This window comes from Homalodisca vitripennis, chromosome 4, assembly GCF_021130785.1.
Source record: "Homalodisca vitripennis isolate AUS2020 chromosome 4, UT_GWSS_2.1, whole genome shotgun sequence".
Classification (NCBI taxonomy): domain Eukaryota; kingdom Metazoa; phylum Arthropoda; class Insecta; order Hemiptera; family Cicadellidae; genus Homalodisca; species Homalodisca vitripennis.
Genome location: NC_060210.1, coordinates 32,520,930 through 32,593,018, shown reverse-complemented (window position 1 = coordinate 32,593,018; position 72,089 = coordinate 32,520,930). Strand labels below are relative to the sequence as shown.

The window sequence follows — 72,089 nt, the reverse complement described above, 5'->3', positions numbered from 1 at the left end:
GTGAATTTTGTGAAGTGATGGAACCAAAACCTAAAGAAAAATATATAACGTCATTTTTTAGTGCCCCTAATATGACTGACTCAAATCCTGTGCCTGGAACATCAAATCCAAAAGCTAAAATTAAAATAAGTAACCTCGCTGAGCCTTAGCCTAATGAAAAGGAAGTTCGAGCAGATGAAACCCCCACCCCAGAACACAGTGGCCTGAAATATGGACAGAAGATATGTGGGAGAGAAAGAAGGCGGCTTTTCCTTGGATAGACTCAAAGGAAGGTAAATTAGTCTGTAAAATTTGTTTTGAAGTCGGTAATTTGGGAGCTTACAAAAAAGAACATGTTTCGCTTTCTTATGAGTGGCGTTCGTACAAAGTTTGTTTTTATGGCTCAAATAGAACAAATCAACTCAAATCTCTGAGGAAAAAGATTATTGAACATAAACAGTCGGAAGCTCACCAAATCGCCCAAACAATTATTGACAAATCAAACAAACATTCGATGCCACAAGTAATTGATAAAATGAATCAAGCTCAGCTCGATTCAACTAAGGCTGTGTTTAGATCGGCATATTTTATTGCTCAAAACGACCGTCCGTACAGCGACCATTTCGGATTACTTGAGCTACAAAAACTAAATGGGGTAGATGTCGGCGTAGGCCTTCATTCAAGGTATAGCACGGTCGAAATAATAGATCATATTTCAAAGGAAATGAAAATGCGCATTTTGAATCAAGTAAAGGAAATTTCCGGAAAAGTGTCAATAATCATTGATGAATACACAAGCATTAGTTCTAAATCCGTCCTCATTGTATATTTAAGATGTGAATTTAGCAAGGATAAACCACCAAGTACTTTATTTTTGGACTTAGTCGAGCTTTCTGATCAAAAAACTGAGACAGTTTTTAACAGTGTTCACCAGTGCCTTTGAAGGATATGGTTTTAATGGCGAGTAATTAAAACAAAACTTGATTTCCTTTACAAGCGACGCGACGGGGCGAACGCCATGTTGGGAAAGCACTCAGGTATAGCAAGGAGATTTTTATCTGTTTACCCTAATATTATCATATGGCACTGTATGAATCACAGACCGGAACTGGCTATTGGGGATGCCATAAGTGAAATAGCCGGGGGTAACCAGTCATTCATGGATAAACTTTATTCATTGTACAGCACATCTCCAAAGAATAAGCGAGAGTTAAAAGAATGTGCACAGGAGCTCGATATTCAAATGAATAAAATCGGCAGAATTTTAAGCACGAGGTGTGTAGCAAGCAATTTTTGTACTGTTTCAGCCGTGTGGTTTGGTTATCAAGCCTTAGTTAGCCACTTCTCTAAAGCAATGGGTGATCCTGAAAGAACATCCACTTATAGATGCAAATATAATGGTTTATTGAAGAAGCTGACTTCCCATAAGATTTTGTTAAACTTAGCATTTATGTATGACATTCTTGCTGAATTGGCTTTGTTGTCTGAAAGTCTGGAAACCCGAAGCACGTCCCTTGTATTTGCAGACAAACTGATTCTTAGATCAATCAGATATCTGGAATCTTTGAAAGAAAAACCTGGGACAAGAGTTCTGGAGACACAAGTCGCCATGAGGGAAGGCTGTTTTGCATCTGTAAAGTTAAATGAAAACCCTAAAATTGTATCATTTAATTGTGAGCAGTTGATTTCTAGTGTAATCAGCAACTTAAAGAAGAGAATACGAAGAAATCGTCAAGAACGAGGAGTTTGTAGAGCAACTAAAAGTTTTGGAACCCGAATACTGGCCTACTGATATTCAACCTGGGTTTGGCCAAACTCAAGTGGAGCAGCTATGCAAACGCTTCAAGTTGAACATCAACAGAGCTGTGACTGCTTACAGGGATTACTTGGACAACAGCAGGCGGGTACCTGATGGACTGCAAGAGCTTATAAACTGCACTAAAATAATACCCTGTAGTTCCGCTGACTGTCAAAGAGGGTTCAGCAGTATGAGTAACATCCTCACACCATTAAGGAACTCATTGACAGTAAGTCATGTCTGAGCCCTAATGTTTTTAAAACTCCAAGGTCCCCCGATCCGCAGATGGAACCCTGACCCCTATGTCATGAAATGGCTAGAAAGACATCGTTCAGCAGCCGACACCCAAACAAGAATAGCAGAACCTCCAAGGAAAAGAAATGGGAATGAAAAAGGAGAGGTATTTTGGGACATGCTTTAGAGGTTATCGCACAATATTCATGTTCGCGTTACCGTTGAAAATAAAGGTTAGGTTACGTTTTTACAGTGCATTTTTACGGTATTCTTTTTCAGGGTACAATAATGTATTAGCACGACAGCACAGTAATTTTTCATAGCTTATCTGTTTGTCATTACAAATTGTGTTAGCCTAGTTTACGAAATAAAATGTCCTTTATTAATAATCAAAAAGATTTTTATTGCTATACCCAGCAACTCGCAGCTCCCATGTTATAAAGTATATTTAATAATTAACCAGAATATATAAAATTTATTACAATCCCTCTAGTTTAAGTGGAAGTCTGCAAATGTAACGCCGCCGTCGGAACGCCAAGCTGACGACACATGCCCGACCTGGGCGAGGGGGGCAGGGGAATCTGCGCGGTAGCACACCTATTATACTTACACCATGGTCGCTCCGGCACAGGTAAATTCGGCACTACACCACTGATTATAGTTATATGTGATTTTCTTAAACTTTGGCTTCATTCACCTTTTGAGTGCTAAAATGCTACAACCTAAACAATTATGGCTTGCCACCCCTTAGTTTTGATACTGGGTACTCCCTTTCTAACTGAGTATAACAGATAAATATTATAATCCAGGTTATTATTTTCCAACTATTTCAAAAAGCTTTGAAAGTATGGTAAAGGACTGATGGGTTCATATCATCCAACAATATTAGGAGGTTTTTATAGTTTAGACATGCAATAGATATAACACACAGAGTTTACCTAAAATAAGGTTTGGTTTATAATTACACAACTGAGCCAGGCCCTAATATAAATAAAAAAATAATTAAGTTACAATTTCATATAACTATTAAAATAAACAAAACTGTCCATTTAAAGAATAAAACATATAATAACAAATTTACATATGACCTATTACTCTCCCCAGCTATTTTTAGTTATAATCTGAGAGATAAGCTGGAAGATGTCTGACTCTAGTGCTCTTAGGCATAATCAACATTTCCATCTATCAACAGTATGTCTTCCACTAAACGGTCATATTTGGTGTTACGAATATGGTGCTTTATCAAAACTGGGCTGGATTTTATAAGCCAAGTTTTTGTTGACTGTCTGCTACCATATCGCCTAGGATGTCCAAACATTCTCTCATGCAGTTTGTGGAAGTATATAAGAGAGATTTCACTGCATTTAGGGCTTCATCCAAAACTAATTCCCATTATAAATATCTGTACTCTTATTTTTAAGGGCCAGCAGTACAGTTTTCCACACAATTTGATAATAACACTCTACCTGCTCATTGCCTTGAGAGTTGTAAGGATAGTGGTGCAACTTGTAGCAATCCCATTGCCGAATAAGTATTCCTTTATTTCTTGTGACATAAATGAGGTTCCTCGATGAGAATGAATGAATGCAGATGTGCGGAATAATGTAAATATTTGTTTGAATTTTAATATTACAGTGTCTGGTAAAAGATCTGGACAAAGAAATGCAAATGGAATCTTGAATACTCATCTACAATAGTAAGAATGTAGCAGATTCTTGAAGATGTTGGCAAGGGCCCTTTGAAGCCAATTTTAAGTCGTTCAAATCGAGTTGCTGATTTCATGTGTTTTCCTTCAATTCTGCAAAATCTAGGTTTTACTTCTGCACAAACTCCTGAGCCAGTAATTGAGTTTCGCCTGGATGGCATAGTAAATTATGGAATCTTCTAAGCCAATTAATAGAACTTTTCAGCTTTTCATTAATAGAACTACAAATTCCGGCACGTGTTAAGATGTCAGCAGCAAAGTTTTCTCGGCCTGGCCTATAAATGAATAGCTGTAACACGAAAATTCAAGTCACCAACTCATGATCTTATTATTCTTTATTTTATCAGACAACTTTGACTGGAACATAAATGAAACAGACATAATCTGTAACCAACCTAAAATGCTTCCAGAGTAAATAGTGTCGCCACTTCTGGACAGCCTCTATGATATCATTGGCTTCTTTTTGTGCAGAACTATGCTTCAATTCACTTGAATTGAGACCTCTTGAAAAGAATGCCACTGGACATCCATTTTGAGTGAGGGTTGCAGCTATTGTATTATCAGAAGCATCTGTCTCTACAGTAAATGGCTGATCAGGGCAATTTAAATCTCTATCTTAAGATTGTTGAAAACAGAAAGCCTTTGGCATCAGAGGATCCCATTCATTGTAGGTGGCTGGATATTCTCTGAACATTTGGGTATTAATCTAGAGAAACGAAAAACATGCCAACTTTTTTCCTGAGAGAAGCAGTATCAGTAGCAAGAGGAAAATTCTTTAGGGGCAGAAGACGACCCAGGTCTGGTTTGATTGTTCCACCACTGATTGTGTAACCCAAAAAATTAATTATTGAAAATGAACTTTTAGTTTTGTTAACAGTTGAATCATATTTGGTTACAGCTTGCATGATTCTGTCCAAATTTGTATTGTGGTCTTCTTGAGTCTTGCCACATATTGTAACATTATCTAGATAAGCAAATGTATCGTTGCGATTTTCAAACTGAATTATTTCATCTATGACACGTTGGAATGGAGGTAACACCATTAGTAACACCAAATGGGATTCCTTTGAATTGATACAGTTGTCCACATTCTTCAAAAGCCGTATATTGTTTATCTTCTTATCCGATTAGTATCTGATGCTATATATTTTTCAAGTCTATTGTACTAAATATACAACAATTAGCTACTTTTTTTGACTATATCTTCAATCTTTGGGAGTGGATAAGCATCAAGGAGAGTGAACTTGTTTATAATAAGAGAGTAATCAATGACAATACATTCTACCAGCTTCATCCTATTGGTATATAGGCTACTACTTAATTTATAAACAAACACTCCAATAATTATTACATTTTATTATTGTGAGGCCTTTCATGTTCAAGGAACACATAATCAGACCCACATAACTGAAATAAAAGTGGTTAAAGTAATAATACAAACAATTTAGTACTTAAATAAAAACACGTGTCTTTATTAATACAAGGAGATCAAATTTTAAAGACCAGGAAGTATGTCTACTGAATATGTAAAAACTAATATCTAATTAGATTAAAGGCGGTAACAGTGAATTTTGGAAAGGCCCTGGCTCATTATTTATTAAATCATTTTGGTTCTTCTGTATGAAGATCGTTTTGTAAGCATCGAGGACTTTTTATTTTGGATTTCTTTTATTAATTTTACTTGTGAAAAGCAGTGTCTCTTATGAAGTGCATGTTTTTTCATAGCTGATCTTTCCTCTTGTTGATATTTCATACATGCTTTATGTTCCTTGACTCTCTTTTTTATTTTATTTTTTGTTTAGCCAATGTATTTTAAATTACAGTTGTCACAATTAATTTGATAAATGCCATATATTTCATTATCTATTCTATTCTTTTGGTTTCCTAATATATTTTTTAGTTTAATTTTGGAATTTGAGAATTAATTAATATTGACATGATTTTTAAAATGTTTAGTAATATTTGTAGTTAAATTATTGTAAGAAACAGAGATCCTTTGTCAGGTGCTTTGCATTTAGTCTGACAGACAGTTGTTCTAGAATTTCATTCAATAATTTTATTTTTTATTATGTAAATCATTTCAGTTTTGTAGCCATTAAATAATGCAATTTCTTTAATTATTACTTCTTTTTTAATAATTTTTCATTGATAAAGGGGTATGCAAGAGCCTGTGAATTAAACTGTGAAAAGCTGCTCTTTTTTGTGAAGGGGGATGAAATTAATCAAATGGGATAAACCTGTCGTTTTGTGTTAATTTTCTATATACCTCAAGTTCAAAATGGCCAGTTGTATATTTTATCATTAATAAATTTAGAAAAGAGAGTTGATTGCTATATTCTATTTTGCAAATGAATTTTATAGAAGGGCAAAATGAGTAGAGAGGATTAATAAAATCTTGAAGATTTTGTTTCTTGTCAAAAACAGCAAAAGTATAATCTATTTATTGCTTCCAGATCCTTGGAAAATGATCTATTGCTTCTTTTGCGTGAGTTTCAAATTTAGTGAGAAATATGTTTGTGATAAAACATGAAAGGGGATTTCCCATGACAGTACCATAACACTGTGTGTAATGTTTGTCTTGGCACATGCCAAGATTAACTAAATTAATGCAATCGTTAATAACAGTTTTTTTTCTAAATTTGTGGAAATCAGCCAGTCCTTGATGATTTTTATGCTATTTATAAATAGGTACATTAGGATAAAGAGATTTAAAATCAAATCATATAAGATATTCATCTTGTTCAATCTTAATATCTTTTGTGGATTTCAAGAAATCATATCTGTCTTTAATGGAGAAAGTAAGGGGATTTTAAATTGAAACTCTTGCACTAACCATTTTGATATCAAATAAGAAGGAGAATTTATACAAAAAAATTATGGGCCTCATTTTATTACCTGACATATGTATTTAGGAAGACAGTACAATCTTGGGATAACTGCATTTTATACAATGATTCTGAAATTTCTTTCGATATTATTGCCTTGCAGTGTTTTAGTAAAGCTGTTACTGACGCAATTTGTTGATTTAAAGCATTCTTGTTGATTTCTACACAAGGACCATCTTGAAGTATGTTTTCCACTCTTGAATAATATTTACATTTATCTAATACAACAATTGTGTAACTTTTGTCTGCTTTAAGGTAGAAAACATCTTTGTCAATGGATACATTCTACCAGCTTCTACTTATTTGAATATAATAAAATTTAATCGTAGTTGGAATGTTTGTTTATAAATTAAGAATCAATGACCATTCGACGTTTATGATCAACGGACGATGTGATGAGACCTTGTGCTCGCTATGGTAATTTATTACATTCAATTACTCCTTCCTTTAATAGATTATATATTTCTGTGGAGATACATTTAAAGTACAATTCAGAGTAAGAACGAGATTTCATGGATCTCAGCCTAAAACCTGAGGTAAAATGTGCAAACAGTGAAGGAGGTTAAACTTTAGCTTTGTTTTAAGCTTTAGTTAGTTTTGGGTGCCAAGCAAGTAAGTCATGCACAATTATTACATCTGTACATCAACTTGGAAGAATAAAGAGATATGCATCATTACAAACATTACCTAGTAGTTTAATTTGTACTGAACAGGCACATGGTGTTTGAGAACTGAGAGAATTAGACGCAATAGCTACTTTTCCAATAGTACGAGTAGAAGGGTAAGTTTTTTATTTCAATTTTTTTAACTGATGAATCGCTTATAAAGCTAGACGAACTTCCAGTGTCAATCAAGCGGAAGCATGTAAGGGATTTACTACTACTGGAACAGTCACTTTTAACAATGCAGGATGAATAGTAGAAAAATATTCTTTCTGTGTTCAAATACTGAGAGCACAAGACACAGCATTAGACAGAAGAATGTGACTTTTGGAGTCATTCGGCATACTTTTAATGAAATGGCCTTTCTTACCACAACCCTTCCATATGGCATTCCTGGCTGGACAAATTTTCCTTAACCTCAAAACATACACTTGAGAGTAGCAGTAGCAGCAATATGTGAGCCACTTCTGAGAGGTTCATAAGTTTCTTTGCTCTCCTTGTTTCCATTAGATATCTTTTTTAAACTGGCTGGTGTCATATTTATATTTAAAATATTAATATATATATATATATATATATATATATATATATATATATATATATATATATATATATTAGCATTATGCTGTGTTATTTCTAAGCTACGTTCTTGTTCATAAGTGTCCTTTAGAGGTAGATTAAAGTTTTTCAGAAGTCTTTGTCTTAACTGAGGCAGTATGAGTCCATTTAAAAACATGTATTGGATACAGTCGTTTCTATTTGTTTTAGCCGACATAGAGTTGAAATTACACTTTATACTCAGAATTCTAACTTCTTCTAAAAACTGATCAACGTTTTCCCCAACCTGCTGTTACCTTGTTACCAGTTTATGACGAGCAAACCATTCATAAACTGATATAATATATTAGAGTTCATATAGACAAATCACAGCATCAATGAAAGTTAAACATTCACTTATGTACACATAGACTGAGGTGTAACAACATTTGTTAATAATTTTAGGTCCACTACCTACATCAACTTTTAACACTTATTTTTTACCCAAGTTTTATTATACCGATGGTCCCAATCTTGGGAAGCAGTGGGCTATTTTAATCTTCATTTAGATTTTTAGACTTGAAGAGTTGTTCCATTTAATAATGTTTAATTAATTTGCAATATATATAACACAGAGTTTACCTGACATTAGGTTTAATCAAACACAATTGAGCTAGACCCTAGTATGAAACAAACACAATCTGAGTTACAATTTCATAAAAGTATTCAAATAAAAAAACTGTTCATTTTTAGAATAAAACATACAATAACAAATTAGTATATGATGTATTACAAGGCAAAACTGTGGTATGGGCAACCTTCCACTGAGATGGAAAATTCAAATCTGAGAACTGCATTAAATAGTATAGTAAGGAAAATGGCTGTTTTTTCAGTTGTCTCTTCAATACTTTCCTTTTGAAAAAATCATGATCTGGAGCTTTTTTAGGGTTCAATTGATCAATAATCTCCTTCACGTTTGTGGGTTAAAGGTCTAATCAAAAGTACAAGTTGATTAGGTGAGTCAATAAATTCTTGTATCATTGTACTAATGTAATAAAACAGAATTAGACTTGACTTCAGATAAAATGTTCAACAAATAAATCAGCTTCTTCTGTGTTACTTTTTGCCCAAGAACCATCTGGTTTAGATACAGGTGAAATTGGGGTTTGTGGTTGCTTTATACTTTTAGCAAGTTTTCATAGAGAATAATTATTTGCCTCGGACAGTGAAAGACTAGAAGAAAACTCTTGAAACTATTCATTTTTAACATCTTGAAATATGGATTTCAATTGACTAAGGGTCTAATGAAGGTTTGATCTATTGGATTAGATTTATAGAATTTTGACAAACACGTCTGAGACACCATTTCTCAGTTATCTTTTTCTTAACAGGAGCAGACCACTTTGAAATTGAATTTTTATGGGTTTTCGGTTTTTGGTTACTTTAAAATTCCCTCTTTAAAATTATATATAACCAAATATGGTTAAAAATTACCTTGATTTTGAAAAAAATTATTTCTAAGAGTCTGCAATCAGTGTCTACCGTCTGGAACGCCGCAGTCGCCAGATTGGACATTTGTTATAAGCATTATTTAGGAGACGGAGATTGTAAAAGCTTTAAAACAGTATGTGAACAGCCATTCATATGGTCTAGACTTAAAATTTGTTAATGGTGTGTGTAGTCTATGTACAGAAGCTTGTGGAAATGCTTGAGAACTTACAATTCAAAAAACTAAAATTCTTTGTCATGCCATCGATACAATCCAAATCTTCTATAGCCTTGCCATCCAAAAGTGCAATAGGAGTTGATGCTATGGAATCTCCAATAGGGGCAGAATAGTTTTACTTAGGTTCGATGGATGAAAAACCTGAATATGGAGTTGAGCCCTAAAGACAATAATACTTGGTGCAAATATAAAAAAAATAATAGAGGAGACTGAATACAAACATTCAGAGCTTACTCACCTTCCTCCTAAAGTACGTATTATTAGAGATAAAATCTATCTTCCAGGACAGTCAGTCCAGGGATACTGGCAAAGTGTGCTCATGGCAGTGCACAAAATATTAGCGAATCGATAACAAAATTATATTGAGTAGAATCCCAAAAAAAGTATTCGTCTACAGCTAAGTGTATACAACAGAATGTGTATATGTGTTAATAACAAAAAAATCCAGGATTTACAAATAACACTAGCTCATAGGCCCAATGAAAATGATTTCAGTCTCAAGTTTCTTGGAGTACACATCCAGTCTAATCTTAAATGGCAAACTCACATTGATTATGCTGCTTCAAAGATTGCTCGGGGCATTTTCTTAATTAGATCTCTAAAGGGTGTTATTTCCTCAGACCTTCAGCTGCAGATATACTATGCTTATGTCCACAGTTGTCTAACCTATGGGATTGTTTTGTGGGGTTACTCACAAGCTGCAAGCAAGCTATTTATTCTACAAAAAAGAGCTGTAAGGCTGCTATGTAATGTAGGAAACCGCGAACACTGTAAACCTCTTTTTATAAAACTTAATATTTTAACACTGCCTTCTATTTATATATTATATGTGCTCCTGTATGTAAAAGATAATTTTAACTACCTCTCTAACCATAGTAATATCCATAGTTACTATACACGTAATAGAAATAACCTAGTATTAACAAAATGTAATTTTTCAAGCACCCAATCCAGTTTTAAGTATCAAGGAATTAAGCTGTACAATGCATTGCCTTTAGTTATAAAAGACTTAAGTAGAACTAATTTTAAGAACTGTGTAAAAAAATTGTTACTCAAATCTTGCCTGTACAGTGTCAATGATTTTTATACTGTATTAAGAGAAAATTTAGAATATACTATTTTAGCCTAATATTTGACGTTGTTATATGTATGTACATTACATCTTGACAATAAATGATTTGATTTGATTTGATTTGAATAGGAGGCTACAATTAGAGAAATATTACAATGTGCCAATCAAAATGGTATGCTCTCCTCAATTGGTGTGGGAAAATTAATGTCACTACTTACTTTACTTATCAATAATGGGGTAGACTTCCAAGCAGAAGACGGTACAGAATAGTTAAATAATTTAACTATATTATCCATGTCCTCATCAGAACACAAAGGAATAATGTTTAGCCTTAGATTTCTATTTAATATTTTACGAAATTGCTTTCAATTGGTGGATATGTTAGAGTAGGAGGATGTTCTACTGAGAGAACTGATGCACTTATTTTTTCTATCAAGGGAGTGTGATCTGATTAGAAGTCAAGACATTAAACATACAGTAGAGTCCCATTAATCCGACCTAATTGGGACCGAGCCCTATTCGGATTATGTGATTGTTCGGATTAGCCAGAATTACAGAAAAATACGGTTTTAAACTTGAGAATGGGTCTATTTTGTTATAGAATTATCAACATTGTTTATTAAAACATGTTTTCTGACTGTTGCATTGTATTTCTTGACAAATAAACGTGTTTGCGAATACTAAGCACATTTACGGTATTTAGTGTGAGAGTCCTATTGTTAAGCAATGTGAGCGTACTGGATATTGTATGGGTCCACGCGTTCAATAGTTGTACGAAACTACGCGTCATCCAATAGACTCTCTTTAATGCGACAGAAGACAATAACTGAATCTATTTCTTTTAACAATTAATATTGTACTCAATAATAATATCAGTACTGTACGTCCTATTTTTGTTTGATTTCACTTTTTAATACAGTAATTTAACTCATACTTAACCTATAAGTTTCAATTTGGTACTGTATTTAACTTCATTATTTCTGTACTGTACCGTACACAATTTGTCTTAATAAAATACTGTATGTCTATTTAATTAAAGTTTTCTTTGTTTATGTATGAAATGATGCACCCATTTTCATTTTTTATGTAATTAGTTCCTATAACTGTGCATTATCGTTATAAATAATTCCTCCTGGACCTGTTTGGATTAACCGAAGTTCGGATTACACGTGTTCGGATTAGCGGGACTCCACTGTAATTCATATAATTATATGAAACACCTCTGGTTACAAAAAAGGTCTAGAAGGTTTAGAATTGTATTCCTATCAGTAGGTAGTATTGGCCAATAAGTAGGTTCAGAATGTTTATTCCAAGGGATTAATTAGAACCCCCATTACATGTTTGGAATTGAAATCTCCACCTGACAGGAATCAAGGACCTTAAGTGTTGAAGTTAAGTGCTGATCAAACTGTTGAACATTAATGTTGTGCTTGGGTGGACAATAAACTCCAGAAATCGTTAGAGGCCCTGTCTACTCTTTTACCACAATTGTAGTTCCCTGGATATGATTTGTATGATATTTGTAAATCTAAGTGTGGTGAATGCGTTTTCTAATTAACACAGCTTCCTCCATGAGCTATGTTAACAGGGTGCTTTTGGAATAAACTACAAAATCTGGAACTTTCTAATAATTGAGACCTGTAAAATGAGATTCAAATACAAGCATAATATATATTTTATGAGTTGAAATAAAAAGCCGAATATCTTGAGCTAACTAAGCCATTGGTGTTTCCAAGACCAATGTTAAAGAAGCTACTAATTTTACCTTAGATGTCAATGGGTAAATCAATGTACATATTTACTGAGCTTGCTGTCACATAAGTTTTCTAAATTAACAAAAAGACCATCAATGATTTTTGTTACACTGATATTTTCATTACAAGGAAGCTCTTTTTAGCTGCTACATCACGATAATGTAGGGACCTTGTTCCAATAGAAGGAGGAGCCTCAATAATACCAGTAGTTTCCTTATTTGTTCGGGTTCAATGTTGTTTTTGGTTGATGAGACTACAGTTGGACATGGGCTAAACAGGGGAAATGATTTATTTTTTACTTCTCTTTACACAGCGCAGCCTCTATAGCTAGTAGGGTGCTCCTTTCTGCATAGCACACACATAGAGGAATGTTTGTGGTTTATTGGAGAATTATTAGTGTCATGTTTTAAATTGCATTTAACACGTTGTATAGGATAATGGCAGTTAGACTTTGTATGTCCATACCTTTTCCTCTGGACAAAATCATTTTTCCAGATTTTGGTTGATAACCTCAACCTATAATAATTAAAAAAAGAGGAATAAGTCTAAACTCAAAAAAAAATATAATAATTATTTTTATAACACAAAAAATTAAAATTAAACTAATTATTAGGAGATAACAACAAAATAAAAAAAAATGAAGATATTAATGAACCAAAAATAGATGATCTAGATAAAATTATTAAACTACTAATTATAATTCTTAAAATAATCAAACCATAAGAAATATTATCAATACCAAAAAAATAACTAATTGAACCAAAAAAACCCATAACAGCTACTTACTAAAAATAACAGTATTAAAAAAATAAAAAAAACTGAATTAAAAATCAATAATCAATAAATAAAAGAGGGGTTAAAAACAAGATAAATAAAATAAATTTTATTATAATATAATAGAATTCAAATAATCATTTCCATGACTTCGAATTAAAGAAACTAAAATTCTTAAACCTAATACACCTTCACAAACATAAAAAGTTATAAAATAAATAAATAAATCATTTTTCTTCTGTGGAGGTTCAAAAACAATCTTAGCATTCAACAAGAATTCAGTTTTGAAAATACCATTGTTATTATTTGTATGTGCAACAGATTGGGTCTTTGATATTAGTTAATGATGGTAAAACACCGTAAGTTAGAAACATTTTTAATTTTTACAGGATCAATTAGAAAATGGATATTTTTAAACACAATTCTATAGGCCCTTTCCTTTTTAATATGTTATGTATGGAAGCTTACCTTTTGTTCATCTAAATGCCTAACATCCTGTAAACTTCAATGGTTAATTTATTTTTATTTTGTTTCTACAAAGCATTTATAAGTTGTTTGGAATTACTCTATTGATAGATGTGGATGTTACCATAGTTATGTATCAGATATATCCTGCACAAAAATTGGAGGTGATTTGTCTTCTCTTGTGTCTTGTTTTTTATAAGAATCTTGATCCATGATATCGGTTGCTGTAAGCACCTCCAAACCTGTTGCGATGTTTGTCTTTAGCTGAGTCAATTTCAGTGCAAATTTTTCTTAATATTAAACTTACATGTATTTTCATTAAAAAACTACCTCTTATTTTTTTTTTGTCACTGTTTGCAATGGATTTTTATTACCCCCTTCATTAACATCCTCTCCAATCACAATCTAGCTAAAAGAGAAATTGTTGACACTATTTGAATTTAAACGTAATTATGACCACCCTCAAACACCATATAGTCAGGTTGTGATAGGCACAGTCCCTGTGAGAGGATACATTGTCTTAAAAAAAGTATTTGGATAAGTATTCTAGTACTGAAAGAATTACAAAACAAAGGTCACTTACATTGTTTATAAAGTTTTTTCTGTACTTTCTACAGAAAACTGCAATAAAATTGTCTTTTTTATTTTATTTTTTATTTTTTAGTTTTTTTTTATTTTATTTTTTTAAGGAGAGGCTGATCCCCTTTTAAGCCTTATTCTGTCCATCCTCATGGGCCACTGGCCTGTGCGAGGATCTAATCAAACAGAATAAAGGGGAGAGTCGATACAGTACGAAGTTGATTGTACTGATAAAAAGTGCGACGGTCACAGACAGGATTTGAACCTGCGCTATCTCTAACTCAGACCCAAAGTCCAACGACTTAGACCGCTCGGCCATCGGCACTCCCATTTACTCTGTAAAAAATAGAGAACAAAATTTTCAAAGTTTTAGTAACCGGAAGTCAACTAAAGTGAAAGTAAACACAAAATAAAACAATATAAAATTGAGCAACAGGTGGTCTTTGAGTCCATGTGTGTATGTGCGCAAACACAACAAAGAGGAATATATATGGAACTAGCATTAACAAAGAGCACGACATCTCTCATACAAAGGCACGTCTTAATATAAGATGATGAGGAAGAGATACTTTGCAACTATTATAAAGAGTTCTTATACAGACTTCACAACAAATTATTAACTTTTAACTATACTTATGAAGATCTTCGATGTGTGGGGGATAATTTCAATAGAGTGTGTCAACAGCAGGTGGTTGCTTCAGTGTATGATGTGTTCTGTGATGTGTTTGCAAGTCCCATATGAAGCCCCCAACTTTTATAGATGTTTGTCTTGGTTAGATCTACGGGTCTATGTCCCGTCTCATCATCATGATATTTCAGAGTATATGACTCCGATCTAGCTAACGTAGCTGTAACTTGAAACACAGCCTCTCTCCTATTTATATGCTTTACAGCTGCAAGATGTTTCTTATCGAAATAAATGTGTGTTTATTTATTGTGTTATTTTGATGAAGTGATTCTCCTCTTGTGTAAAGTATAATTAATCTGAAGGCAAATACAAAATTTAATATTTAAGGGCCAATAATTGGTTACGTAAATTATGCTCTCATTCTGGGGATGAATGTGGAAGGTATTACTTGTTACTGGAGTCTATTTATTCCACAGATCGCTAATTGACTGCTGTAATGTGATACAACTGTAGTTTCTGAAGGTCAATAGTAATTAATTTGAGCAAAACACCCATATTACCTTTTTTCAGTTATAACAAAATTCTAATTAAATATCCTTAGTCACCAATGCAACATAAGGATTTTATTATAAAATATATGACTGGTATACCATATTTTTACTGAGTTCAGGCCGTTTTATCACACATTGTGGCAACACAACCGGGATAACCTATGAGCAGCAGACTTCAAATCAGCCTCTACATAGTAATTACATTTTCAAATTTTATTTCATTGATTTTAGATCACCATGTTTAGGAAAAACTACATCAACTGGATTTATTCTGTATTTGACGTGCAATTAATTTAAATTGGTGGATTGAATGTATTGCCTATATACAGGGTGAGTCAGAAATATGGTAAAATATTTTAAGACGTGATTGTAGAGCTAAAAATAAGAAAAAAATGTTATATAAAGGTAGGTCCGGAAACGCTCCATTACTGAGTAATAGCTGGTGAAAGATTCTGCTTTGTTTTCAGTTCACCAGGTGAAATTAAGTGATTCTGAAATGTTTTGTTCCTACTTTTTAACTCAAATAAGGTGGATTTATAAGGAAAATCATCTGAAAAATTAAATAAAACCACTCTAGAGGTTTTAGTGTGAACAGTTTTTGAGAAAAAGTATGAAATTTGCCAAAAATTAATTTTAAAAAATACCGTCATGTTTGATGTACAATAACATTGTTAAATGACCAATAAACAAATTGTTTTTCCTAATACAGATTGTAGAGAATTTAATTCTGAAAGCAACCATAATAAACAAAGTTAACTAAATGTGTAAAAAAGTTATGAAATTAACTCCTCACGTATTACACTACACAGCAAACTTTTGCTGTTTTATAATACATTAGTGGCATGCCAAAAGTAAACATTTTTTTATAACTATGTACCAACTACTGTATGCACTACAATGTGCTTTCCTGGTACTTATGTTGACCTACAGGGCCTGTTAACCCTTTCCGGCCCAGGAAATATATTGCCGCCATAGATCGTGACTGAAAAGTGCCAGGCGGCAAAATATTGCTGTCGGTGGCGTATGTGAAAAGCGCCAGGCGGCAATATATTGTCTCCTTGATATTCGTTGTTTTCTTAAACAAATAAATACGACGTCAAATGATTAAAGTTTTATGTTTTTTTATTCTCTGGTGTATTTGTAGATAATTAATATGAATATCATTTTTATTTTGGAGGTCTATGCATTTTTATTTCGTAATTGTTGTCACATGACATTATCAGCTGATCTTTCGTTGTTTATTCTTTATGCTTCAGTGTAATCGTATTATTGTATGCTGGATTCTTCTTCATTATTTTATTTCGTGGTTGTAAATATTAGTAGTTTTAGTTGTTACGTGCTTAGCTATTGTGTGTAGTTGTTACAATGACTGACAATTTGCAATCTCCCGGGAGTGAAATAATTGTAAATAGCACATTTGTAAATAGAAAAATTGTAAATAAATTTCAAATAAAATTGTGTAAATATTTCTTGGTAAATAATGTTTTTTAACTATATTGAAACTGTTTATGGATCCTACAATCATCTGTTTACCGGTACATCCATAATGTGAATACTATGCGTATTTATACAAAATGCGTCATAAAAAATGTATTTATGAGAGAAATAACACCAAATTTTGTATGGTTGTTCCTTTTTAATTGTATAATATAATAAAATAGCTTCCCACACTAAAATTATTTTTCCATTTTTAGTTATTTGCAAAAAAAAATAAAATTTTTATGTAATCCATTAAAACATGTTTTTATTTTAAATTACTTAAAACTCCATCTATTTATTTTTTTGTTGGTAGTATATATCTATACGAGTAATTTGGTGCAACTTTTAGGACATTCTCTAATTTTTATGAAAACTTATAAATTTTAATCTAAGAGACTGCAAAATTGCCAATTTTAGCCTGGCACTTTTGACTAGTCACAAGGAGATATGAGATGTGAAAAAATTTTGCAACATCTCATATTTGATCCTGGCCTTGAAAGGGTTAAACTATGCTATAATGCGTTGTTAGAAGTGAATTTTAGTTGCACAGTATGTTTGTTTATATGGTTTCTATTACATCAATATTTTTTTCTTTAAGGTGGTGCAATTGGTTTTAGTTAAAAATATATATATATATATATTTACTTATATATGTTTAAAGATAATATAAACGCAAGAAAAATATTTAAAAATTGCTATCCCTTAAGGAGTTGTAGAAATTTGAAGTAAAATTAAGAGAGATTGTATAATCAGGCTTACAATATGGAACTTTATGGTATGTATATTAAAGATAGACAGGGGAGAATGACATGTAGCTTATTTATAAAAAAGTTAGTTTTCTTATTTTATGAAAAAAAAAACATGCCACTTCCTGTCATACAACTCATGTATATAGTTTAAACGCTTGTAATTCCTTTGGTTAAATAACATATTTTTCTTTATGTCTTCTAAAATGTTGTCTTAGGTGACTGTTATATTAAAATTAAATAAACACCTCATCTAATAATTAAAAAAAAAAAAACGATCTCACAATCTTAATGTAAGTGCTTCTAAGGATCATTATATTTTGATATCCTAGATAGATTCTTTTCTCCACTACGCTACAGAGATATCATATATTTCCTTATCACTTGCATGTCACTAATTCTTATTCAAACTACGCCTGCTACTACGGCCAGTCGCTGGTGTTGTTGGTGAGGTGTGTATATGAGTGTGAGGCGATCGGCACAGAGATGACAGCGCACCCGGTGAAGTGGGTTGGTGACAGATAGAGGAGACCCGTTCAATCAAGGGGAAGGAGCATCAGTAATCAAATGTGGCACTACTTTTGGTAGAGCACTGAAACTCTCACTGGAAACTAGCCAAAGTCAGCTTCGTGGTCCCTTTTGAATAATCCATCCATTCATATATATAATCAAGAGTATCAGGAACTATTCACAAGGGTTAATACTTACATCAGAATCTACAAGGATGATAATAATAAGTCATTTTTGGTTGTTTGAAACATTATTATATTTTCAAACTAATTAATAATCTGTCATGACAATGGATTACAGAAACTTTTGAGCAGTGTAATGGAAAGTATTGTAGTATAGTAGATAACACATACAAAAATAATGTTAATACTGTATTTACAAAAAGTAATACAAATTTTCAACATATTTTATTTTAAAAAAAAGAAAAAACAATAAGAACACAAGCAAAAGCAAGGTTTTTTTTTATAAATAACATTTTACATCTGCTGGTTACTCCTAAGTTGATAGAATTAAAAGTGACCTGTGACTAGTGAGGCTAAAAGGCGACATTACATTTACGCAGCCGACAAAAGTTAGCTTAGATAAATTACAATACTATGTTTTAATAATTTAATAAAAACAATTAATAATTTATAACTTTAACGGTTTTAAAATGTTTAGCCTACAAAAATTAGCCTGATCGCTGTATTTTGTACTCTTTATTGAATAATTTAAGTTTCTTACATATAGGAACATATCGATCAGTTAAAGCACTTAGAAGAGTTACTGAAGGGCACAAAAGCTTACGAGGGCTAAATACAGAACTGCCTTACACATTAACTTTGGTAATTGGGCTTTGTTACAAGTAAACAAAATATATTCTACCATCGGGAAAAGTAATCGGTGACCTAGTTACGCTATCTTTGGTTTGCTATCGGAACTGGCAATTTAACGTTAATCCGATGTTACGCAGTTAAGCTCCGAGATTAGCGGTTAAACAGCCAGTGAATGGAATGGATGGAGATATTACTTAACGGCCACCGACCAGAGTGTTACAAGCGAATATTTACAATGACAGGTCCTTCTAAATCGTATTAATATTAAATTAGGAACCAAGATCTATATTATACTTTGATATGGAAACACCATCATTCAAAATCAGAACAAATAATTTTGTTTCTCTCTCATAATATATGTATAAAGCCGACAAGTAAATAAACAAAAAATTACACAGAAAGAAATTTAGAATTCCTATTTAAATATCTACAAGTATGTACATGAAGTTGACCGGACTCGTATATAAAACAATTAGACAGTTCTCAGCAAACAACTATACACATGGACGCAATAAAACTGCACAGTTCACTCGAGTTCCACACCAACAACAGACTTCGGAATGTCGACTCCTTCACTTCGTCCTCTTGGCCAAAGTTTAAAACAATAAAAACAATAACAATAATGTTTTAAACTCGAGGAGGAGGGTTCGTATCGAATGGAACAATAAAAACAGAAGCTTGGAACAGCAGTGTCTATGTCACTGTCACACTACGGGGGTCGCTCCTGGGTCTCCCGCGTGGCCGTCGCCGTCGTACTGGGAGGCACCAACAGCGTCGGAGGCGGGCAATCGCCTTTTCCGAACCCCTCCTGTAAATCAAGCAAATTTTAAATAATTTTAATACAATTTTGTTCTTGATGTTATTTTACACAAATTAATGGTAGGCAAGTACAGTTGCCTCTAATTAACTGAAAAATTAGTTCTTAACACAGCTTTGTTTGTAGTAATAAACTATTTGAATAACTGTGTGATTAACACAAAAAATATTATTTACTAATGTTTGCTAATTCTTTATACATGTCAACAATATAGAACAATAATTTTTCTATATAATAAATTTTAGTTTTTTAATGCAAATAATAATGAAATAAAGGACTTACAAGTGATTTTACTGTTAGAAGATAAAAAGCCTTACGGTTTCATGACTAAGGAGAATAAAATTATCTTTTTATTCTATATTAAGATGATATATATTAATTTCCTAAAATAAATACACTCCTATAACTATCAGATGAAAAACTATTACTAAAAAACAATGTTAAGATACAAGAAACAATTTTAAACCTTGATGCGAGACTGCCAAAAGAATTCTGTCCTCTTCATATTTTTGCATGAACTGTGTAATTTGACTATAAATGAGGCCAAAAATATGCCTTCGCTACCTACTTAGAGTTGTATGTCTATTAAATTGTTATCAAATTAGTCTATTAAGTCTTCTGCAGCAAATATTTTTCTAACTTACATTGATTTGTGAATTAAATTGATGATAAAATATGTCAATGCTAATTTAATAACTGTAGTTGTAATGGATTAATTTAATGATATACAAGCACCATAAACATTCTGTGTAATGAGCACTAATGTTACAGGCTAGTGATAATCTCTTGCATTGTCAATAGATGATATGTGTGGATAATAATGGAAACAAAGATATACGTTGATGTATAAAATATTCAAAATACGACAAATTTGTTATTACTATTCTTTAAATGAATTATCATTGTTGAAGTGTAGATAATATTAGTATACTGTTATAATCTACATTAGTGAGATTAGTGCAAAAATGAGGTGTAACAATGTCTAGTGCACGATTGGTGACTGATCTAACCTGACTTAACTTGGTGCTTCCTACGCATAATCTATTTCTCTCTTTAATCTGTGGATTACATATAGTAGTTTACTGCTAATATTCATTATTAACCTTAGAAAATTATTCCACTTTCATGACACACATTTAAAATGTCTCTTTTTAATTGAGGCATGGTTCTTTACGTCTGGATACATCTTTGTACATCTTGAACAACTAGTAATTTGATAGCATTGCTTTTATAAATCAATGTGTTAAACTACAAAGTATCTGTGAGAGCTGTACGGGTACTCACAGTGGTGATCTGACTGAGAGGGTAGACTGGATGATGACTCCGCCTGGAGAATGGCTGTGGTCGCCTTTCTACGTCCACACTGCCATCCACACAGCTGGAACAAAACAAACTTTTAGTATACACGGATGAACAACATGTTTAGTTTCGTTAAGTTTTATGAAACATTTAAATATCTTTACTATAGATCGAGATCAATATTTTCCTTTACTGAAAGCAAGATAAACAATCAGACTGCAGTTCACTGAAAGTACATACGAAGTACTGCCGTTTAGGATGTGGTAAGAACTGATGAGTAATGAAAGACTGGGGAAACTAAAATGTTTTCACACACATTACACTGTCAGTATTTATAGTATACAGGTACATGACGTGATCGATACTCATTGTCAACCTATATCCTGAAAGTGAGATTGATCATCTAAGGTTCAGTATTAAATCTGATGTTTAGATATTTTAAATAAATATAGAAATCGAGTTGATAAGCTGGATAGTTTCTTGTGTAGCTATATTAATTTTGTTTTTATTTGTTGTATCCATTTTACAACCTGGGAAAATATTTTTTAAATCGCACACCTAAAATTTTTATTCAATGAATAATAATGGCTATACAATTGGTTACTTTTGAAAAACAAATGAAACTACTTTACTTGTTCCTGTTACACTTGTATTACCTGATGGCTCTGTTCTGTTTCTGCCTGCGCTGGTAGTGGATGTAGACAAACGCGCAGACAATAACGACCAGGAACACTGCGATAGTTGCTCCCGACGCAATGCTCGCAGTCTCCAACATCACCCGCTGCCGGGACGCTACAAATCACCAAAGATCAACATTAGTTTATTCTAGTCACACAGTGGAAAGCTAATCTTAATAATATTATAAATACGAACGTGCCTTTGTTTTGTTTTGCCTTCATGAGGAAACTATTCCACCGATTGTACGGAAAGTTTACATGGACATTCTTACAGTGCCTTGGATGAATATAGACCTATTCTAATTTCAAAAATCTCTCTGGGATACACCCCCACTGGTCTTTAAAGTAGTGAAAAATACCATCTTGATCTCTAAAGTTGTGAAATATTATGAGAATATCTAATTGTCTAATGTCTAAAACTGTTCTGTGTAAACATTGTTTATTAATTTGTTTACATTATTATAGTGAGTACACTCAAATAAGAGTAAATTCTAAGAAATTGGTAGGCATAACCATTATTTTTAAAGCAGGTTTAGATTTCAGCGAATAGGTAAGTACTCATCTACCTTATAAAATGTCATAAAACATAAGATATTCAGTATTTGCCTCCGAAGACTCCCTTTAAGTCGGCAAGAACTATACTAAATGAAAGTTCACTGGACAGTCCTTTTGAACAAATGTACCAATTCCTGCTCTAAATGGACTAAAATATTACTCAGTTTATAAATAAACAAACACACAGTGTCATTGTTAGTGTAGTTTCAATGTACATTTGTATAAAATACTAAGCATTAGATCTAAAAGACAATGTTACTATCTAACTTTTACTAAATTTAAAGACTGTTATAAAACTTGTTTTAGTTCACTTTTGGCAGAAGTGGGTTTCTCCGATCTGTGATATATATTTTCTTGACTTCCTGATCAAATATGGAACGAATCATACTGAGAACAAGTAAATTACAATGGTCATAAAATGCCCACTTTTTGAGGTATTTTGTACTTTATTGTTCGTGGCAACAGGGCATCGGAAATATAATTCACTTGAACCAGAGGTGATCATACAGGTGCAAAACCTGTGTATGTATAACATCCTTCTCTTTACATGTATTAAATCCAAAGCTATAATAATAACATTTATTAATTTGTTCCAAACAAATATTGAAAAACATTCAAGTGAACACGATCAAATAACAATAACAAAGTAATGCTATACTTACGTAAATATGAACCGTCCAAGTCTTTGAACTCGCAACGCTGACCCATATAACCGTCTGCGCACCTATAAAACATTACATGTGGAGTTACATTGGGAACATAAAGTAAATAATTATAGCCTAAACTTTTTAGTAAATAACACTGAAACAATATTTCAACCCTGTATGCTTATTATATCTACATGTGCAAATGCAATTAACACCCTGATTTACTCTACATTAAAAAACAACTTGCAAATAAAATATCACCAATTTTTTGATGGCAGTACATATTTGATTCAATTTGCCTATAAATGTACAGATAATAAATTAAAATAAGATGTTTAAGTTTTATAATTTAAAAATGGACTCAAATAAATGTTTAAATTGTAAAAGGGAATAGGCCGGAATTCTCTCATCATCACTCAACTACAGTTCACTAGCACGGGGCGGGGAGGGGTTGGTATTTGCAGTAAACAAAGGACGGAGACACGAAAGATCGCGACCACAGGACCTGGGGCCGCGCTAACCTGTCCACGGTATGTTTGGTCACGCGCAGGAATTCGCATTTACTAGTCGTCTTTGTCCCGCTATCATTGTCTGACAGCCCACCTTGCCGCCGTCGGTTTTCTGATAATGAACCATTGGATTGCAGTTAAACTCCAGTAATGGTGATCCTGTCTTCAGCAACCCCCCCTCCCCACTCATTACACACCCGCAGTGGCTGACTACACGAGCATGATGACTATAGAATGACGCCAGCCAGTGTCAGTGAGGCATGTACATTAAACGGTGTGAGTAGTACACATATATCGTACGACTCATACAGTATACAGAGTGTATGCAAGTGTTGTATGTATGGTATTGTACGAATAGTATGTATAAACACAGCGAAATTCCATAACTCTTGTTCGCGATTTGAATGCTCTGATATTGGCGCGGGCGAGTAACGAAGAACTGTAGGACAATTAGGCGTAGGAAGCGGGATAATTGGGAGGAATGCGGCGGAAAGTGGGACGTGAGCGGTGAACGAGACTGGCGGATTAGTGCAACAATACCACACAATGCTGTAATGAACTGAGCATCGACTCGCACGGCACCTGGGACCTGTACAACAATAGCGAACGGATCATTTTATAATTACATTCTACTGCAATTATACATTTTTAAGTTTTGCTCTGTGTGCCAAAGCTCGGTTTGGAAAGCCTTAAAAAAATGAATTCCTACAGTTACGTTAAAATGCTGCATTGCAAAATAAATGAAAATACGAAGATAATAGAGATGATAAACTAACAGCTACGTTTTGCGGTACATACAGCGTCGTAGCATGGCTTACACGGTTCCCTATGGAGAGCCCCTCACTTATCAAAAGTTAAACCGAGACTGAGGATGGAATCGATAACGAAAATAGTTATCTAGAAGTTAGTTATAACACCTACGACTAAGAATAGTGATGTCATTCAGATAAAAAAGTGGTCGTGGAGGGGAGGGGGAGAATTATACTTTCTCTACATGTATAATGTAATTATTTTCGAAACGTTATTTGTTTAGATTTATATTTAAAAAAATCAGATACCTGGTTCTGTTCCTTATATCTATTCACAATATGGTGCTTACAAACTGTTAGCAGACATGTTTTAATGTGTTTTATTTTCCCAATAAATTGATCTTTTTTAACTATTGTTAAGCGACGAGACACGTATAGGTGCCGTGTTCGGTGTGCCTAAAGGTGTCGAAGACAGGGAAGGTAAAGGTAACGGTGTGATTTAGTGGGGGCGCTCCGGTACGTGCTCGTGCATCGCTCGCCGCGATCATCAGCGTCCAGCGCCCGCCGCGCCTGGGCTCCGAGTCGACCCGAGTAACTCTGCCGGAACTATATTCCATCGTTTCTAATTCAATTTTAGTTTAGGCGTAGTAAATGAGGCAAAAACCAGCTTTACTAATATTACTTTATATTACGTTCTTATTGTTTCTCCCGTTATAATGTTATTGTTGCTACAGTATCATTATTATAGGACTATTGTTCTTTGCTAGATCTGTTTTCAGGACTTTTAATGCTATCATACGGTTTATAAGTAAATTTGTTTATCTTTTGGTGTTATTCACGTCTCTAACATATTAGTTAAAATGTAATTTTTAATATTTAATGTACCATTTTCCGATACTCATTTTCTTACAAAATTATCTACTGAAATGTATGCCGAAAGTCTAAAATTACGTTACCGGTATTAGATTAAACTGTTTTCTCTTCCACACATGTTTTTCCTTTAATTATTGTGAATGTTATATACTTTTTAAGATAAGTTATTTTTAAACCGGGTGTACTGGTGTGTACATGGATTGCTCTACAGTATGTAATCCCTATTTAATCAATATAGGTTTACTCGAGTGTACGTTCAGGTACGTCGTTTTCTTGCCAGAATGTTGAGGGTCTCAGCTACTACAGTTAGAAAGCCGTCCAATTACGCGTGAGAACGTCGTAATGAACGGTTGTCAAAGCCCATCTGTAAACAAACGTCAGCTGGGAGTTGTCGATACTGCCATCACGACCTCGGCACACATCTTTCAAAATCACGAGCACGTTAGAATATGAAATTAGTTTCTTTGTTTGAGTTGGACAATTATCCACTAAAAGCACGCTTATCATAGGTAAAGAAGTTTAAAACAACACATTAATAACTACATAAATAATATAGATTGAAAAAATATTTTGCAACGCCAAGTAAGTGAAATACAGCAAGAGGTGTTTAAATCAAAAGTAATAAAAGTACAATAAATTGGACACTGCAAATCAGATCATAATTTTGATCAACTAAATAATTACAGCATTTATAATAAATAGCCCTCTGCTCCTTCTCTTCCAGTGCCCTGTTCATAATCTACTACTAAAAATAATTATCATTGTAACCGAATAGTATTATGTTGGATATACGAACACAATATGAATATTGCTGATTGCCGGATAGTACTATGTTGGATATACGAACACAATATGAATACTGCTGATTGCCGGATAGTACTACTGTATGTTGGATATACGAACACAATATGAATATTGCTGATTGCCGGATAGTACTACTGTATGTTGGATATACGAACACAATATGAATATTGCTGATTGCCGGATAGTACTACTGTATGTTGAATATACGAACACAATATGAATATTACTGACTGCTGGATAGTACTATGTTGGATATACGAACACAATATGAATACTGCTGATTGCCGGATAGTACTACTGTATGTTGGATATACGAACACAATATGAATATTGCTGATTGCCGGATAGTACTACTACTGTATGTTGGATATACGAACACAATATGAATATTGCTGATTGCCGGATAGTACTACTGTATGTTGAATATACGAACTCAATATGAATATTACTGACTGCTGGATAGTACTATGTTGGATATACGAACACAATATGAATATTGCTGATTGCCGGATAGTACTACTGTATGTTGAATATACGAACACAATATGAATATTACTGACTGCCGGATAGTACTATGTTGGATATACTAACACAATATGTATACTGCTGTTGTCGGATATATGGTCTAATGTGTACTCACTCGCAGTTGTAGAGCAGCGACTCGCCGATCTTGACGGTGAAGCAGGTGGCCCCGTTGAGGCAGTAGAAGGCGGCGTACGCAGGCGGACAAGCGTACGTGTGGAATGTTATATTGGGCCGAGGGGTGGGCGACGGCGGCCTCGGTTTGGGGGTAGATCGGCTCGAACATGCCTCTGTAACATGCCAAACTTGGAATCAGACGCTGTGGTACATACATCTGTTGGTGGATGTGGCGAGGAGACAGAGTAGAGAGAGAATGAGAACACATGAATACAGAGAGGAACAAGTGCAACAGATGCAAGAGCTTTTAATTTCATATAATAAACTGTAGAGTAGGAGCAAGAATGAGTCACCGTGGTTGTATAAAAACACAGCTAAGGCGATATTAGCCTACTATTTGACTTTTACCAAATAATTGGACAATCTGACGAACAAACTGGTAGATAACAATTTATTATATAATGAAGGTACTTTATTTGTTATCAGAGCAGCCCAGTAGACTGCCCGAAACACGCTCCGAAACTGTCCCAACAGAGACAAAAGTAACCAAACAAGCAGCCGCCGAGTGAGGTAATCTGAGATAACAGTTTACGAGAGGGGAGGAATGCGGGGAGTTAAGACAACAGTCAGAGCAGAGGGTCCCGGGCAATCAATGCCATCCCTCAGGCAATTCATAAATCAACATGACATTAAACACCGCTTTATGAACTCGCGCGCTAGGAGCCCAACATTTATATTTACTCTAGACTGGGCTTTTAACACCCCCTATATTATCTGGATTGTTGCGTCACATGCCTCCCCCTCCCTCCACTACAGGGATTAATGTGATTAAATGTGACATGTAAGCCCCTACGGATCTCGGTGTCTTAACGTTATGACTTATGATTAGTTTGTTAGTGATACATAATCTGCATGTAAATGAAGAGACAAACACACGTATCTGTTCTAGAAAAAGAGCTTTATTTTTTATTCTGTGCTCACAAAAATAAACTTTATATTAACGGTTTTGATTTTGTATCTACATTACACAAGTTTAAAATGTTTTCTGGCGTGCAAGTGCACGCAGATAGTCATGATCACCCACAGGCTAAACTCCCGCTTGCCCGTACACTTACGAAACCTTCACAATGAAGTTTAAATATCGATAGCGACTCTCGTACTAGCTTATCCACTGGAGTGAGTGGTCTCGGATCCGCGACTTGAGACCACTTCACTCCCGAGGCTCACCACTCTCGGAGATGGTTAGGCTTTTAAGATATTTACAAACAACTGCCCCCGCAGTGTGTGGGGCACGTGTGGGGGCCACATGGCGGCTGCTGCGGCGGCGGCGGCTCGGGTTACCTACCCTCCACCGGGCCGGAAGAAGGAAGCGTGCCCAGGCACATGTGTTCCATCCCCGGCCGTCTTATCATGCACTAATCACCCGCCCCAGATGCGCTCCAGCCAGCGCCCGCTCCTCGCGCCTCATCTACCTTTTACCTGGAGCCACTGGGTGTGAGGCCGATCGTGTATCGAACATCCTGACACCCTGCAGCGGGTCTGTTGGTCACACAACACGAATCCGAACTGTGAGGCGCTTCAAGAGGCACGAGCCACCATTCATTACGGTTAATGTTCCGCTTCCGTAACGGTAATGCACTGTTATCACTGCGGCACGTCTTTATCGGGCACCCAATAAGAAGGCTAATCGTATGATAACAAAGTCCAATGCGTTAATTAGGTAATTAAATAGTCTCGAGCATTAAACTTCCTTTGTGTTTATGTTAAGAGCGAGTGATTAATTGAGGCAACTACTTTGTGAGTTTATGATGTTACAATATCTTGCAAAGCTACAGGACAAAACAATATAAGAATAATTTATCCGTTCAACTTCAAAGAAACCGAAAGTACTCTTTCTACTTTCTATATTGTTTCTGTTGTGTATTAATGTCGTTTAAATTAATTTAAAATAAATTTCATAATACGAGTAAAATAACTTAGGATAAATAATGTAACAAAATAATCCATTATAGATAGAAATACGGTAGAATAGAGAGAGGGTCGGGGATAATTGCGGTGTTTTGCACGTGGGGGACACGTTGTGCCGGTAACCCTAGCCGGCGAGCGGCCACGGCCCGACATATGGTGCGTTACTACGGGCTCCCGCGAGCCGTATGGCACTCACTTCCACCAGCGCCGATCATAATTTTAACAACAAAAAGCCCAAATAAAATGGGGTAAAAAACAGCGCCTCGGCCCAGCTCACCTGCGACTGCCCGGTGCGCACACAGATGCTGCCTACACCGCGGTCGCTGTCGTGACCAATCGATTTCGCGACTACTCGTCTTTAACGGCCTCGAGAGGATCGCGACCTTTGTTCGCGAATCGGGGAAAACAAAACACGCTACCACAAAAAAGTAAAGTGTACATCGCGGGTGTTAGGTATTAATAACTGAATGGCCGCCTCACCCTACAGACTGCCCTAGCACGAATAGGCTTGAAATTTCGAATTGCTGATAAACTATTAAACTAGTTTGGTCTTCAGTAGACATCCCACAATAATGACATTAACAAAAAACGTGTGCTCCCAACATAAAATGAATTTAACTTCAAAATCCATTAAAACGACCATTTTATTTGAATGTGTCTTTTTAGCACATGAAAGTGCAAACCAAATAACATGAGGCAATAAGACAACTTTCATAAGTCAACAAAAGCAAGTTAACATCACAACATTTGCTAAACTTGTACTTGTGTAGTACTATGTGGAGGAGGAGGGGGTGGATGACGCGTGCAGCAGGCCAGGCCAGGCGGGCCGCTTCAAGTGGACATCCTGAAGGCTGCGTGGCATATCGCCGTATCACCGAACCTCGAGGAAGTGACCACTTTACACGCGCACGCTCTCGCACAGCGATACTTGAGTTACCTACAGGCGCGGTGGTGGCCCACAGTGACCGCGACATTACATCACTTGTTATGTACGGCACAAGTGTAATTCACCGCTTCCTACGTCGCCAGCACGGTGTTAACACAATTGACTTCTTTGTCTAGTAACGTAGCTACGGTGGAGGGTTGATTCAATGCGAATGTTAACTTCAGCTCAGTTTCACCTTCCAGTGCAGCGTCTAGATAGATGACGTCACACACTTGACTCTTGACGCTCCACTCATCGAAACTGATCTCAACATTCGCACACTTCAGTACGCTACACACGGATGTTATAACGCATTAACATTAATAACAAACTTTGTTATATATTACAAATTACAATGTATACACTAGAGTGACAGATATAATTTTGCTTCATGAAAAGTCATGTTTAGACTACTATTAGTCAATATATTGAAATACCTGTAGGAAAGCTAATTTGATATTTTGTAACTTAAAAAAGGTATAGCTACAGGCTTTATTTACATTTTGAAAGGTTTCAAACACATTTTTATTAAGAATGTTAGTGCTGCTGAGAGCACAAATCAGCGAAATAATAACCAACAATTGAATGGTCGATTAAATCAATGAATTAAATATGTTTGAATTTATATCAGAATGGGATTTAGTTTTGACGTTGACAGATTGCATATCCTGCACGGTTCCAGAGAACAATTCCGAGTGTAATGGCAGTTTGTGTACATCGACACTGAAGAGATTACTCGACACAAACAATCACGATATAATACTACGTCACTACATCGGTCCAAACAGGGTAGTTTATCGTTGATGCCATCACCAAAACACACAGCCTAACCTTAATTTGAGAAAATAATGTATTTTACAAGAATGAAGGGGCGCTTCGTTTGTGGAGCAATTCTTAAAATCAAACCACTTAACGATCGGCCGGCGGACAAATCACAGGAGCGGGAGCGCCGATAAATGAAAGAGGGGACTTTTTTCGACCTGTGAGAAGTACGATAATGTGATGAAGCAATTTTCCGGGGTCTTGCTTATAGCAAGCCGGGTGGGTGGTGAGATCAAAGCGACCCGCGGGCAGGAGCCTTCTGAGGGACTCGCCGTCATTTGTCAGGACCCAAGTGACACCTGACGTCATAATTACAGTTCCCAGGCTTTGATAGAGCACCCTGGGAAACTGCAGACGGACATTTGATGAAAATAAATCACTTCACTTGTCCGGTTTGTCCGTTTCAATCAATAAGTCGACAGAAGGTGCCGCCGACGCCACTCAAACAACTCGTACCTATTCTGGACTTTAATATTTCGCGTAATTTGCAGAAAATTAAAGAAACCTCTTTCTTACAGTTACATCCACGTTTTGAAAAATAGTATTCCATCATAATACGATATATTTAAACGTCTACCAAAGAATTACCGTGAATCATGGTGATATCCACTCTTTCTATCGTATGACAAAAGCCTCACTCAATACTACAGTTCTATGGTTGGGAATGCATGTCACTAAGACGACCTACAGAACAGGCAAACTGATAATGTTGTAAGCACGAGGAATGTCTGATGAATGATTACCTTATTTGCAATCCTTGGTAAACAATACAGCGACAACAGTTCACAATCGAGAGTGATTAAAACATTGTCTATATTCGGTCTGTTATTTTAGATGATTCAGAGATTTAGAGTGATGATAAGCGATTAAAGAAGGGTATGGACTCGAATATTAATTATGGAACTGGTAAATGAACTTGTAGATATAAACTAAATAAGTACCTAAATATAAAATACTGGAATTTTACACATAACAAGAATAAAGAAAATTTTAAACTTCGCCACAAAGAAGAGGCAATCTACATATCTAACAAACTATTTGTTCTTTCTTCTTGAAAGAGTATTTTTTCCTGTTCCTGCATATCCACAACGGAGTCGACATTCCGCCAGTTACATAAGCAATACTGTATTGTAGATTTCCGACAAACGCTTATAATATCCACCAGTTTTGTAATCACATACATCAGAGAACCAGTGTAATTAACATTCCAGGAATAAAATTCTTGTTAGAAAAGAACAATTCCATCAGATAATCATCCGGAGATAACATAAAAAGGTAATCTGCATTACACTTGAATCTCCACGGTTTCACGGGAATAAACGAACGCCACATTTGATCCTAAGAAGAAAGTGCATATATCCAAGTAGAACCCACGTTAATTAAGTTCTCAATACTTCAAGAGTGCGCCATCAAAGGACAAGGACGGGACCTTTATCACAAGGCCGCAGACGAGACTTGTCATCAGCTCGGTATCATCAGCGTCAAACCTCCCAACAAGCTTTTGCAAAAAAACAAACACAGTAACCGCCAGGTGTCATTAAATAAATCAGCCGATTTTGTCCTGACGGTGGAATTGGAAGATTGATGGAGGGCCTAAAATTGCATGCTGGAGGTGGGGATGTGTGCGGTGCCACACAGGCCGCAGTCTGCTCTGTAATCAGCGGGCAGCCGCTAACTGAGTCCGGCCGACTGCTGCGGCCTCCGCCATCGCGGGATAACGAGCCTCCTCTCCGCTGCACAAACATCCACTTCATTGCGGCTCCTGGGCTCGAGTCTACTGGCGTACCACTTGTTTTAAACAAACGTGCATTGCTACAGGTTGGCCGGGATTATACAACGTAACTTCACACAATTCTGGAACTCTGGTCCTAAAACCCCTCTCGGTACAATAAGAAACAAAATTTTAAAAATATTAAGTGATTTTCACCTCATTTATAGAAGCGATTTGGCGAGCTTATTTTACGAGTTGTTAAACATCCTTTAAACGACATTACTTTTAAATATAAACTATTGAATTCAATTTACCGGCAAACTGTTTGGACCATTGTCCATAGCTCTTCTTTGGTTTACAATCCGCTTAAACCTCACAAGAAGAAGGTGCTTTGACGTCTACAGCGCCGAAATGAATGGGCAACAGAGCGGATGGCCGTAGGCGGGAGAGGGGGGGGTGATGTAGAGCGGGCGACAACGGACGGCACCCACGGTAGGCGACAGGTGACAAATGAAATGACTCAATGTCTGACCGATTGGGGGAGGCTTATTTGGAGAAACCTGTGAAATATTGAGCGGACATTCCTGGACTCAGCACTCAGCAGTAGGTCTGCCTCACCAATTATCCGCCGGTCCCGGGATCCAGCTTAAACAAACACTCGTGATAACACCTCAGGCTTTGGCAAGGCCGCCCCCTGGCCTGTAGGTGGTCGCGTTCGGGGAACCTGCCGGGGTGGTGCCTGTATCGAGAGTGAGTCACGTCCTCGCTTATAAAACCGAATCTCAAGTTTACCTTACAAAAACATGGTAAAATCGTGTGATTTAGATTATTTCTTAAAGCTGACTCTAAGAAAATTAATCGACGTTAATATGTCAAGTCTTAAACATAAGAATAACATTCGTCGCCAAAATTGTCTTGTGATTAACACGAACGTATTAGGACTACAACTGTTAAAACGATCCACAATCTCATGAACTAGAAGAAGAGCTACTAATGAGCTTGATTGGATGAACAAATCTATTGAAAGGAGTCCCTTAGTAAATGACACAATAACATTATTGAAAGATGTTTTCCAAACTGGTGTTCCATTGTGTGTTGGTGGGAGGGCGGTGACAGACGGATTACCTGCGGGTTTTGTGCAGGGTTAACAAAGTGTACTAAGCGAACCCTAGTGCCGCCGGTCTCCGCCAGCGAACATTCTCCTCAAAACTTCAGTGATATAAGGCTACTTACTACAGCTATCTGACAACTGTTTAAATGCATAGATGGTGAAACTCGGCCACTGCAAAGAAGGAGAGGTGTCTTCTGGGGCAAGGTTAATGCGTGATGGCAGTTTTCCGTTAATCAACGACAAACTACTGTATCTTTTGAGAAACCCCAAATGTTCACAAGATATCCACCGATCCCGAGTTCCAGAGACTATTGTGTTATCCCTTGTCGGTTTCACATTAAAGTGAGTTCACAGTTATTTTACAGATACATTACACGTCATCTTCTTTAAACATCGTTGTCAGAGTCAACATCACATAGATGTAATAGGCAAGACATGAAAATCCAATGATTCAGATTAGCGGTCCTTTAGTAGTACACAATTAGAAATTTTCGAACTCATCTTAAATGTTGTACTTCTTATAGATTGGTTTAGCCAAAATGGTTATCCTAAGACATGAAGGGTACTCCGTTGGTCGACTGTCAGTAGGCACTGGCATCTGTTGGGACAAAGGGTTGTCGCAGCCGCAGACCGCTGAGCTGATCCGATAATATGGCCTCAGGCCATTGTCCGCGTAGCGCCCCGGTAAACACAGTGCCAACCAAAACATTGCCCTAACGGGCCAGCAGGCCACCGTGTTGGGCTGTAATGTACACAAAGAACGGGGGATACAGAAAAGTTTGGACGAATAAAATATTGTTTGTTAAAAGCATATTAGAACAATGTTTCGTCTGTAATGAACTTCATCCTACAAGTACAATAAATACAATGTACGTGGCGGAGCATTGCAAGCGATTACTTGTGAGAGGTGTTCATGGAAAGTAGTTCTCCACACCTCCTTCCCATCATTAGAATAAACTGTTATAGTCAAATGTTTGTTATTTAAAAAATATTATAATGTCACAAATCTTAGTAATGATGAGTAGGCTACATTAAAGACAACATTCCAATTACTCTTGGCATTACTCAAGGGAATAAGCTAACTACTGAGTAAACTTATTTATATATTCTATTAATATGAAATAAAAATAAAAATTAGTTAGGACAGTTAGTTCGGAATGAAAAAGATAACTCCTATTTATATAAAAGGAGTTAGTTACCTTACTCTGACAATCGAAAACCCAAATGCAAAAAGATTGCTTAGAATTGGAACTTCATATTGGTTTAAATTTCAAACGTCAAAACTAACGCTAAAATAACTCTTTTTACACTCCCAGAACAATTAATTATTGACTGAGCGTTAGGGAAACTTATCACTCGAGAGCGAGCGAAATTTCATTCCTGTCTGTATATCCGCGCGATAACTTTTTGATAACCATGAGGCAATGAGAAAATCGCAGACTAAATAAATATGTAAACAAGTGAGGATCATATACCAATAACATGTGACATTTTAACCTAACAGTTAAGGTCTGTTGCACTCGACACGGGAGCTGCGTACTTCTACAGGGTTTTCCATCCGAACAAATATTCTGCTTCTGCCAGGGAGGTCTATATAACCAAATAATTATCAAAATCTGTATTCCTAATTGGTCAAACAAAACGATCAAAGAATTGTTGTTCTATCTGCACAGTTTTCAACAGTTAAAATAAAAGAAAGCGATCTTGTGTTTCCATTATCAATCTACAGGTAACCAAATATCAGTCTCCGACAAGAACGAGAGGCAGCCAAAGGAGAGGTGCAGTCAACGAGACACTTATTCTGCGTCGAGCTTTATCCAGTTGGTCATCAAGGAGATCAAGGAGTAGCAAAACACCGAGAGTGGTCCAGATCTAATTCTGTTGGGCGTTGGAGATCCAACCATTGTCGGAGCCGATCATATTTCACGTTGATTTATCGAGATCTGTCCAACACACTCCCGCACACGCGCCATCACCAGCAGGTAGGTGGTCAGGGCCGCGACCTGGATCACATATTCCTCTATAGTATCTTTTGTTATCGCTACCATAAACTGACACAACTATTTCAACCAAAAGTGCCAAAGATATCCTTAAGATTTTTTGAGAAATTCCGAGATTTGTAATAAATCCTAAAACTTTATTGATTAAGTTTATTTGCACGATATGGAAACAAGCGACTGCGAAGGTGAAGTAAGGTGTGAGAAAGGAAGGGGGGCGTGTCGACTATGAATATACATAAGTAATTAAAGAGTTAGTTGCATTTTGCGCCTGCATGGCAATGACAGAGTGGCACTGATCTGGTGGGTACGTGTTACCAGTTCCTCGTTTTGTATTACAAAACGTTTACAGCAATAATTGTTGAATTGTTTCAAGAAAACGTGTATTATAAAAAGTATGACTGTAGTAGAACTGGAGGGGCGGCAAGGCGCGTGCCGAGTGCCCAGCACCGAGCACTAGGCGCGTCTAACCGGCCGCGCCTAATGGCCACAATCACTTACTGCAGCCTAGCATTGGTTACTGCCGACGTGGTGTAATGAGGTCTTTGACTTGCGCCATCACCAGGTCGGACTGGCGCTCCAAAATGGATCAATTGTACAGTATAATCCGCATATAAATGTAATAAAATATTAAATGGTAATTAAAACACTGTTCACCTGGAATGTGACAACCATTGAACATCGCGTTCCCTTTATTATTAGTCTATTCTACATTATATTGTAACAGTCCCTCTAAGTTCGTAGTTCCTGAGGTAATACGGCCGCCCGCCACCCACTGGGGATGAGTTACTACCAAGGTCGGGCTCATTTGAATACCCGATCTCCACGCACACACTGGGGGACACCACAACAAGCGCTGTCTGTCACACTCTCCTCACGCCTTCTGCTCCGGAATTTTAGATGGCGAGAAAATGAAACATCTATTTGTATGTATCGTCTGTGTTATACTCTAATAAGCTGACAGGAACATATAGGGACACAATTTTATACTACCGTTGTCGGTGACACACATGCATAGTCCATATAATAAGGAGAGAAATAAAACTGGTTTATCACGTACCTTGAGGACACCGAGAAAGTGCCATCGAGTGTATGTCCGAACAGACGAGTATTACATACATTTGACCTGAGTGACCGGCGGGTTGAGCCGAATGTATCCGAGCCCACCCGACCTTGAACCGAACATCTGCTCACTGTTTTGACCGCTCCCCCCACCTCCGGCGCCAGCTCCGTGCTAACTGGTAACTAACAACATCAATTTACCTTACGGATTACACCAGCCAGGCATGCTACTCGCCGATCGCGTGGTTTGTTCGCGGCTGAACATTTACTTCGGCAACAATTCGTAATTACTGAATACATTGGGATGACGACGCAACCCTTGTAAGCGAGAGGAATCGCCAATTAATTACAATTAGACGTGGCTCGGCCTTCTCAACTAACAGAGACTAATAAGGGGTGGTTGTATCCTCCCCCTTCCACACCGGGGTTGGAATGCGCAGAGGTGCCGGCCCGATCGTATCGCCTTATATATTGGGGGTGAAACCACTAGCCGCCACTAATTGACCGGTAAAGCCCACTCTGCTAGCCGGATACTGGTGTGCACAGAGACTACAACGCAGGGGTATACAGGACGCCCACAGCTAGATGATCTATCTCTACGTAATGACACAACGACAAAACATGTTTCTTAGTGAGTCAAATGTGACAAGATTAAGTTAGCCAATACACCATACATAAATGGGAGAAAATAAAACTATTTTCTAATTATAAATGTTGTTATTAATAGGAGAAAACTATTAATTGTGTTAAAATCAGCAACAATACATAATATTATGTAATTTAACGATATAATAAAATAAAGTACACCTGAACCGAAAGGAGTTCAGAAGTAAAGAAGGCAGCTTAATCAAATCTGTTTCATATTGAAGAGTAATAATTATGACTCAAATCTTACACATCAGAGTATCTCCATAAACCCGCTACTGGTACTTCACCGTCACACCTAGGAGCAACGAAGTTACGGAAAGCAATTATGCTAATAGAAAATGGGGCTCGCTCGGTGTTAACCCTTGTCCGATTTTTTCTACCTCGCCCAATCTGGCCGGGCTCGGCTAATAACACAGACATTATTGGTAAACCGGCGAGTTATGGTACAAATAATTAGAAAGTGGGGAATGTACCGCCCACAGAAGGGCAATTAACATAGGAAGAATGCGGCTGGAGACCGGGCAGACTATACATGGTCGGGTCGGGCCGGGCCAGAGCGCGTGGTACCTCGGCCGAGGCCCGCACCGCACCGCACCATCGCCACATTTACATACTGACACTACAGCAGCTACACCCTGCGCCCTACAATCTCACACTCTTATTGGTCATCTCCAATTGTCATGAAAAACTAAACAGCATTGCAAATTGTGTTGTCATCTCCCTCACTGCTGTCGCCATTTCCCACTGTTTGTCCAATAATGAAATAGTTCTATAGTAAATGTTGTCTGGCGCTCCGGGTACGCGAGAGATGGCGAGTGAAGGGAAAGTGTCTGCCGAGTCGAAGAGATGCGGTATCTTCCGCAGATTACAGGTTACATTGTGTGTGTTTGTAAGAGTGGCGAAACGTTCACCTATCTCCAACCATCCACCGGCAACCGCTGTGTGGCAAGGTAGGGTTCTCATACACATAAACCACGCACAACATCCTGGTCTCTGTAACACTGTATTTAAATATTTCACTCAATTTATCTCCAGATATTTCTTAACCTCGGCAAAACCTGAACAGTATTGAATCTCGTTCGCAATTTGTACACACTTTGTTTGCTTTGGAATTAACAAAAATCCTTAACAACCATATTATATGCTTGTTCGTGCGCGCAGTAAAACGTTAAATCTACGTGAACAACCGACAAGTTTATTTAAAAAAAAAACTAAAAATGGAAGTCTACTTTGTAAGTATTGCTTTCCTCAAAAATATAGTAGAGATTGCTGAATGAAGAACATTTACTATGATTACATTTAATGGTGAATATAAATCTTGTGTTAGTTAAACCCCAGACAAGTTTTTTTTAGATGAAATAAGCCTAAGTAAATTGACTTCGAAGAAACTCTACGGGGAAGAGGAAATCAAACAAAATATCACGCAATACTGAAAGTGGTCTACAGAGACACGATTAATGTTTTCATACTCCATGAATGGCAGTAAATGGGAGTGAATGAAAACACTATTCCAGGATCAATTACGAGCCGGAGTCGTGCTATAAATAGCGCGTAACTAATGTGGAAAGAAAACATTGACGGTGGCTGGGTCGCGACAGCCTGTTGTATGATGTTTGAATGAAACATAGCAGAGTGGAAGTAGGGGGGACTTATTCTGGGACACATCAATGGAGAATGCACAGCGGAGAGGTGATGTAGTGATCGAGTTTCCCCAGAATAACACTGGATGTCACCCACAATATCAATCTGGCTTAGACAATTTACATTGCAAAATATCTTTGGAAAGTTCGCTCACATTTATTTAAAATTCGTACCATACAATAATCTCCGGACATTTTGAAGAGCATAGGGACTATTAAAATACGTAATGTTAATTCACTTAATCAGCATGAAATCTAGGAATATAAATAACGCTTCATCTTAACTGATCAGTTGGAAAAACATCAGTTGTGGGCAAATACAAAAAAACGTCAGTTTACACAGTTTCATCCGTAGTATGTTGAAGCAAAAGACCTGACCGCAGTTTTACAACTTTGGTTTGTAAACTTTTTAAGAGAATAACACTATCAAAAGAAACACAAAGCTGAAATTGTATTAGCATATTACCAATCTATTCGACTTATTCGTCTACAGATTACACAAATCAAATTTTATTCCAGCCTTTAACGCTGTTCATTGTGGGATTTGAATATTTTAGAGAGCCGGTCACTCATCTTTGATATTGAGCGATGGCGAGGGTAGATGTTGTAATACAGGGTATCGTGTTTACCTGTATGTTTAGAGTTTAACTATGCGATACTTCGCACTTCACCAACCAGACGAGACCTTTCATATAGACCAAATAAATATAATGTAACTATCTATATAACAGTCATACCGAAAAAACTGCTTAATTTTGTTCTTGACAAATCACTAAAGACGAAGGGAAACACAGTTAACACACTGTGACAATGGTTTCACTAAACATGGCGTTTCACTGTTAGTGAATCATTCCTAATTAGAATAGTGATGAAATACGTAAACATACATTACTACCATGTGATCATTTCATATTTGTATTTATTATAAAAAATAAAATTTAAACCATTATAAACATGGGGCGAATACCATCAGGATAATATCAACAAGGATAAGTCTGCAGTTGCGGTGCGCGGGCTATGTCAGACACCGGAAGACGTGTGAACGACACCTCTCTCTGTCTCTCTCTCCCTCTTCCCTGGTCCACCGGGACATCCGCCTCTCCATTAGGGATGCTCCACCGTAAACTACCTTTTCCTCCCTTTTATATAAATTAATGCAACAGTCATATTTTCCGGACACGTCTAAAATCCTGTCCTTTCAACGACACCAAGTCAGTTTGGCTTAGTTTTCTTTATGTTCAAATTTAAAAGAAATAATGGATCTATACGACACCTTATTGAATGGCAGTTACTTTAAGTCACGTCTTTTTAGTATAGGTACATAATGAATATAAACTAAATTCATTTTTTGTATGTTTAGTTAAGAAAGCAATCCAACTCTTACTTACATTTCTTTGCTAATTAACGAGTCTAAGTCTTTCTACGTCCTTTACCTTCTGCAAGCAACCATATCAACCAAACTCACTTCACCATTTCCGATCATTGTGATCCTACACCTCATTTCCTCTGACATATTACCTCTCATACAACTCGTGACGTCACACACAGGTGTTGGAGGCCAGTCGCAGGCCCAGACACGTTCTGCAGCTGGCCCGGTCCTTGAATGAATCAAGGGCGTCAACACCCGGCGCGGAGCGGAGAGTCGGCCTTCACGATCCGTCGGTGTCACTGTCTCCCAAGCCTAACACCTCCCTTGATAGCGAGAGCGTTGCAGCGCTTTAGCCCTACCCTCATATACATACATATGTTGGATGTCACTGTCTTCGTAGCCCAACACCACTTTCGGTACTGAGAACACTGCAGCGCTTTAGCCCTAGCCTAAGATACATACATATATCTTGGATGCCACTGTCTCCATAGCCCAACACCTCTTTCGGTACCGGTACTGAGAACACTGCAGCGCTTTAGCCCTAGCCTCAGATACATACATATATGTTGGATGCCACTGTCTCCATAGCCCAACACCTCTTTCGGTACCGGTACTGAGAACACTGCAGCGCTTTAGCCCTACCCTCAGATACATACATATGTTGGATGTCACTGTCTTCGTAGCCCAACACCTCTTTCGGTACCGGTACTGAGAACACTGCAGCGCTTTAGCCCTAGCCTCAGATACATACATATATGTTGGATGTCACTGTCTCCATAGCCCAACACCTCTTTCGGTACCGGTACTGAGAACACTGCAGCGCTTTAGCCCTACCCTCAGATACATACATATATGTTGGATGCCACTGTCTTCGTAGCCCAACACCTCTTTCGGTACCGGTACTGAGAACACTGCAGCGCTTTAGCCCTAGCCTCCTCAGATACATACATATATGTTGGATGTCACTGTCTCCATAGCCCAACACCTCTTTCGGTACCGGTACTGAGAACACTGCAGCGCTTTAGCCCTAGCCTCAGATACATACATATATGTTGGATGCCACTGTCTCCATAGCCCAACACCTCTTTCGGTACCGGTACTGAGAACACTGCAGCGCTTTAGCCCTACCCTCAGATACATACATATGTTGGATGTCACTGTCTTCGTAGCCCAACACCACTTTCGGTACTGAGAACACTGCAGCGCTTTAGCCCTAGCCTAAGATACATACATATATCTTGGATGCCACTGTCTCCATAGCCCAACACCTCTTTCGGTACCGGTACTGAGAACACTGCAGCGCTTTAGCCCTAGCCTCAGATACAAACATATATGTTGGATGCCACTGTCTCCATAGCCCAACACCTCTTTCGGTACCGGTACTGAGAACACTGCAGCGCTTTAGCCCTAGCCTATATATGTATGTATCTTGGATGTCACTGTCTCCGTAGCCCAACACCTCTTTCGGTACCGGTACTGAGAACACTGCAGCGCTTTAGCCCTAGCCTCAGATACATACATATATGTTGGATGTCACTGTCTCCGTAGCCCAACACCACTTTTGGTACTGAGAACACTGCAGCGCTTTAGCCCTAGCCTATATATGTATGTATCTTGGATGTCACTGTCTCCGTAGCCCAACACCACTTTCGGTACTGAGAACACTGTAGCGGTTTAGTCACATCTTCAGATTAGGTACGTAGGCTATATGTTGGATGGATATTACATCATCACACGTCAACACTTTCTTGCAAATAGGTAGTGATGTTTAGGAGATTCTGAGCCTTATATTTTCAATTTCACAAGTCAATTATGCAAACAAAACAATAGTTTCAATACTGGATGAGACTGGAACTTTCAATTACGGCGTCATCTCCTCAATACGTACACGAATTAAGGCTATAAAGAAAACTTTACTATTCAGAATCAAAACGCAGTATTTATTCATCCTTGTGGCAGACAAACATTATTATAAAGTGGTACTATAAATGCACACAAGAAAGTTGTTCTGATTACGAGACCAGGTCATACAAGGATTGTCCACTATAAATACAGCAGACAGAGGAGGAGAGGAGAGCCCACGTAACCGAACTGAGCCAGACGGTCTCGGCGCCGCACCGCCTCGTGCCAAATCTCTCAAGAGTACTGTATACTGTCACCTTCACCTTCTATCTCCGTACACTTTTACCATAGAGCACCGGTAACAATATATACGGGTATAATATTCATCATTTATATTGTGGATAAAAGGATTATATCATTATCCTATCTGCTAATAACTCATTTACTATTTATTCCACTATAATACAATACAAATTTTTTAAGTAAAGAACTGTCAAAACTTATTGCACGACAATATCTTATTTACAATACTTCCTGTCCACTTCACACGGAATGGGCGATGTTGTTTACTTTTACAGATAATTTTTACTGTCACTTCCACTTGACTAGAGCGGAAGCCGAAGGCACAAGAGATCATAAATTAGGTACAACCCCTCCGCTCGCCAAACATACACTATGACCGGCCACAAAATCATATCCTTGTTTACCCAGGGCACGTGCCACCCCCGACACATTTACAGCCCGCGGACAGAGCGGCCTTGTCCCCTGTACGGTGCGCGAGTGTGCGCGTGCGCAGATCAGCTGTTAGGCCGGAAAGGGAAGTCCCTGCCCGTGACGCGACAGATAATGTCCCAAGGTACACCCGTTTCCTCTCTCCAACAAACAAACCGGTCTGCCCCTGGACCCGCCAGACGCGGGCCCCTGCTAATTGTACGGTGGGTACTCGACGGATTAACGGGATTCAAAGATGATTGACGACAGAAGAAAGGACTTTTCAATAAACGTTCTGCAAGTCAGCGGCTGTATTTGCATCGTCTCGGGTAGGCGCGAGGGGTCCAACCTTTTCCTTGGTCCACAAGAACACCTCGATATAAAACCTACTAGGTTATTAGATTTGTGACCTTTTTACACTTTAATTTTATAATGAACAAAATAAGAACTAAGTGCACCCGCCTTTTATGTATTTAAATGTTGCTAAACGCTGAGGGGAGCGAAATCTGGTCATCAGATAGAGCTTATTATGCTAGAGTCACCACTAGAGTCCTTCGTGGTTGTTATATAACTACTCAGTGCGAGATCTACTGAGGGTAAAATGTACTTCTCTTCCGATAAACTCCCTACATGACTTCGGTAATTCCTTTTGAACTAACTACAGCATTCTAGAAAGAAGCCTATATTCTTAGATTTATGTGAAATAAGCAAACGCTCTCGTTAACAGTAGGAAGAGAAAGAAAAGGAGTCGATCCAGGAAAAATCTTTTAGGCATTTTCCCATACGTTAAAACAGAAATGGGTTTGAATTCCACTTCAAATGTTACTTTCTGCCAGTCTCGAAATTGGTACGTAATTCTGGACGTTGTAGTCGGATTTTCGGGCCGGGACAGAGGCTGGGCACGGTGGGCGTATTGTAATGCCCTGAGTCACAAGCCCACATAGCATTGTATGGACCCACTGCTACACACTCACACACTCGTGCTGTACCGAGCACATTGTTTCTACCACGAGCTGCCACTTTCCACAATGCGGGAATACGAAAACAATTGCCGTACACGACATCCGAGAGCTCTTGACAGCAGACAATGTGCGACCAACTCCGAGGAAAGTGACATCTTCAGGTCATTGGAGGTAACAAACGGTCTCACGTCATTTCATTAATGCTTCCAACATACTAGTTTCAATACATAAGTATAAATATAAAAACAAATATTGCAATAAAATAAACTACAATAAGAATGAAAAAAAACTCAATCACTCGAAGTTTAACAAATAAATATTAACAGTTTGACAACTAGCATCTCTACACCATTTCTGGGTAACACCGTTCATTAGTCTGTGATCTAGTCTCGATTCAGCAAGTGACCACAAGAATTGTTGCGTTTTTAACATCCCTTACAAATAAACAAACCGCTTCCTTGGTTCAATACTGTTATGTAGTAGGTAAAGAAAGACTTGTAGTTGTGACACTAATTATTTACGGCTACGTATAAGATACTCTTTCTTACCAATCCTACTACTTTTGTTTGAGGTCAATGAGAACCATTAGTAAGGACAGTGTTATAGCCACATTTAGAAGAGCTTTGAAGGGTTCAACTGTCTCCTCAACAGGTCCTATTTAAAGATTGAAGCCGACCCTATCTAATCTGAAAAGGAAACTAATTCTACAGAATCTCGCCTTTCCGGGTGGAATCTATCTGGCGGCCGGGCCGCGTAGATCACGTTAACTGCTCTGGAGGCTGCCCGCTCACAGGGGCGCCGACCTGCCGCGTCCCATAAAGCTTATTTACAGGCTTCTTTCACGACAAATCGACCGAACAATTATTTGTCTTTCGGCGGAAATAGGACTTAACTGCGCTTCTGGGTGATTAAAATCAAATCAGTTGTGCAACAGGATGCTACTTCAGGGGTTGCCGAAACATGAACATCTCAGGAATGTCGACTATAGACATAATTAGGCTTTTCTTTTTAAATTCTACGCTATCAAATTAAAACGACTTAGTCTCGGGTAAAAATAGACTGTTAAGATTTATGTTCATCATATAAAGTATCGTAGCAATAGAAAATAACTTATTTCAAATACGATTTTTTCTTATCGTCTTTCAAAGTACCTTACTCCAACTTCGGTAAAAACTCCAAAATTTTTCGACATTGACTCAATACAGCTGTATATCCTCGAGACATTTCACAGTTAACTCTAAGATACCGGTATTTCATTTTCACACTTCAGTTTATCGTCTGTTGCACCCTCTGGTAGACCCCAGAGCTCTTGCGTCACTCAGACCAGTTGCCGCGGCAGGGGGAGGGAGATGAGGACAATAGGCGATGGTCGACCGATCGCAGCCAAGGTTACCTCTTTATGGCCCATAACTGCGAGCACCACGTCGTGTATCAGCTGGGAACCGAACAGACGGTGACCACAACCACTACCAAGGTTGGCAAACTTATGTCATCGTGTTCCAAGGTCGGTCATCTTTTGACGTAACCACTAGATAATTTTGTTTGTACACGACTTATGCACCCCCTTCACTGTAACATCAAGGTCAAAGACGGTTTATGTTTACTTATGTCTGTTATGTTATGATGAAGGTATTATTTACTACGTCTTATAGCTTCTTTTAAAGTTCATAAGAACATACACGAGAAATGAGTTCGTTACAGTATTAAACTTCGAACACGATGCAATATCCAAAATCACATTGCAGGTCTCCTGAGTTTCACGGCCTGGTATTTGGGGTTTTACACATTTTCAAGGCGATTAAAAGTAAAAGTGAGAATGTAGACGAGTGTACCGTTGCCGACAAGTAGAGCGCGCCGCGCCGCCATGCTCCGACTGTCAGCCAGTGCTTCTCTTCTGGTATACCTAACTTGTGCACGCGTTCAGAACCAAGCTCGAGACTCGTATCTCACACATACGTACATCAACACATACCTCGCAAAAAAAAGGCAAAGAAACCATCACTAAGTGTTCAAAGCGAAATTTCAAATGACAATGGATTTGCCAACAAAAGATTGAAACGAGAAAGATTTATATTGCAGAATATTAAACGCGCCATTAGTCCTGTAATAGAGACATCTTCGTCTCCAGGAAACCAGAACCCGAGCCGGGATTGGCTGACTGTCACCGCGTCAATGATCCGGTCAGCCACCGCTGTAAATATACCGCAACAAACGAGTTCCAAACTGAAATTAAACTGCTGTTCCAAATTGCTGCAGTGGAATACTCGCAACACGATTTTACATATTTCAAAATAAACCTTTTTACATATCGTACACAGCACCGTGTAGGTTACAACCTCTGTGAAATTCTGATTACCATGAATTTTATTGCCCACCACCACGGAACAGAAAGGAACATAATCTTGCCTCTACTCGGATGAAAATCAAGTACACGTTAATAATATGAAAAGACGAGAAATGAGGTACCGTTGTCTCGGAGTACATTCCACTCGGCTCGCACCCGGAGACCAGCGGTAGTATAAATAGAGGTGACAGCGACCAGACGGTGGCTACTGCAGCGATGCACTTCTGTCTGTCGCGTCTCGCCGTGCCCGTGTCGCACGTCTCCGGTTCTATTCCTGGCCAGACAAGGCCGGTCATCAGCTGATCCCGCGGTATCGAGGTCGCCGCACACTCGTTTATGAATGACACTCGTGCCGCGATCACCTGTCGGGATATCGGACGGACGCGGCCTGCCGCAGCCGCAGTAACGAGGACGCGGTACGGCAGCCGGAACTAATTGTACGATTTCGTTTACAATTAACTCGCCCACAAAACTCGGATTTGGATAGCTGCGATGTCCGTAACCGTTAAAAATAAATATAAAACGCACTATTAATTTGGTAATAGTGAGCGCCCGACTCTGCTGGGAGCATTGGTCCGGGATAGGAACTACCGCTACAGTAATACAGCTCGGGCAAAATTATTATGATATTGAGAACAGAAAATAAAAAGAAATCCTTTTAAATGTGCAAGAGGCCACTCAACTAAAACAAGCTACAGTCTCTGTTAAGCACTACATCGTTGCACTACATTTCATGGAGTAGGTGTACATTGGAAAGAAACTACTTAAATAAAGAGAAATCTACAACAGCACATAGTTAGAGCAAGATCTGCGCTCTTTTATTGTCTAGATATAAATTTATATTTTACATTCAATATTAAATTTTTATAGGATATAGACTTTTAAACTCTTTTCAACATGTCTGTTTACAATTTAACTAATATAATTGCAAAATGTATCTAATTATAATGAGATATATGAATAAGAATGATTTATAGTGATAATATTATAATAAGACATAAGAACAAAGAGAAATAAATTACAGTGTTTTTCTATCCAAAAAAAAATTTTAATAGATAATTTGATTAATAGAAAGAGCGACTGGTATGTTCGCGAATCATCATGCGGTAAAATATAATATAAATTTCGATTAAAAAAACTTTTTCCGTTGAAATTCTCTATTTATTTGTGTTGACGGGAATGTCAAAAAGTGCTAAATTCGACATTAGAACAATTTTTAGGAACACAATAGGGAACTTTAAATATCAATTATACGTTGGAATAGCAAGATTAATTGAGTTTTAATTATTTCCTATGGCTTTTTTGTTTAAAATGTTACAAGAAATGCACTAAAATAGAACGAAGCCCTTAATCAACCCTTAAATTCATTAATAACATGTTTTTTGTCATATTTGAATATCGACAACGTGTTTCCATGGTGAAAATTATATAGTGTTAATTTTAAAAACTACGAAATAACCTAATAAAAATATGCCCGGCATCAAATGTTTACATATTTCTATTGTTAAAATTAAAACTTCTGAAAGCTATTGCAGTAACATTCAAATAACACAACCTAAGTTTGAAATGTGTGCATTTTATATATTCGGTGACCAATAAATACTCGTAGATAACAGTAGGAAATCAAAAGGAAAGCTATATCACTAAATAAAAGTATGGAGTTATATTATTAACCCAATTCAAGATTGGGAATGTGGGGGAGGGAGGGGGCGATAACCACACTGTCACGCAATACAACAATTACACCTTAAGTGGTTAAGTCTGTCCAATATAAGGACTTACAGAAAACCCCCGAGAGGTGTATAGCCAGCCATTAACAAAAGACACAGTGACAGGACGGGTACCGTAATAAGTGAGCAGACTTGTACATAATGTGCGTCCTGTGAAAGGCAGACAATGTCATAACTATGGCAGAAGCGTACAGAGGAATTGTCGGCGACACAGGATCTACCCAAGGCCCTCACTTCCTCCGGCGACGAGGCTGCTGGCATTAGTGTTCACTATGGAAACCCTCCAACGCACAACTTTCACGACACCTAACTGAGAATACGACATTTCAACGTGCAAACAACAGAATATCCGTGCCTTAAAAAATGTTACGTGTCAAATTAATGGAAATTTGTAATGCAATAGACTTAAAATTTCTTCCGCTTACGTGTACTAGAGTGGTTGTCTATTAATTCACAACGGCCCGTTTGTTTTAAGACAAATCCATTAAACTACTATAAGGGCTGTTATGAAAATACGGTCTAGAATTACCTTTAAACTATGGTGTAAATTTATTGCTGCCACTTTCACTAGATCTTAACGTCTAACATACATATTTTTCGTCGTATACATCACATTATACCGTCACACGCACGCACTGTATTACTAAAAAACAGCGTGAAACGGACGCAAACGGCACTCGAAGGCCGGGGAACTTCCTCCCGGTGACCGCCTCATGAATAATTTCTGTCAATGAGTGGTCGACGTAATTACAAATGGCGCGACAAGGACATGGCGAAGGCCGGCCGAGGACTGACTGACTGCGGTGTGAATGGCCCCTGATGGTATCACTTATACCACTGCCACATGTTTGCTTGACCGCCCTCCCCGTATAATGTAAACATCAACACTCGGCCTGTTGGACTGGACAGAATCAGATCGTCGTACATATCGTTAATATCTGAGGCAGGTGTTCGGTTAATGTTTCCACTGCTGGACGATTTCATTTTTAGTATCAGCCGACTCAGGAAATGGTCTCTTAACACGAGGCGTGCTTTGTGCATTAAAATCAAGTAACAGGCGGCATGTACATGTCTCGTTGTTTTCTTTACTTCTTCTCTGACACACGTACATCGGACTGCTGTCTAGCAGAAGCGTTTGTACTACGGCGTTGGGCAGATCTAGTTTAGTTCAATGTTTATACAACACTCTCTACAGTACAAGGAGGAATTTGAAAGTACGAGGAAGAAGCCTGTTAAATTAAACTGCCAGGAAGACACGATTAGGTCAGCCAATTAAGAAGATGGAACGGTATAACGAGGCAAGGAAGGTTGTGAAACTGTCTCCTTACCATTCCTGCGGACCGTGGCTGCGGTGCCTGGTGCGCACTAGAGGCACGCTGCCCCCGCGTAACGGATAGTCTGTGGTCAGATTTATCGGGCTTCTTCTCCGCTATATTTGATCAATAACCGTTCTCCGGTACCACAGCACCACGCCAGCCACACTGATACAGGATTATCCGACGTGCTCATCTATTACCGCACCCGCACCCTCTCGCAACGCTGTCATCTTTTATTCATAGGCATCACTCTTTCAATATTATCCCGATCTTGATAAGTGCATCGTCTTCTATTAGTTATTTTTATATGTGTAAACAACAACCACACCAATCGTTGGTTCCTGTATAGACGGGAGAGGACCCATGAAAATAATACATTAAGGAAGAGCAAACAACTTTTGGTTAACGAACAACGAACACTCATTAATAATTATAATAAATTTCTTTGAATAGCTCCACTAATAGTCTCCACTATGCTTTGAATAGCTAGGGATAAAAATCAAAGTATCATTTATAGAACTGGTTCGTTTGTAGCGTTTTATGTATATTGTCAATCATTGACTGATGTACAATATGCAGTAACTCGCCAAAGAGGGCTTTGGCAACTGACAAATATTTATAACCACCAAAAGTAGGTTGGCTGTCTATGTTCATTTATGTATCGGTCTTGGCAGGTCACAAAACTTCCTGTGAAATTCTCCTGGATAGACCCACGAACTTTTCCTCTTTACGTCTTCGCATATCTAGAAACCCACACGGGTCGAGCGAAAGAGTGGGGGGCATTGAACCATCCGATCTATTAGCGGGAGACAAAGAGAGTAGAGACGGTGGTTGGCAGCCAGTCAACACCGGCCAGGCGCTATGCGTCTACTGTACAAGGTGTGCTTCGCGGGGGTCTCTCGAGCTATCGCACTTCTCCTCCTGCTAACTATCACGAGATACTCACCGCTTGCAGCAAGAAGAGACGACAGGACTAGTAGCGTAGCGGGAAACAGTGAGGGCATCCTGCCCGGACACACGCTCACGCCAGCCAAGCGTCTGCGTCCTACAACAAACACTAAAATCAGTATTTTACACACAACATGTACAACACGCTTCAATAAAATACATCACATTGCCATGGTTATCGCAGGGATGAAGTGTTGTACAGCCTCCGTCTGCGTGCCGGCGTGGCAGGTGTGGGGAGTGTCGGCGCGCGGGAGGCGGGCTCGGGCATACCAGACCAGCTGGCTCCTAGTGAAAGTAAACCCGCAAGTTCCGCTCAATAAGGAAAAAGGAAATACCTGTCAATCTTCCTCCAGACTAGGTCATTGCCACACATCCACAGACACAGACACACGAAGCCTGAGAAACATTACACAGGGGACAATGTCTATGTTATCATAGAACTCGATATGGATGCCATGCTTGTATCTTTCATTTTCAAGAATGCAAGTATATATTATTTGGTGCATGACATGTATCTTCTTTAACTCATCTATTATAACAAATGTGAATCGGAGTGTATACTTATGTAATTCCACCAACTCGTGCACTAATAACATTAACATTAATCACAATACAGCAATGTGGTACAGAAGGATTAAGGTAGCCTTTCAATTATCCGGTCCGAGCCGTGTTAATGTGACACACGAGATCTGTATCTGCGGTGCCGATGACACCCGGGCCGATAATATCTGCTGCTGTCATCTATCAACGGCTACACCTGTTGTCAACATGTCCTCTGGCTAAAGCAGTTCCCGTGTCCGTCAGACGACATTCCACCGTGGATGGCGCAGACGTGTCCTGCCCACTGATGAGTCCTCGTGTCTTTTCTCCTCGCTCTTGCGCCCAAAATATTCTTTAGCTCTTGCTAAAACATCGCTACTGCTCTATCGTATCTGCGACCAATAAAACTGCTTACATTCCACATCTATTTCGCAAATACAATGACAAATCGTACAAACTTGTCTGTAATAATTCCTAAAACTTTGTTGAAAGAAATCGAATTTTCATTGTATGATTAAAGCTTTTCTTTTAACTAACATATAAAAGAAATGTATAATTAAAAAAAACCGGTATTGATTTTCCACCGAGAAAACAAAAACTACCTAGCCTTAACTTAACATTAATAAATTAGAAGCTGGAAACAACGCTGTTTCCTCTCATACCATCCCTTTCAACGTATTCCATCGGCAGAATAAAGCGTTAAGTTCGAGATCAAGGTAAACTTTATTCGGCTAACAACAGTAGTAATTTAACTTTGTAAACATGACTCACACATAACAAGAGTGTAGATATATAAATGCAACATTCTCGTGTTGGCTCGGTGCACTGCACTGGCGACAAGGAGATTGACAGGTCTGGGTGCCGCGGAAGCCTCGCCGGGCCCCGCTCGCTTTCCCCATTTGTATCGCACAATAAAACCCCGGCCGCCGAACCGTCACTAATTAAACCTAATGCTCCACTATTCATTAATTGGGACGCCAATTACTTCAGATAGGGTTTAATTGTTACTGCTCCTGCACCACCAGTATAACTTCATTATCGGGCAATGTTCGCGATCCGATCGGCTATCAGACATCAGCGCTTCTCGCACCTGCTGACGCCACACGATAACAGTGCAGTATGCAAGACATTATACTGGGAGAAGGCGATAGAAAGCGTCAAATAAACAATTGCACACACGCCTGCGTGTTTGAATGTATTTGTATAACATTTGACTGTAAAAAACAAATAAAAATACATAAAAAATGAATTATGCTTTACAGTTAAAAAGATTATCTGGTAGCCGGACTAGACTATGTGCGGATATGCCAGAGCCTACTGACTGAGACCCTGCTTGCCTTGCCCCGTCATAGTGATCCGTATTCAATAGTCGGAAACGGTGATTTCAACAAGCGGATACACTTATATGTTATATACGACATATCTTTTACACCGGAACTGTTCGTCAATAACGAACACGTAGCAGACCAATCAATTATGAGAAACGGTGACGCGACATTGTGACAACGAATCGATGAGTACAAGTGATCTGAGCCAATACTGTACAAGATAGCAACAACCGATCGCACAGGAAGGCCAGACGAACACGGGCAGGGTTCACTTCAAAGCGCTGCGGAGGCAGTAAAGTAACACTGTAGCCGCTAACAAGTCCGCCATATGTTGTCCGTCTTGTGGTTTATTGCTACTGGATACTAGTGTTACAGTGCTATATACTGACCTACTATTGATGGTGTCTCCGTGTTATATACAAAATACCCCAAGATTGCAATCTCACAATTCTAGACGAATGAGCAGTGTTAACTCATATTTTTGACACGACATAACATTTTGCCATAGTTGCAAGCAAATGAGACCTTAATTAGATAAACGAGCCAATTTGACGTAGTGTATGACGCAAGCCGCGCGGTGGTGGGCAGAGCGCCTGCGCAGATCTTTTAAATAAAGCGTATGCGTGCCAAACCATATATTTATCTAAACAGCGTTTCATCGATGGATAAATAATAATAAGGCAATATTAGTAGTGCATAGTATGACGAAGACTGCCTTGAAAAGTTAACAGCGCTTTGAAACTGAACTTTATTATCTCCAAAGTGACGTGTTCTCCACCTACTCGTGATGGTGGACAAATCAATTACCGGAGAAGTGATAGATTAGATAATTTTACTGTTTTTGTGTTTAACTAACTCAATAGTACGAATTGATGTCTGGGAGTAATGACGAGAGCTGTAGGATCAGGTAATCGGTCCACCAATGCCACCAATACGTGCGGGTTTCGGATGAACTGTAAAATAGCGATCTGTGTAATGGACACCTACACCTATTCTATTCGTTACCGTTCATGTTACGGGAAAAAACGTTTGTCTCATAGAGGGTTGCCAGACATTTCACAGTCACTTAACGACACTTGAAACTCCATTAAGTGATTATGTTACTCCCATCAGTATGATTAAACTACAAATACATGTCACTCTAGAGACTAGGTCGAATTGACCTATTTAAGTTTACAAATTACAAACTACTAAAAAATTAGTTATTTTTTACACAGTTAAAACATTTCAAAGCATGTGTGTCGTGTGAACTGAGCGCGATAAGAGACCTATGATAAATCACAGGTCATAACAGCTATCAGCAAGTCGGTATTGCCAGTATGATGTCACTGCTGCACATGTCGCCGCCACCTCGCTTCACAGTCATCTTCGAGATATCCTTATTTCATGACCGAACTGTATTTAAGAGACGAACACGAGAGTGAGAGCGTGTGGACACGCCTGTACTACCATGTGTGTGTGTGTTGTGTCATGTTTAATCTTATCGTATGCTTGTTGTAAGTGATGACACGTAATTGGTAAACTTGACACACATTTATCTAACACATATTTAACATTAAAACTAGAACATAAGAGAAGCAATTGTACGAAAGACAGTTATTATTACGTATTACATTAAACAAAACGAGTATGCTTAAATTCTTCTGCGCAGATCAGGATTTCAGACAGTTGTTTATGAAGAAATTAGTAAATGGCAAAGATAGGTTCGATCTGGGCTCATATAGTAAGGGCCAAAGACAACTAGTGCTCATGTGACATCGCACCCCTATCAGATGCAAACAGTTCTATTACAATTAACAAAGTTCACCGACAGAACTGGGCCCGTCTGTATGTTCTGAAATGATTGCAGACGACTGGGGCGAGGACCTGAACAGAAACCATTACTGCCAAGGAAATTGGCAATCACAAGAGGACAAACGCCTAGGTAGGATTCCTGCTTGTAAGTGGAGCCCAAGTTATTTATAGACTTGTCACGACACGACCTTGACACGAGCGTGTAGAACTAAACGATGTGGTGCCTGTCATCACACATTACTGCCACAACAACGCGGGACCGGACCCGCGGTTCCGGCTACCCAGTCAGCGTCAAGGTCCGTCCATTTCCGATCTGACCAGGAATGTTTTCCTTCATACTTCAACTACAATATTACCATTCTAACATCTCCTGCTACCACATAGATGCGAAATGATATAACTTACTTACCTGCAGTTTCAAAGTATCGCTATCACAACAAAGTACGCACGATTAATTGGAAATCATGCTCATACTGGGTTTTATTACAAGAACCGATATCACAACTTACTACAATAAACAACTTATTTGTACGCGATCACGCCACGTGGCACACTGGCCCTGTAGTTTGTCCCATCACACAGTTGATATAGTGTCCGAACTCCGTTACAACTTTGTTACTGAGTGTACTTTAAACAGGCGCCGTCCTATATAAAGTTGGCAGCGAAGTTACATTACCGCCCCCGGCAACACGGCACGAAAACTTGAAAGAACTTTGCTCATTCCACTCCCAACTCTCCGTGCTCAACAGCGATACACTCACTATTCTGACACGTCACTTGACCTAATTGGCGCCCTCGAAACAACAACTGAACTCTTGTAACCAAATTGAGCATTTCAAAATACTTAATAGAAAATCACAACAAGCAACAGTTAAATTTTAAGATTAAATAACTGATATTTGTCGATTTCGCGTTAACCGTAAACGTACTGTTTTTGTTGGGAAAACATAATACCAAGACTAAGATTTAATATTGCAACAAAATATAAGGAACGCATACGTACAAAATAAGATAATACAATGAATTTTATTCACACAGACTACTTTTTGTTTCTGATTATTGAGGTATTTTATATGTATAAATAAATTAATTAATAAATATAATTAATAAATGTTAAATAAGTTGATTACAAAAACACTATTAATAGTGATCGGAATATTGAGGATGCCACTTACTGAATTCACAGATACTACAGGCTTTGATATTTCTGTTACGCTGATATTGGCCTCTATATGTAATAAGAATTTGGGAATCAAATTGAATACGATGTACATGAAGATTCAAGTGGCAGTACAGAGATGGGCAGTAGGCCGGGCCGACCGTCGCGCCGCCTGTGGTGCAACCCGCTGAGTGCTGCCCGCTTTCACCCGCCAACACGTCGTTAGTTGAGGACCACTGGCTACCCAAACGTGTTATCTGCATAACAATGTTATCACTCCAGACAGTTCAACTCAAAGGTAGGCCTTTTGAAATAACATTAATATTAGTCTATCGTGTTCGTGAATTCGAAGATCTTACAAACGGAACGATGAAAATATTCCAGTTACTTTGAGTCTTTAGAAACAAGCAGTTACGTATCAGCTTCAACAACATTTAGGCGTAAACCTGTTACAGTGTTGACAAAAAACATTGAGAGCGTTCATGATCATATAATATAATGTTCTAAGAAAAATAGTTAACAGTATAAAATTCCCTATAGGTTGATCGCAAGGAGACGGACGGGGACTTTCTCCGCTGGGGGCGTCTTCGCCACTCCTGACGCGGCGGCGACGCTACGTTCAGTCCCCAGATGCCTTTCCGCTGACGTGCGGCTGCAGCGATGTGTCATGTCACACAGAAGGAACGGGGGAATTCTAGTGTCCGACAGAGGGGACCAAACTTGGGCAACGTCCAATGGCATTTCCTACAGTCCGTATATAACGCACTCGAACAAAACGTCATTACTGTAGAACTACTTTCACCGCTGACAGTGATGGAATTGACGGTTGTGGTTGACTCATAGGAAACCACGCGTCTACGATTTTATTAAGAAATTTACTAAATTTATACAAGATTTTTTAGTATGTACTTGCCGAAGATGTTTAAAAACAAACCACTCGGCGCTCGACACGGCGGGGAGCGTGACAACAGTCCACTTCCCACACCGAATTCAATTACTTGAAAAAACTACTGAGTTGCACTTCTGAGATAAGACCAAAGGTTACCCGAACGTAACGGCCTAATCGTTTCTGCGAAGACCGAACATAAGAGGGCAAACCGGGGAAACGATAAGGAGGGAGATGTCTCGCAGATAACGACTTCAATTAACGCGATGGCGTGATCGGAGTGGCGCAGCGCAGAGTTTACAATCAACGTGCGTGAGTTATATTTGACGTTTCAGGGGGTTGGATCATAGAAGACAAAACCCCAGACAAATAAACCTATTGTTACTAACCACATCGACATTAGTTATAGTTATTACTAATTGAGGCACAACTGAATGTAATTATTACCAACGAATTACTAATTATTGTATACTTTTTGGAGGGGTATAAGGAAAATCAACAATATCGAGAGTACAGAACGCTGCGCTCGTACCAGCGTGCGTATACAACGTAAGAAAGCGTGAACAAGGAAGCGCCACAAGCACTGACCGTGACCAGACTTGCTTTTTATAACCAGCCGCGTGATTGCAATAGAAACTGCAACAATGCAATAATTGTATTGTGTGTGAGCGAGTAAGAGGTCGGTGATGTCAACTAGCAGACTATGGCGGACATACTCAGTTTATTTGTCGTGTTTATTGCTGTAGTCTTAGAAGGAAATCATATTATATAATTTCAATTCGAACAAAGTTTATATATATATATATATATATATATATATATATATATATAAAGATATATATATATATATATGAGTTTTATGTACTAACGACACTGTATCAACTGAGGCCCTTTACTGAATCCACTGATTGGTGGATTGGAGCGAGTAAGCATTCATTGTGCAGAGTTTTATGTACTAACGACACTGTATCAACTGAGGCCCTTTACTGAATCCACTGATTGGTGGATTGGACCGAGTAAGCAGTCATGGTGGAGAGTTTTATGTACTCACGAGACTGTATCAACTGATGCCCCTTACTGAATCCACTGATTGGTGGATTGGAGCGAGTAAGCAGTCATTGTGGAGAGTTTTATGTACTAACGACACTGTATCAACTGAGGCCCCTTACTGAATCCACTGATTGTTGGATTTGAGCGAGTAAGCAGTCATTGTGGAGAGTTTTATGTACTAACGACACTGTATCAACTGAGGCCCCTTACTGAATCCACTGATTGGTGGATTGGAGCGAGTAAGCAGTCATTTGTGGAGAGTTTTATGTACTAACGACACTGTATCAACTGAGACCCCTTATTGAATCCACTGATTGGTGGATTGGACCGAGTAAGCAGTCATTGTGGAGAGTTTTATGTACTAACGACACTGTATCAACTGAGGCCCTTTACTGAATCCACTGATTGGTGGATTGGAGCGAGTAAGCAGTCATTGTGGAGAGTTTTATGTACTAACGACACTGTATCAACTGAGGCCCCTTACTGAATCCACTGATTGTTGGATTGGAGCGAGTAAGCAGTCATTGTGGAGAGTTTTATGTACTAACGACACTGTATCAACTGAGGCCCCTTACTGAATCCACTGATTGGTGGATTGGAGCGAGTAAGCAGTCATTGTGGAGAGTTTTATGTACTAACGACACTGTATCAACTGAGGCCCCTTACTGAATCCACTGATTGGTGGATTGGAGCGAGTAAGCAGTCATTGTGGAGAGTTTTATGTACTAACGACACTGTATCAACTGAGGCCCCTTACTGAATCCACTGATTGGTGGATTGGACCGAGTAAGCAGTCATGGTGGAGAGTTTTATGCGAGGTATTTGCATGTAATTCAGTTCCGTGCTGTGCTCTGTATGGTAATGAGACGTGATAGAGGAGTCGGTGATCCGAGGAGCCTCTGCCGGCAACTCTACCCTCTTCTCACACACTACACAAGGCATCCGATACTGATCTTGTGCGGTCCCACTTTTGTAGACACCACCATAGCCATACTGCCTAACATTAGGTTCACGCTATTTACCTTTAAATATGAGCAGTGTTTTAAACAGACAGTTTTTACTCTTCAACATAGAGAGACGTCATTCGAGTGAACTCGATTCACTCATTTCTAAGTGTTAACCTTATATTGTACAGAATAATATGACCATGTTGTTATTTATTACCTGTTATTTTCAATATAGTAGGTCATGTAAATAAATTATACATATTTAAAAGGTAATTGTATTTAATTGTAATTTAATGTTTTTATTTGTTAAGATAACCCAGCGCTTGTTCCGACAAGTACAAGGAGGGCGTGACTCAGCCAGTAACAGGACTGACGATGGCCTTGGCAAGGACGAGTTGCAGGAATGACCTTGACAACTGACGCAATCCTGCCCCCGGGCACTGGCTCGGGCTGACTGGGTCTGTTCTAATCTGCGCTAAATACGGACAGGCAGTAGGAGAATCAGACGGAGGCGACTTCGGGGTGACCCGAGACTGGCTACGCGATTGCAACACGTCTCGAAACAGTGGACGTTGCCGGGCATGTCGAGGCGAGTTCGCCGATCAGAAGCGGAGCCGTGACACACTGTGATTATGTAGAGATGCGAACTGTGTGTGAATGTCGTGTGGGAACAATGAGCTAACGGGCCGAGTCCACGGCGACCTACTCAGCTGACTCAGTGCCAAGAGGCCGAGAGAACGTTTGGGGTTTTAGTCTGAATTTTTGGTTCAAGTAGCCCTTCTACCAATTTTTTCCTCGACATTTTTGGGTTTCCGGTTAAAAGTCCAAAAAAAGTTAAAAAATAAACAAAATTCAATACTGATGCATAATTGCAATTTTCTATACTACAAACGTACAGTGTGGCCTCTGGTAATAAACCTGTTTCAATGTCTGATTAAATCTGCTTCCGCATTTAAACCACACTTCGTACAAATTAAATAAAGCTCCTATTCTGAAACATTTTTAAACACGCTAGTACGACTTTAAAGAAAAGCGAATTATTAGGAAATCAATTAAAACGATGAAACCGTGAATGGATGAAGGAGGAGGGGGTGTTTCATTGAAAAAGAAAGTCGGGACTTGGAAGTGTCCCGAAATACCCGGAGAAGTGTCTGTGGGTCCGGGAATAGCTTGGCGGGACGGCCGAGCGGTGGCACTGTACGCCGCGCCGGGTCGGGCACCAATGTCAGGGCCGACCCCTGTCAGCACAATACAGCAGGTTGCGATAACATCACGAGTAAGACAAGAGATGTCCGAACCCGAGTTATTATCGCAAGTTGCTTCTAATTCCAACTCCACCAAGAAGTGGATTTCATCTAAATCGAAATTGTAACAATCCGGTTGAGTCTACGGATGACAAAGGCTTATAAATTAGACTGCTACAGTAACGAAACTAAATCTGGATGCACACATAACGTATTCCCTGAACTTATAATCCAGTTTCGACTTACGGCGGTACGGTTCGGGTAACCCGACCCTTGGCTGGGCGGGAAAATGCGGCGATTCAGCGATAGAGAGCCGCACCAGGGCAGAGCCGATCTCTGATTGCGGGAGAATGCAGACGGTCGGCTGCCGCAATAACGAGAGAGGCAGCACTGTATATTTGGCAGATTAATTAGCCGCAGTCTGAAGGCGGTATTGTGGCTGTGTCAACGCAAACGTCTCGCCCCCTCCCCCCTGACCCACTCCATTATGTAATTACTCCACCTGGCCCACGTCTTTAGTGCCCTCACATTAGGGCTACCGTTGGCCTGCTTCACAACGGTTCAACCGGACTCAGACTCACATTCTATAAAATAAAGTTGTATAACACGAGACGGCGATGATATATGTACGAACTGGTGGACAGGCAACAATAGGAATGTCTTATCAGTGACGCAATAAATAGAACGATGCGCTGATAACAACATGCGGGTCGCACCGGTAAATACCCCTGGCGGTATCCTTCCACTGTAACAACTACTAAACACGTTTCGAACGCCTATACTTCAGTATGTTGTTGTGTGTTCTGTTTGCTAAGTGTGTTTCGCGTTTAACTCAACCAGCGGTGAAATTCTTGCGTAAGCGCTAAAAAAGTTCGCATGGTGCCATTATTTACGACTGTCGCTTAGAAATTCTATCCGCCCCAATAGGTCTATGTCAGAGGGTATAAGAGAAGGGAGGGGGGAGAGGGTAAATCTATAAATGTCAAGGCTGAGAATCGGGGACAGTGAATAATAGAAGAGTAGGGGGCACACATACAGTGGTTTGACAAATGGAGGTCGATGTCGCGAAGGCTGTACAGGATATCGAACAAACACACACACACACACACACACACACACACACAAAACCGTGCGGTTAATGTCCACTGATCTACCTACACGATCCAATTCCACTCTGACCGTCCGAGCCATTGACTTCAATAGGATCTGCGGCCGCGGTCTCTTTCATGGCTACCGCAACTGCAATAACTTGTCGGTATTGGCAATTCCACGTTACCGGTTTGTGCAGGACTCCTAAGATCTGATACTATTCCGTTGTTAGAAAACCAAAAGAAAACAGTCAAATTCCAATACCAGATTACCGGTAACCAACACTACCAATGAGGATTTGAATTGATCAACCCAGGCTCCGTAGGGACGGCTTGCCACTGCGCGCGGCGGATTAGTCGCACATATTCCCTACGTCGTATGCGAAACAAACTTATCATTGCTTGAAACAGGTCTATAAATCGGATTTCCCTAATAGATTACGTGTGCTGCATTTACGCTCAGCTCAATGTGAAGTAAGAGCACTAAGTCGGTTCAGTCGTGAATCTCGCAATCATATTTGATCGTGAAAATTAAATAAATGTTCATCTAGAATCCGCGTGAAGAGCGGAGCGGCCCCCGGGGCGATAACAAGTGCTCCAGATAGTGAGAGCCTGGAGGCTGACTGAAGCGCCGGACCTTCATTACCATAGCATCCGCAGCTCGTAAAACTGCGTAACCGATCATCATCGCGGCATTCCTCACCTGTACCTTCTCCCACCAGCAGAGCACGAGACTGTATATCTCGGCCAGGTACACTGTGTGTTAACGTGTTTCTCGGCGATCGTGGACTGTACTTCAGTTGTATGTTATACAAATTTGGTAACTACTTAAATGCCACAACTCTACACACTCAATGAGTCTTTTACCAACACATAAATTAATAAATAGCCCCAATCGACATCATTGACACATAGGATCACCGCGGTTGCAATATGCGGGTTATGTATATAATTATAAATGAGAGATAGAGATGTAAGGTCGTGTCACCATTGTTCTACATTATTATAATACAAGTACAATATTGCAAAGGTACACAATAAAGGATTTGACTTTCAAGTATTATTCTATTGCAAGCTTCATGTAACTGTAACAGGTAATAGAAATTCAACCATGAAATAATATAGAAAGACGTGGGAAAATGAAAAGACCTACATCAACACTCTTCTATAAGTACATCCTCAGAGAATGTATCATTGTGTACTAAATAATAGTTATGCCATCGCCTGTTTTCAAATGACTAATGTTATTTATTTAGCGGACCAATTTAAAAACAGCGGTGATTTCAACTCGGTCAAATCAGCGGCACAGACTGAGTCACGTTACGTCAACTGAGTCGCCGGATATCTTAGTCAAGTTCACGTTTTTGGGCAAATCTTTTCATCAAGGATACAAATTATAAAATGTTCTCACACTTCAGTTACTTTATTACTGGTTAATGTTTATTTCACATACATTTAACGCTTAAAAAAGTTAAATCCGTAACAAAATATGACTTGTCGCATTACATAACAAGTTAAAAATATACAGTGCATTCAGGAGTTGATTTATTTGAAAATTCTTGATTCAAACATTTGATTACGTATCCTTTACATAGGCTACATTTATCCGACCAGTCTAGAGTTAAAATGTTTACAAACAGTCGTACCTATGTTTTGTAATTAACAGACACGAGGTTAGCGCCGAAGGTTTATTTGTACTAGAGGTAAGTGATAAGAGTCAAGTGGTCTATTTTTAGACATTACGTCTTATCACCGATAACACGCCTCGCACGCACGCCAAAGAGCACACACGCGCCTCGCCGCTACAACTACACTCACTCAAGTCATAAGAGGGAGAGACCTTACACAAGGCCGTTAATACGACTGCCTATGATGAACATTCACTTGATACTCTGGCAAGTGAAGCAAGTGACATTCAACCGATTACTTGAATATATATATATATATATATATATATATATATATATATATATATATATATATAAATTCTGGAACGTGCAATCCCTGCAGCAAAAGGTATGGAAAATAATAGATTAATATGCATTTAACTTGTGAGATAACCCCTGCCGCAGATACGTTATCAGTGTCAGTAGACAGTACTGACCGAGCAGAGCAGTATTATGTTGTACTGTTAGTAGAGGGGAGAACAGTAACATGAGCCATGTTGTATCCTCATCTCACCTGGGACCCGCTGGGCTTGTTGTACATCACCTTACCTTACAATAGACGAGCCCTTATACTAGGCTGCCAAACAATTTATATTATATCATCAACAAATAAAACAATGAGATGTTAATATCGTTAAATCTTAGTAGCACGTTCTATTACCCTACAGCAATTCCAGAAAAATATTTTTTCGATAAATATTATTCAATTTTAATTTGGAAATATAACTCGAAAATCCTTTAAGACTAAGTTTTAAAACCTCATAACATTTTTTTTTTATATTTGACTAACAATTGACTGTGTTCCAAACAAAGAGAGATACTTGTATGAAATAAAAGAGTAGTCGTTTGTATTATGAAGTTTTTCTTCTAAAACATTAATAGGAAAATATCTAATTATAATGAATATTTTACAACATAAAACTTAATATCATTCTACAATACGCTAATTTTAACTTATATCTTAATTCCCGTATAAACACTAATATAATAACATTTTAATTTAATAAACTACGCCAATTAAACGTATTATACAGAGTTAACTGAGGATTACACTATTTTTATACTCGCCATCTGTAAATCGGCAAGTAAAACGAACCGATAAAAGACACGGGTTATTTATGATAGCTATTATCGTATTTCTTACTAAAATTAGGCAAACCACAAGCGATGTTATTCTGATTAACTAAAAAAACTATCTGGGACATGAATTAATTGAGAGCGTTAGCGGCTTCTATGTTTTGGACGATAACTAATGTTTGTGAATAAATTGATTTAGCTGGCATTCAATTTAACAAATAAATTGAGTAATTTCGTATAGATACTATGTCAATCTTTGCGATCGATAGTGACAACTTAATTTAGAGATTGGAAAGATTTAGATAAGATAACACAATCGAGGACACAGTTAGGTGAGAACACATGGAATCAATTGTTCCACCCCGCAGTATATAGCCTACTCGTAGGTCACCCTGCACAGTAAAAAATGTCACCTGCATCTCTTATAAATAAAAACAGCTTGACTAGAAGCAATTCCCAAATTTTCAAACCCTAAGTTTCGAAACAAAAGTCGTTAGATAATCGTTAAATGTAAATTGTACCAAGTCGTAATCGGAATGCTTTACTTCAACTAATGGTTGTTTTATTTACAATGAGTTTTAACAAATGTTAGGGCGAAAGTGTTGAACAAATACCCAAGCATAAAGTAAATCTCTGAAAAAAGCATCGATTTCACTAGTCCACCCATAAGCAAATTTCGACGACTATTAAACAATAGCAGAATAACAAGAATTACGTATCACTTTTACAATGAGTCCAAATCACCAAACACGACCAAAAGGGTATTTTTAGAATGTTGGCAGTATAGACTTTTAGCCCAAATTTGTGTAGACAAAGTACTGAACGACTCACAATAGCAGTCTTATGTCGAAAATACGAAAATAGCTAATCAGTGACAGTCAGTGGTCAGGATCCCTCTCCTAATTGTAGACTAACTGCACCATGGTCCATTGTTCGGAAGGGCGTTTATTCTGCGTCAGTGGTCAACTTTCAACTCGACCTTTTGTTATTTTAATCCTAAATTTACAAGGTCCCTGAAAAGTCTGACTACCCTAGCGATAAAGTCTTTTCTCTATATATAACACTTAAACATTCATAATCTTTTTTCACTTTTCAATAGGAGCGCCTAATAACACTGAACTACATTTTCAAATTTTCGTACCAGCTGTTACTGTTAAATTACTCGTAATTGTATAAGAGTTGGTCTATTCCCTTTCAGTAAATATCATTACAGTGTACAAGGAAACATTCCTGAGCCATGTAGGTGTTGAAGACCACTCACATAAATTAAAATGTAACATCCCACTGTGAAATTTATATTAAGGCTATTAATTACGATTTTCGTTTTCCTCTTAACTTGTAAGATCCTATAGTGTAATATTTAGGCTTATTTGTAAACATTAAGTAATATTTTGGACTTAGGATTAATTCGCTTGATTAATCTTTTAAGCACTCATTCTCTATGGTTTTTTTGCGTCTTAAACACTTACTGTTAGGCTTAACAGTGTCACACCCAGAAAACATATCTTGAAAGGTTGACTCATACGTATACCGTAGGCCTAATCTTTGATTGTATTCGTTACACAGTATAACTGCTTACGCAGTGCAACTGAGCGTGATACAGCTGACTGTTATTATATACTTATCGGAAATGCAAATAAACATTCGATTGCCGCCGTTGTTGGTGTTGTGCACACTGTTGGCACCTCCAACACTTTCCAAGAGACGGTAGCCGCGGTATACATTAAGCGGAAGTTCACAAATTATACTCAGTTTAACATATAATACATGTAATTTGATTCTATGTTTAAATACCACTTTAACAATTAAGCAATTGCGGTTTTATATACAAACTTATTCCCTTACCTCATATTTTATATACAGATTGACAAAAATGCATTTAGTTTTAAGCCGTACAAGACCTGAAAAATTACTTTAAACCCCTAAAATGTCTATTGGAGCGATTAAACATATTTTTTATATTTTCAGGTTTTCAAAGAAGATGTATTAAGCATCAAATTAAAAAAGAATGCCTTAACAGAAAACCCACATTACACCATTTCAATGTGTTTGATTTATTACTTCAGATAATGTGATGGCACTCGAGGGTAGTCTACTGCCATTTGCGACTGGAACACGCTCGTAACTCGAAAGCAACGATAAGAATGCAATTCTTATCACTCCACTGAGTAATGGCTCAACGAGGAAACACGTTACGGAAAATTTCCATCTTCTCAAAGAATGCACTTGACAGCTTAAAAATAAACTTTCCCTGTATTTAATTGTAGCTACATAATTCTAGAAAAATCCATTTTATACAAAATATTTATAAATCGGTTAAATTTAAAAATAGTCGAGAAACGCTCAATTAATGTCACCTCCTATTATGGAGATTCTATAATATTCATTGATATTACTGCAAAGATTTGTAAAGTAAATATGCTATTTACGTGTTAACATGTGGGTTTAGGAAAGTTTTAATCCAGTAAGCAAACACTCGCTCTTTTGTCTAATTTCCTTTGACATGATAACAATCAACTGTGAATAACAATGAACTGAGAGTTGTCAGCACGTTCTTCATAGTAAGATGCAAACAACACCTAGCACTGATGTTCAACGTGAAACACAACATATCATGTACGGTTAGCAATTTTCACACGGCAGTTTGTTATTGCAAGCGATTTCTGCACAAATTTTCATGTTTGTATCACAATGATAATAAATAGCAAAAGTAAGACATGTATATAAAAATGAGTTATACATTTTATATTTGTTTACTCATAACGCTGGCAGCATTAAATAATGTTTTTATAATATACAAAGTGAACGTTTCACATTAAAGGACATACTTAAATTTGGATCCGTTTGAATAATTACTTAAGACAATTCACTGTTGTGGGGGTGTGTTTGAAGTACGTTCATTAACACCGATGATGAGTGAGCGTGTTTATCATGGAAATAATATATTGAGGACAGGAACTTTTCCATATTATGTTGCCTATAGTGCTTCAGTTGCACATATCAGGAAACATGTTTAACCCTAATTAAAACTAAATTAGGTTATTCAACAATATGCAGTGTAATAGTTTAAAACCGTAGTATAAATGTTTTCTATTAGATCTTTCCTGGTTATGTGGGGAAAGATTTCATAATCACGTATGAATACCTATGTTAATGCAACGGATTTAGTTGTAAAACCGTATAGTAGTATAAATGTTTTCTATTAGATATTTCCTGGTTATGTGGGGAGATAGTCTTGTACGGTACGGCAGTTTGCTGGGACACGGTACACTACCTGAATAAATTAACCCGCCTAATTGCCAACCGAGCTCTTATTTTAATTAATTGGCGGTAATCAACCCAAATTAAGCAAAATGTTGAATAATTCTCGACAAATATCAAGAACAGTCTTCGACAGCGTTAAGGTTTCAATGCAGTTCATTTTAGTGACACTTCCGCAAATCATTAACAATCAACCCTTTATTAATCGTAATTCAATAAATTAATGTAACTACTGTCCAGGTGGTCCTATAGTATGACAGATCACTGGAAGGGTTAAACCTCGAATGTATCGATAGGCGAGCGACTAAGTGTAGAATATTAATAATATATTTGTACTACGTAAAATATATTCTGTTTATACATTATGTGCTTATTCGAGTATTATAAATGTTTATGAGCAACATCGTTACTGGCGTATTCTCTAACTGCAACACCATTCTTCTTATAAACAACTAGGATAACTCATGCATAATTAGTGTCAACCTCCAACATCACAAACAATAACGATAATTGACAATATACAATACTACGCATCACTTAATTGCTACTTTTCGAACTACGGCTTAATATAGAATTAACGTTGCATAAACTTATCACAACACTAATATGGTAGCTGGTGCCATGAGTAACCGAGGACTGACCTGAAAATCGAGCGAGAAACCTGTAAAATCTGGACAACATGGATATACTATTGAATAGTGATAGGTGTCTGAAAGTCCTGGGTATGTGGTCACACATGTCGCTGGACGCACTCTCCACACAGTCACACATCTCGCGTTCACACACTACAACACAGTCACGGAGGTTAGGTTCCCCATCACACGCACTGACACTCGCTCCGCTCCGTCCTGACGCACGGCCCGACCTGATCTGACAGCCTCGGTGTTCCGCTTGGCGACTCGCAATCGGTCTGGTGGCCGAGCGCTCCCGGACACTCCCGAGGTTTCCCGAGTGTCTCCCCTCCACTGACGGACATTACCTGTGTCGGCCGTGATAGTGGAGCGCCGACCGCACCACATTGCCGCCACATACGTGTCATGTAATGTAATATGATTAGGAAACTGTCACACGTACAGTGAAACCAATGAGGGAGATCATACGATGAGGGAAGATGTCACACTGCGGTAATGAGTGGCGCGAAAGAAAAAAGGCAGGTACAGTTTTAATAAGACATGTTAATTAAAAGTCACTTCCTTCCGCATTGTTCCGTGAACTCATAATTTACACCAATTATAGTCAGGTATACGATGGAGGTAAGAGGAAGGCAGGGATTGCAAAATACGTAGGCGAGAATGTCCACTGGATATTAAAAATCGTAGAACACAATTATGGCACGAATTCGCTGTTAGAGTTAATGAAACAGACTTACAGAGATTTACGGGAGATATACATCAGCACCAAATATAAATCGGTGAAAGGTTATTTCCTTTGGGCAACACAACATGATGTTACATCAGCTCACAGTTACGTGCTAATGCAAACTTCACGTTGAGTTCCGTAAGTACAAAAATATAAATACCAGTTAATTACCAGCAAATGTATTGAAATAAACAATTAGGCCTATAGGCCATTACATTTGTTATATTGAAGTGAGTTATTGTTATTAAATATAAAATAATTGACGACTAGAAGCTTACGAAAATTAACCGCTCGTTTCTAATCACTCGATTATTGCGACATTATGATGCAATATGAAAAGTAAACATAAACATGTATACCGTAATTAGTAAAGTGTAATTTATTGACTTCCGAACCTTAATCAGGTCTTGAACATGAAAAACTCAGTAAATATTAATAATTTATTAACAGAACATATCAGAAGTAACTGGTAGTAGCCGAATCGCTAGAAAAAATCAACTTGAAAATAACTTTGTAAAGAAAACAAATATATTATATTTTATGCCTCTGAATGATTTTTTACGTGTTGAGAATATTTAAACTGGAGATAATAGTACTCACCCAACTATTATATTTGGCATGAGTTAATTTAACACCCTACTTATTATTAGCACCCTCAGTCATTAAATTAATGTCCCTACCACGTGCCTTAACAAATCTGAAGACAGAACGTTATTAACGGTGGAAAATGTAACAAAAGTTGATCCATTAACAAGTAAAGGCGAATTGAGAAGTGTGTTTTTAGACGAGAAAACGCTGCAAATCTTTACGATCAATGAAAGCATTACACGCACGTTATACGGGGCCGCCACTCCACGCAATGGACAAAATGTTAGTAGCTGCGTTATTTAAAAAGACCGTTATTCTCCTAGCGTACTAAGAGTTTGTTCTCCCTGATATCAATAATAAATATCAAAGGATGATATATAAACGAGAACATGCTACAAACGTTAAATGATCAGTGAAAACGTTACAGACACGCGCGTTACTGGGCCGCGGCAGCACGCAATGGGCAACAGAATCAGAACTGCTTTATTATGAAACAAATAATTATCTGTTAGCGTACTGAGAGTCTGTTCAGTCTAATTTCAAGAACAATGATCATATAATAAAGGTAAACTAATTTTACAATTTTCGTGATAAAAATTACCGGTACAAAACACTTTGGAGAAGTACAAACACTGTTAAACCCTTGCTAACCAGGTGCCCGATGGTCTGTCCATTCACATCCGCTTAACCCCTCACCTAACCTCGCCAACACCAGTGCTGGCACGAGAAGAGCGAAGTTGTAGGGGGCAGATGCGCGTCCACAACTGTAGGGAGGGGGCATCTGTGCGCGCCGAGTATCGGCAAAATAAGATTATTGGCAACAGATGCACGCTAGATTGGGTCCCTTTCACAACAAACTACCGTGCCAGACCGACCTGGACAAAAAACAACACAGAAAACCTACTTTGTGAAAATGAATTGGCAATAAAATACTCGACATTGTATACTGTCCACACTGGCGAGCGGTAAGCTTCCGCTCCCCACATCCTCAGATCAGATAGGCTGTGTACCTCGCGGCCCACCTTTCCTGGCGTTGTGGGCGGTAAGTCCTGACAACGAAACTGCTTGTCCACGTTCAGTCACATCGGACGTACTTCGGCAATTGCATTGTTATCCAAAAATCCATTATATAAAATCTCCACAAAATCCGAGAGGACTCGTAAGGTTCAATGGATAGAGCTCATGCGATAGGTCTTGTAGTAAGTTTTAACATGTAGAGCAACGTAAATGATCCTAATATACACAGGGAAATGAAATTCCATTACAAAACACAGTTCCTTCATGGCAATACTGAATAAAGAGGATGAGTTGAAATATTAAGATCGGGTCTAATTTTTCGCCAATGCATGATGGCGGTTCTTAGTATTTAAGAATGAAAATATTGTTAAGGAGGTTGATCGCCAATATTGTATTGCTTCTTTGGTTATTAGACTGGCTTCTCGTTCCGAGTGGGTCGGACTCGGTATGCCCTCACTCTTGAACAATAATGGGTCAAGAACTGTACTCTTTGAGGGACACATTTTAAATCAGGTCGAAACTAAACCCGGATTTTTCAGTCGAAATATGACTGACAGAACAGTCTGGGTGACTGCTTCCTAGTATAAACATGGAATAATACAACAAATTTGTTTATAACATTCCCTGCAGTTAAAATATTGTCACACAGGCTGGATACCTTTATTATGTGAACAAATTCATCACAAAATACGAATAACTCCAAATATCAATGAGTTAATACAACATTTTATGCTTTCCCAAACTAACCTTTAAAGGTCACATAAGAGGTAACACAAATGTGTTGTTCAAAGGAATACAACATGTTCAATTTATGACAAAATTGGGTAATATATTTTTACTGTACAGATTAATCCATACGCTAAGTTCAAACCTGTGGGGCAAGTGCCAGGGAAAACTTCCAATAAACATGACGTCAGACTGTTTGCAAGTTATAATTTATTCACAATTAAAGACAAAATATGTTACGATTTGTTAACAGCTAATGATATTGCTGCTGTATAAACATCACTGATAATAGATGTCCTCATATAATTTAAAATTTACGACTAGAAAGATATCAACTTATTGTCCAAGATTGAATATATTACTATATCCACTGTAATACTTAGCGAATAAGTATTGATTTTTTCGGATATCTCAAGTCGAATGTCTAGTAAACTTTTTAGCATATCGTCATTGTGGGGACATGTCTTCGTATTATATAGCAGACATGTTTACTACATTCCAAGGAGAGCATTGATTCTAAATAAATCGTCAAAATTTAAGCTGTAGTTAGTGTAAGACGTAATAAGAGCTCGAGTATGTATGGGTTCTGAATAGGCTATTTTTACCAAATACGGTTAGATAAAAGTATGTCAATAATAGAAAAGAGGAATTTTTAATGTAACTAATGAATTTTGGTTTTGGATTTACCTTCTCTGTAACTTGAACAATAAATTATTCAACAGTGACAAAGGAGCTCTTATATAGGTTATATTGTCTGTAATCTTAAGGAAGTTATAAAAGAGGAGACGTAAAAATTGAGGCTACTCTTTAATCAGCTAATTTTTATTGATATTTTATAAATTAATCAGTATTATCTAAACTCTCGAAGGAAGAAAGGTTGTATGAAAGCATTTGGACTCTGGAGTTAAATAATGTGGACGACCATATTGCACTTCAAAAAGAAATGTTATAGAAGTATTTGACTTCCATATCTAAGCAAAAAATCCACTTCCAATCACACTGGAATGACTATTGACTAAGTTGAAAGAGTATTATTTTCCAAAGTTTTCAAAATTATCAACTTTGTGTCATTTTGAGCTGAGCTAAATCTTTCGAGAGCATAATAACTCAGTAAAATAAGACAAATAAGGATGCAACCTCGGAATGAAAGATAATAAGGTAAAAATTTGCATACGTCTTTACTTTGATGGTATAAAACTTACCTTAAAAGTCTCATATAATCACGTGTACGCGACTTCAGATATTTAAGGTCAAAGGTCAGAAAATCAGTAGAACGGAAAATTCTCTTCAACTTTTGTCTGAAGTAATTTTATTTAAGTTCAACCCTTTTTGAGATACAGCGCAAAGAGTAGGGGACCGCTTACCTGTATATACGATAATGCGAGGTCAGCCAGTAGAATACAATAAATAAACGAGTTATATTGTAAATTATTCACTTACTATTATTGTTATTACTTAATACTATTATTATTGTTTTTATCATTATCATTATTATTATTAAATTATTATTTATTATTTAATATACTATATTTATAGATATTAATTATAAATGATATATTCTCTAAATAACACTTATTTTATTTTTACCAAACACACAATATTTAAAGAAATATTTCAAATGAATTTTAATTATATATTTATTTATTGATCCAATAATCAATTTATTAAAATTACAAAGATAAAATATTTTTCTATTATTAATGATTAATATTTTTGTTTTAATTTTCTTCTTGTTCATCGTCTTCTTCTTCTTCCTCTGGCTGTTCAATATCGGATTCATTATCATCATTCTCGTTTACTAAAGTATCAGAATAGAAAGATTCAAGAATATCAGGTGCATATTCACTTTCTTCATTGAAATCATCTGAAGTTGATGAAGCGTTGAGGCATGATTGTCCATTACTCTGCCCACAAATTAAAGTGCATCGAAATCCCGATTTCCAGAGTAGCAAATAGCATGATGTTTAGCCTCAGCAGCTACCAAGTCATGTTCAAAAAGTATACGATTTTTGACTAATTTTCCTAACAAGTCGCCTCAAGAGTACTTACTTTACTGATGGTGCGTTTACTTTTCTTTTTTTTCTGCGACTTCATCAGCTACTTGACCACAAAACAAGCAAGATGTTTTAAAATCAAATACCTCTTCTCGTTTTTTACGAGTTGTACTTTCTGCAGTTGGAGTTTCATCGTCTTCTGCACGTCGCTTCGATGCAGCAATTGAATTTTTACTTATATACACTTTTCGACAATCAACATGCACCATCACAGAAGTCAAAGTATTTAAATAATTTATATGACCGTCATTTCTGTCAATACTTGCAGTTTTTATTGTTTGTAAGCCACGCACAACACTCACATAAGCACTTTCTGATATTAATTTATTACAAATAAAACAGCAATCAGCCATTGCAATTAAAAGATACACTCAAAATCGTACGTCTGTTAATGCTAAGATGTCGTTTTCAACTAACGGATAAAATAAATTTTCATCGGTATAGAAATACTAACACAGAGAAATACACTACTATTCCCATCATAAAGTAAAATATCTCACCACCACTAAAAATAGAAATTCCAAACTCATTCGTTACGGTGTGTAGAAAGTCACACAAAAAACCAGTCATATATAACAATGGAGCATATGCTACAGCTTCGCAGAAACAGCAAACATCGTACAAGAGATTTGGATTTCGAGATATAATATTCATAGTAATATAGTAATATGGACGAAAAGCATTTCTTTTAATATTTTATGTTTGGTAAAAATAAAATAAGTATTATTTA

At 37.8% G+C, this 72,089-nt stretch overlaps 1 protein-coding gene across 1 annotated transcript; it reads right to left on the bottom strand.

The window, feature by feature from the left end:
* Positions 1–18,315: 18,315 nt before the first annotated feature.
* On the bottom strand, positions 18,316–68,343 carry LOC124360983. The gene is made up of 8 exons (XM_046815019.1): positions 68,214–68,343; positions 66,257–66,580; positions 49,573–49,671; positions 26,470–26,641; positions 22,910–22,971; positions 21,672–21,807; positions 21,001–21,094; positions 18,316–19,707 (listed from the first exon to the last, which is right to left on the bottom strand). Exons 1-8 carry the CDS (start codon positions 68,341–68,343, stop codon positions 19,609–19,611), a joined length of 1,116 nt encoding a protein of 371 aa, XP_046670975.1. The 3' UTR covers positions 18,316–19,608.
* Between the last annotated feature and the right edge of the window lie 3,746 nt (positions 68,344–72,089).

Excerpts from the sequence above, each read along its gene's own strand:
- LOC124360983 (XM_046815019.1), bottom strand. The coding sequence starts at position 68,343 with ATGCCCCCTCCCTACAGTTGTGGACGCGCATCTGCCCCCTACAACTTC. Across the intron at positions 21,095-21,671 it reads AAACAGAACAGAGCCATCAG|CTGTGTGGATGGCAGTGTGG; the intron begins GTAATACAAGTG and ends GTTTTGTTCCAG. Across the intron at positions 19,708-21,000 it reads CTCTCAGTCAGATCACCACT|GAGGGGTTCGGAAAAGGCGA; the intron begins GTGAGTACCCGT and ends CTTGATTTACAG.